Source organism: Hetaerina americana, unplaced genomic scaffold (assembly GCF_022747635.1).
Source record: "Hetaerina americana unplaced genomic scaffold, ioHetAmer1.1.p SCAF_3, whole genome shotgun sequence".
NCBI classification, from domain to species: domain Eukaryota; kingdom Metazoa; phylum Arthropoda; class Insecta; order Odonata; family Calopterygidae; genus Hetaerina; species Hetaerina americana.
The window spans coordinates 35,974,785-36,046,873 of NW_027286874.1; the positions used below are offsets into that span (position 1 = coordinate 35,974,785).

Genomic DNA, 72,089 nt, shown 5'->3' on the forward strand with positions numbered 1-72,089 from the left:
AGGTGTACACTCATGAGTTTTCTTGATGGAATAGAATTTTTTTATTTGCCAGAAAAGGACGTATTTTTTTGATTTCTTCGCTCAACCGGTACAATAGTGGCGCATAATACTCTTCATTTATATTTTTTCCTTTTCGCAGGTAATTAAACTAGGTGATACTGCGTGCATCCCAAAAAACCCTGACCATCACCTTGTCGACCGATTTCACTCCTGTTCGCCTTCTTCGCAGCCGGATCGCCTTAAAAAACGTAATGTTTCGAATGTTCCTTTGTATATGGAGTGTAGTTGGGTATCCATGTTGTGCCCACAGTTATGCATCGACGTATAAAATAGGATTTCGGCGTAAAAGTGAACCAGCCTCCGAATCGACCACACTATTGCATTTATTCTCCACTGAGAGCAAGAGCGGCACAGATCTTACCGAGATTTTTTTCACAACCAATTTTTCATGCAAAATTGAAAAAATGGTACATTTTGGTACACCTGTAGCCTCAAATATTTCGCGAATTTGATTCATCGATTGCTGAAAGCTATATCATGAATTTTGTCAATCATTTCAGAGGAAGCCACCTCCACTTGACGTCCCGGACAATGTTTCATCGATCTCCTTCGGTGTTAAGCCTTTTAAATAGAAGTATTCAATCACTAAAAAAAACTCATTTTTTCCATTTTTCTAAATATGCAAAAGTTTTTTGCTTCAATGGACTATGGCATTGAAACCATTTAACGGATAACGCTGAAACTTTAAAAGCAGTACAGTGAGAGATGAGGCTGACGAAACGCTAAGCTTTTTCGATACTACGAGTGTCACCTCTTGGATTTTCTTAGGAATTATCGTACGATTCACGTAAATTGACTTATAATCTATGATTATCCATTGGTGAATTGCAAAATGACAAAATTAAAGAAAAGTATCCTGCTTAAAGCAAAATTTTGTTAAATATTTTCGACGAAGTATCATTTTCGTAATTTGTTCAAGAAAACGAAAGTACAGCAATATTTAATGATCCAAAAATATGAAATAATTTTAACTTTTACCGTTTCAAACAATTTACTCCCAGAGGTAGACACAAGAGATATTAAGTAGAGTAGGCAAAAGTTAAAGTGATATGGAACTAAGTGGAAAGAATTTATTGTAGATGTAGGTTGGTGGAGGTTTTGAGGAAAAATATAATTTAGGATAAATTTGGTAACCAAAATGGAAAAATGTTTGGTAACCAAAAAAGGGATAAGTAATTTGGAAGTATGGCGGTAAATAGCGTAAGAATGTAGATTCTTGGGATAAATGTAATGAGAATTAATTTCAAAAAGCATTTTGTTAGCTCCAAGGATCGTCAGGTTCCTCGGTGTCCTTACGTAGTGTGTGGAATGCCTGCGATGAAGACTGAATTACACCCTAAGAGAAAATACAGCTTGCCCGGTTATAATGTAGAAGAATATTTTTTTCTGGAAGCGAAACGGAATTTGTGTACATATGCAATTGCAGCACCTCCCTTATCTCGACAATAGCAAAACTTTGTAATTGTGGCAGGAAAATGGGACAGATTAATTTTCCCTCAAAAATAAAATATATTCGTGCCAATGTTGCCAATGTCAATCTCAATCATGCCTAATATTACCATGATTTGTACGGTGCTGTTTAACAGTGTAAGTTTATATCCAAAAATGTGAAAATTCACCATTGAAAATTCATATAACGAGATTCGAACCTGAATCTTCCGATTGGCGATCATCCTAACCGCTAGGTCGATGATACAGATTCGAATGGTGATCGATTGAATGTAGACTTTTTTGCCAGTTTTCATACATTGGAGAATGAAATCACACGGATGACATCAATTTGTCAAAAACAGTTTCGTGTAAAATTGAAAAATTAAGAACGGGTGAACGATCATGAACTAATCATTTTTAGTAATATTGTATTTTAATCTGTTTTATAGCTTGCTAGTATGCATATTTTACTCCTCTCTGCAAGCTATCAATCGAAAAAGCGTGAGAATATTAGAAAAAATCATTTCAAAGTAAAAAACGGAATTCTCCTAGCAGGGTGCATATAAAAAAGAATAAAATCAATAAATGCAGTATCGTGATATCATAAAGTTATTCATATTTGTCTTATCCCTATTTTTACTTCCTTTTCATTGCTGGTACAGAAGTTTCCACTGTCGTGTATAGAACACATCAATATCACAGTATAGACATAAATAATTGTGAAAAGGTCATCTTGTAAACTTGCAGCACATGAAAATCTCAAAGTCAGTTTTTTCATTAATATTTTTCCCTGCATTAGTAAAGAGCAAAAAATGCTTTCCAATTGGAATAAGCTAGATTCTAAGGAGAAATAAGAAGTGGCTGTTCTCTAATTAGAATATAGAGAAATAGACGGGGAATGAGATTGGGTGATGAAGGTCGGGTAATATGTTCACTGATTTTGGGAGGAGTTAAAAAAGTCTCCGTAAATTGGACGACCGCAAATAGTATCACGTAACCTCCCTCACCCATCACATTTAACTTCCCACTTGGAAATGGACTACGCAAAATTGACGAGAATCAACTATCTCATCCACATAGATATGCAGCGTATAAACTTCACCATTAGTTGATATTGAATTTTGACGTTATGCTTTTGCCTCGTATACTTTTCCGGTGATTATCGAATAGTGCATTTCAGTTGGACCGACCGACCAACGCAAAAGCCATAGTCAGGAGATGCAGAAGAGTTACTTCCATACGTTTTTAAGGAAATCATCCAGGTATTTGACCCATCGACTGAAAAAATATATAGAATATATATTTATAGGAACAAGTAATCAAATACAATAACAATACAATTTCTTATACGGATCATCGACACACCAACTGTCATTTCCGTATGCGTTTAGACGGCTGATTTCTGGAGATACTTGAAGCACCCCACCGTCTTTCACAAAAATAGTTACCTCAAAAATTGCGTCACTGGGCACGGTCGAGAAAACCGCCACAAAAAACTTAAGCCGTTTCCCACTCTTTGTGGTTGGTAGTGACCTAAGAGTAGTCGATATGACATGTCCCACTGACAGAAGGGAGCAACGACCGTCTCCCTGAATCACTCCATTGAGATGTTCCACGGCCAACGAAACCCCTCGGGACGCTGTGCCGTTGTCCACGGAGGATTTCTCCTCCTTCGCGCACGCGCACCACTTTTCCGGAATGGCCGCATCGTTACAAGTCCGATTCTCCGGCACCATTTCACTTAGTAAGTCGAAGCAGTCCGCGCAAGAGGAACCGCCAGGCCGATCTTCGCTGCCGTGCAGCAGTGCCGAGAGCGTCTCGTGGAAATCAAAGGGCGAGGTCAAACGGTTGCCATTCGCCAGCAGCACGGGATGGGATCGAGGGGCCGCCGATGTCTGATATGCCAGCGAGCTGGAGGCGTGGGGAGGCCGAATGAAGAGGAAAGGTAGCCTCTCCTCTAGCCAGCCAAATGGTGATTCCCTGAGAGACCCCCAGCGACTCCCGTGGTCGCTGAAGACGGCGAGGAACAGACCGCCGTCCTCTGACTCTCCGCCCTCTGACGCCTCGACCGCGTGACGAACCAAGTCCGCAAGCCTGGCGTCGGCCAGCTCGATATCAGAGGGGTTCTCGTGGCTGATCCCAGTGATGAACATAAGGGTGAAGAACGGCACCCTACGGGCGTAGGTGTCCACGAAGGACCACAGGTACTCCATGAGGCGGGTGAAGGTGTCCTTGTTGGCATAGCACCAGGTGGCCTTGTCCCTCGTCGTCTTCTGCAGCCTCTTCTCCGCCACGACGTAGAAAGGTCTCAGATAGTGGTCGGTTGGTTGCTCCCTGAAGCCAAGTTTGTGATAGTTGAAGATGGATATTCCCGGTTCATCCTCACCAAACATGGTCACATATCCTTTCTCGGAGAAGTTCCTCCATATGAATGGACATTTGTCGAAGACGTATTTATTGTGTGGCCAACAGCCTTTGCCGTAAACCTGCTTCCGATCTTTTGATATCACGTCATTAGCGTCTGGAAGTGAGACTCCGGCCAAGATGGGCAGCAAATTAGGCAGTGTGTTGTCTCCGACCTACGAATGGGCAAAGAAACTAAATTAAGTATCAAAGACATCATCATGGGGAGTCAAGCAAATCTTTGCAAATTGCTATAATAAATTTAATATTATTCTTTTATTAAATGTTTTTTATTACGAAAATCTATAAAAAATATTATCCTCCACAATGTGAAAAAACTAATAAATAAATATGCCACGATTGGTCTTGCCACAGAATGGGAAACGTTTATGTAAAATTAATATTTCTTTTATTTGGTTCACCAAAACGATTTCTTACATCGGCATGGAACTTAATGGCGTCTATTTAAAAATTCTGTGCTTGTAAACTACGAAAATTTGTAGTGTTTTTTATATTACCTAAGTTTCACGACAATCGAAATTGGATTCTAATTCTCTCACAAACACCAACCGCAAGCATTTTATTTGAGGAAGTTCCTTATTATTTATGTCAATTTTTAGCCCAGTCTGGACTAAAACCCAGCATCATTTTTTCAAGGTTTCCTTTAAAAAATAATTAAACTGAAGAATGATCTGGCGTTTTCCGGGCGAATGGTGTGACTGAAGTGCTCTCGGGTCTCCAGTCGGATCAGTGATTAACGTTTCAACGGCTAACTCTGCCATCGGACTCATGGCTTCGAATGCCGACTTAATATTCTGCCAGTTTTATATATCCTCTTTCCGTAGTCAGATGCCTTATGATGGGTCAGCATGGTTTTCCAAGTTTGGCTTTGGGCGTTTTCCGTTTAGCGGTTGAAGTTTTTTTTCTCTCATTAAAGGATCTCTATTGCCTCCTTCGATAGACGATCCAAGTAACCCTTGCGTGTGCCCCACCCCTGGGAGCGTGGGGAAGTATGCATCGTTGAGAAGGACGGCGCCATCGAAACCTTCATTAAAGAGCACAGAAAAATCCCGAAAAGTCTGCCATCGCGGAATACAGCCTCAACCGGGACAACATCATTGCATTCGGCAATGCTAAGTTACTTATCAGATCCAAGGTTTAGTGGGACTGTCTATCGAAGGAGACAATAGAGATCTGGTTATGAGTGAAAACTATAACCACGACACGGTTCACGCCCACACCCAAACTTGGAAAACTGAGCTCCAAAAAATCAAGAACTCGCGGAGAAACGGGGAAGGCACGAGTGTCGTCAGAATCAGAAGGCAGAGTTAACCGTCGACAATTTTACCCACATATCTCTCATTTTTGCTTTTTCCAATTCAATACTAATAATCACATATTTTACAGGGTCCGTACAATAAGTATCGTGACTGGTTCGTTGTAGCCTCAACGAAGTGGTGGATGGGGGGTCTGACCGGTCGGCTCGGTAGAAGGGTCCCCCACCGCTCAGGCGCACTTTAGTTCAGTCGCCTCCGGGCATGCGTTGAGACAGGAGGTGGATTTTAGACAGGATGGAAATTTCGCAAGAAATTTTGGACTGCGTCCAGGAAGATGAAGATTTTCTCAACAACGTTATTACCTCAATGAATATCTCAAATGGAGCTCAAAGGATATCGGTTCGACTCCATCGAGGCGGTTCAAGCGGCGACGACAAAGGCTCTCAGCACCGTATTCCGGAAACCGACTTCCAGCGGGCTTTTGAAGAGTGGAATACAAGCCGAACCAAGAGTATCGATGCAGGAGGAATGAATTTTGAAGATTATTAAGTAATTGTAATGATAACTGCAATAAATTTTGATTTTTGGAACCAGTTCCGATACTTATTGTACGGACCCTGTATATGTAGGTGCTTTCTTACGCCAAAAATAATAATCTTATATTCCATAAGTAAGTATCAACAAATCTTCCACGAAATGGATCGAGTTATAATTTGATAATAGATAATTTTGCGTTTGAAAGGATTATCTCGGTAAAATACTTAAGGTTTCACAAAAAACGAACTCAACTAAAAATACCATACGTTCAGCCATTATCCTACGACTAAAAATAGATTTTTGTGAAATTCACGTACCTTCTTACTATTGAAATGATTCGTAAAAATCTTTTGAGCAAAATGAAACCCAACTCTAGGTCAGTATTTCCCATAAGGAAAAGATCGACCTTAATTCTCCTAATCCCACTTGTCAGTGAAAAGTTCGCTCGAATTAAATTTTCTCGACTTCTCATGCGTTGATGGAATAATTTTCTGACCTTGTTGTATGCATTCATTTCGACGGCACCAACTTCATTCAGCGCGTGGATCATCTTAGGGGCGGTCCTGTGGATATTGAGCCTCGAGGAGGAGTCGAGGCCCAGAAGCAGAATGCTGGGCGGTAATGGACCCTTTCGGGCGGCTTCGATCTTTTCTAGGGCAGCCTTAGTCGGGATCACTGTCGAGTGCATGTCCGTGTACACCTTCTTCTTCCCCCTCTTGCACTCGACCAACGTGAAGTCTGACTCGACTTTGGCTGTGCCATTAAAATATTGGCACTTTTCAAACCTATAATTGGATGACAAGTGTTTTTTTAAGGTTATTATAATTTCTTAATTTAAAAAAATATGTGGTGGGATATCAGTTTTTAGCCATAACTTCGAATTCCATTCCATAATATCAAGGATAAGACAAATACCTCAGCTAAAGAATATTAGAACATCCATTTTGCTTGGTGAATTTATCGACCGCGAATTCGTTCCAGATCTCGAGCCTAATAAATAAAATGTCGAGCCTTGCTCTCGTTTCCCCGAAAAGTCCTTGGACTGCAGGAGATAGAAATTTACATGATGAAAAAGAAATGTTGCTCATAAAGCTGCAAATATGGAAATTCAACTGAATTCAAATTTCATAGCAGTTATCTAACAGAAATAGGACGCAAGATTAATTGTAACAGAATTTAAAATAATACTACCTCGCTGGAGAGAGATAGATAATATTATTTAACACCAATGAATAAGCTGCATTAAGAGGGAAATTCAATGGTTTGACTCTATAATTTGTTAAAAATGCTTGAGACTGAACCAATATTTAACTACCTTTAGGGATGAATCGTCAATTTTTATTAGCTCAGTTTTAAGATCTTTTAAAATTTACAATCGCATTGTGTACTCTTTGGAAATGTTGTATTTTTTCTGAATATTTTATTTAAATCAACAGACAAGTATTAATCATATAAGTTTCGGGCTTTACTCGATTGACTTCATTCAAGATGAGGGTAGAGAGAAATAAACTTTGCTATGATAAAATGTAAAAAACTAAAGAATACAGTACCGATCACCCTTCATTATGCTGAAGAAAGCCATGTTGTGGCTGAACTACACGTATTCATCTTCACCTATTGTGCACCCCATTTCTTCGGGTTTTTGAGCTCTTTTCCCGCCCTTCGGTTTGACACCAGGCACGTTGAACGGCGACAGTGTACCTGTCTGTGTAATTCCTGCGTTTGTTGTTTTCCCAAAGCTGATCCCTGGAATGGAATTAATTTCACCCTAAACCACTTCGTGATTTGCGAGTAAATTTGCTCTCTTACAGGGTCGTTCAACTAATCTGTAGATGTCCGTCTTTTGATAGAATGAATGTAACCTGTGGTCCTTTCTGGCGAGAAATTGATTTTTCCGGAAACAACGACATAGCATGTTGGCGTTAAGTGCTCTGGTGAAGTACCAACACAAGTGGCACAATTATTCGTGGCTGTAGGAGTTTTAAAATGTCATTCACTTTATTAATATAAGCTGCAAAACCTCATCGTTTATATTTAATCTCCCTAAACATTAGCGGTGCTTAAGCTTTAGAATTATTCAGATTCAGATCGTAGAAAAAAATCTTGTGGCTCGAAAATATTTCAGCTTATGACGCGATTTACTAATTTACACTAAATGACGCTTGAGCCTTACCAGAATCTTACTTATACTTAATGTAAATTCACAGAATACATAGCATCCTCAGATAAAATTTAAGCGATAGGCCGCGAAAAGAAACCGGATATTGCAGATTCTAAGCGAACAAGAATTGAATCCTAGAGAATAATCTTAGTAGACATGCTCATCTTCAAAATTTTAGTATCAATCTTTGATTAATTGCACGATTTGTAGAAAATTGGAGTAATAATCGCACTTTTTGCGTGGAATTTTCTGAAATTGATAAAACTCACGTATTGTACTTCCGACCTTAGTATGATACGGTTTGCCAAACTTTTAGAAATCCGTTTATCGCAAGGATTCGCAGTAATTCGTTGATTCGGTGATAGCTTTCGAAGTTTGGTGCAAGCAAAGCATTTTGTGAATCCAGAATCAAAAAGTCTCGAAAGCTCCCTCAGTAAAAGAAGATGGACCAAGAGTACACCATGGACCGCCGAGATGTGAGATTTTCAGAAGTCACTCTTGACTTTCTACCGGAAGAGCAGAACTGACGCTCTGTTATCGAGAGCTCTGATTTATCTAGTGCCTCTTCCGGCAGAGAATTCTGCCCATGGGTACGTGGCATGTACGAGAGGTCCTTGTTGTAATGATAATGGCTGTAAATCATTCCATTTTGACCAACCAAGCTCTATGCTTACCATAACTATTTCCTTGGTTTGAAAAGTTTGTTCACCAGATCATAGATATCATTCATATAATTTGTGACTCACAGTCACAGTGATTTATTCAAAAACTCAAGCACGATTCATTGTCTTTAATTAATAAAAAAGAAGAAGAAAATTAATGATCACAGTAGGGTCAATGGCTAGAGGCTGGAGGTAGAGTGGGATGAAGGACTGTTCAAAATGTAATTCAATTTGATAATTGAATCTAAACCCACAGATTTCGAATTGAGAATTCGAAACGATATTTGTAAAATTTATTTTGGACAATCATATTTGATATAGGAAATACTTCAATATGAGCCAGTTTTTATCGTATTAGATAGAGTACAGTATGTCTTTTAATGTCCAATACATTGATGCGCGCTGTAAATATGAGGTCCTGGATGCATTATGGAGGTCCTAATGAATTCAGTATGATTGTATTTGTTGTTCTTTAGCTTTCAAAGAAGTAATTGATATTGCATGTAACCTGCCGGTAAGCTGTTTGTGTGTGGAAAAAATAAAGTTTTAGAGGACCGCCCCTTATCACGAAACGTAATAGTAAACAAAAATATTAAGATTTTCCTAACCTATGTTAATGTGAGTAAATATTAGTATCAGAAACAATAGAACTGTGAATTGAAATGCTATATTTCCTTTCCCTTAACGGCTTCCGAGTAATCTCGAAAACTCGAAAAAACTCGAAATTAAATTTATCACTAAATGTTTATTTGCTACTTAATAAAATCATGTTTCACAGAGTTTCTATCCAATGATCAGGATTTAGGTGTCTGGCGGCTTACCTCTTCGTGTGAAAGTTACCACTTGTTCGAAAGATAATCAGCAAACAGAAGCATGACGTTTCACTGCGACTCAGGTTATAGTTTCGGGGGCAATTTCAGATTTCGAACCACACAACAATTTTTGTTTTTAGCTAATGTTTGACCGGAAATAATCTTTTTATAATGCTTGACGATTGCAAGAAATCCCTAATTCTCATTGCATAAATAATGCACCCTAATATGCCACATAAAAACTGGCATTGCATCGTTTATGAGAGGACATGATGGTAGCATAATAATGATAGGATAGAAATTGATTAAACATTGTATTAGACTCGATAATTCTGATTCAATTCCAAGGTTGCACTAAGTCTTGGAAAAAATAATCATATATTTATTTTTTAAACGGCACTTTAACGTAGTTATTATCGTAGCTACATTTTCCTATGTGGATATTTTTAGCTTAAACACCGGGTAATGTATCATATACACCTTATATAGATAGTTTACTGGTTTGAGGTTAGGTTTTGCACGGTTCCCGAATGTTTGTGATTATAACTAATAGTTATGGAACTAGAAGTATTTCCTCCTAACATGAATCCTTGTTTGTCATATATTATTTTCTTTTGAGATAAAGATTCTAAATCCACATCCTAGATTTAAAAAAAGGCAGCATTACTACCCCACGTTACTTAATCCTTATATTAAATTAACTGAGGAATTTTCTGTCTGGTGACTACGATATTATTCACGCTGTTCCGAAACGCGTTTCTTTCACGAAAGAGAATACGTCCTTCGTGGAAATTCAGTTCCCTTGCCACCGAACATCAGCATAATGAAAACGGATCCCTTGAAAAAGGTCGAGGGCCAGTTCAGTGAATATCCCAGGGCCAAATCGCGAGGGGAGGAGGCCCAGCCCACCTGTAACTACCGTCGGCCCTCTTGTCATCCACGGATACCACGCGTCCTCTCTTCACGGCACCGGCGCAGCACTTGAGGACTCCATCCTTGCGAGCTCCATACTGGGATTCGAGGCTCGCGTTAATTTTAATCAGGGGTCGTGGGGGGAGCGGGGGTCGGTGAAGAGTGGGCGGCTCGAAGGATGCTGGAGGTGCAGGGGAGACGTAAGCGTCGGCAGTCGGGAGGCTGAGGGAAGCGTTAGGGATCGGTGGCGACTGCAGTGTTGTGAGCGGGGGAGGATTTTTGCAAGAGAAGGCCTTGGGCTTTTTCACGTAAGAGCGGATGGAAGGGTCCCAAGGATCAAGCTGCGGGATCCGACACGGTTGAGCGTCGTCGGCAGTGTCTTCCTCCTCCGAATCGCTGCTCCCTTGAGCGCCAAACAAAAGAAAGGAAAGGTTAAAAAAATTCAGTGCCGTGCGATGAAAAATTCTGAACGTATTTCTAACAGTAAATACAGACAAAGACAGAAAACCTCCCAATGCAAGACAGTGGCAATCGTCTCATTTAATAAACTGCTTTTCTGTATGGAAAAATATATTTTTGGTCACTCCTAAACTCTTCTAGAAATTGAGTCAACTAAATATATTTTTTAAACCAAAAGTGCACCTATGACCACTGCAAAGTTTTCCTCGCCTAAACTGTATTCCTATGAAACCTGTCTATTTCATATGATCCACCCTCATCTGCAGTGGTACTTAATTTGAATCAGGGACGGGCTAACTGCTGCCGAAACTAAACTCATTGACCGATGCGGCAATGCAACGCTAAGTATCACTGATGAGCTCACTCAAAAATGATTATTCTAGTCCCCTCTTTTGCTTATGAGACATCAAACTTAATTTTGTCATTTATATCGGCAACATAAATCCGTCGTTTAAGCAAAGCTAAATGGGCAAAACCTAATTTCTCGAACGATGGAAAAATTCTAATAACCATATTAGAAAATTTTGTACATTTCCAGTCTTTGATAAAGTGCAAAATCTTTTAATGTGGATACTAAATACTTCCGCGAAGGGAAGCCTGAAACCGAGGAGTATATTCGTGAAAAACTTTATTAGTCATGAGATATTTCAGAGTGGTATATTCGTTACGATGCGATGCAGTTTTCTAAGAAAAGAGCGGCAATTGGACGGGGAATATAATTTGAAAAACAATCGGATGATTTGTCATCCTCCAATGCGTACATATTTTAAAAACTTCGACGCAACTTATTTTGCATTTTTATTATTGTTTTCCCCATGGATCTAGCTTGCTCATTTAAAGTCCATTCAAAGATATCTGAAATGCTATTGCCCATTCCTGTTGGAAACAGTAAGGACGATCGTGAATTTTAGGCCTAATTTCACAAATATCGGAAGCACAGTACCCTTCGGAAAGCAATAAATGCTATTTTTCAGTTGATTTATTCTGTTGTGGGATATTTAATTATAATTAAATCGCACGCTTACGCTTTGATAAGATTTTTTCCTTAGTACCCATGAAATACCCTATAAAAGAATTTAATATTGACGCTTGATAAAATTTGTTGTATCCGGCGTAACTTGACGTTCAACGTCGAAACCTGGGTCGTATTTTTAAATAAAGTGTGTGGAACTTCAAAGTCAATAATTTCTTTTCATTTCAATATAGAATATTGAAGCGCCTAACTCAGAAGACGTAGCTTTTAGAATATACTACCTTGATCAAAAATTTCCCGGAATTTATTCAGAAAATTAAAAATACAAGTTTATTCATCTAAATCTATATTGTCCCCTTCAAAGTAATCCCCATCGACTGCAACACACTTATGCCAGCGCTTGATCCAATCCTCGAAACATTTTTTATATTCGGTTTTCGGTAAGTGCTTCCTGCGATTTTTCCATTACTTCCTCTCGGCTGCTAAAACGCGTTCCCCGTAATGGTTTTTTAACTCGATTGAACAGAAAGAAGTCACAGGGAGCCAAATCAGGTGAATTCGGTGGCTGTTGGATGGTATTTGTTGCATTTTTCGTCAAAAAATTACGAATAATGATGGCACTGTGCGACGGTGCGTTATCATGGTGCAAAATCCACGAGTTTTCTGCCCACATTTCTGGTCTCTTTCGGCGAATTGCTTCACGCAAACGTCTCATAACGCCCAAATAATACTCTTTGTTTACTGTCTGGCCTTCTGGCAAAAATTCATGATGCACTACACCGTTGTAATCCATGAAAACCGTCAGCATTGCCTTCTTTTTTGACTGAAAACGACGTGGTTTTTTTGGTCTCGGCTCATTTGGTGAACGCCATTCACTTGCCTGATGTCTGGATTGCGTGTCGTACTCATAAACCCACGTCTCGTCTCCAGTAATGATCCTTTTGATGAATGTGGGATCGGATTCAGCCTCGCAAATCATGTCTTTTGCGACGTCAACACGGTCTCTTTTTTGCATGAAATTGAGGTCTTTTGGCATGCTACACGACGGAAACACAAATCATTAACCACAATGTCTTGGGCGGATCCATAGGCAATGTTCAAGTCCTCCGCTATTTCTCTGATGGTTAATTTGCGGTTATTGACCAACATTTCTTTTACTTTATCAATTTTTTCACCGACTTTCGATGTCGATGGTCTGCCACTGCGTTCATCATCTTCGATTGACTCACGACCACTTCTGAACCGCTCGTGCCACTGGTAAACGACCGTTTTTTTTAGAGAATCGTTGCCGAAACACTTTTCCAACATTTCCAACGTCCGTGCGCCACTAAATCCGTTTTTTACGCAAAATTTAATACAAGTTCGTTGTTGCAAATTTAAATCCATTTCTGCAATTGTAAAAAATCGCCAACACACACAGAGATAGATGTACTCTTGGCTACGTAACTTTTGCAAATGTCAAGTTATGACACTAAGATTTAAAGGGAATATCAACAACAGATGTACCAATTTAACAAAAAAAACAGAACTCAAATCGGAACGATGGGAGCGCCACACGGTGGTTATTCCGGGAACTTTTTGATCAAGGTAGTATTCCCTACATGAGTTAACATACAGGATTGCCAGTACCTGTAGATTTATACGTGTCTCAGAAAAGACAATTGCCATCTCTTTCCTTTTATCACGCCTCACATACAAGAATAAAAGAATGTTATTGCTGATTTTTAAAATGCATCTGTTGTCGGAAAAAACAACTCAAACCCAATAAAATCCGATGATTTTCGTTAGTATTACCAAAAATCGACAGTTTATTTCCACCTAATTCACATTTTTCCTGCTCTGACTCGCAAGGCAAGCTTATAGGATTATAAATTTTCTCGAAAAGTTATGGCATACTTAGTTAAAAACCCATAAATGTCAAAATGAACTCACATCTCATAAGCTTGTTGATAAATCACGTTTCATTTGAAAAATATATGGTTTATGGCACTAATAACCTAACAAAATATTTGCTAAACCCGTGGAGTTCCCCGTAATTTTCCCAGTCTGGCACGTGCGTTTTCTCAGTGTTTATGTTTTCTAAAGAAACTTCATGCCCGCGACAAAAGAGGGCCATAAAATAATCACGCGAAATGTTTGATAAACACGCGCAGTCCATCACACTTTTCGTAATCAGACGTCCGTTTGCTCGTTAGGTTGACGCTTTCTGGTAAAACTAAACGCCTGCAACAAGAGAGTGTCATCTAATGAGCTTAATTGCTCATTGTTCCCATTTATATTAGAAAGATACCGAATGTTGTGTCAACTTTAATCACACAGCAATAAGAGGCTTTGGTATATGACACACTTTAAGCATCATAACTAATTACGGGTAACGATGATAGTATTTTACGTCACCGTACAGATCGCGAAGGCGGAGAAACGCTCTGAGGTTCCCTGGAAAAATCACCCTTTAGAAGAGGCCACCGGCCCCCGAAAATGTGTTCTTAATGGTGGAGGTCCACTACACAGAGCAGCACGGAAACTCCGAAAGGAAATGAACCCATGGGAAAACACTTTCACGAATAAAATAGTTGTGCATCGCCATTGTGACCAAGGCAGCCATTTCCTTATGTTCTGAAATTCTCTAAAAACAGAACCGGTCAGGTTCAATTCTTTCATTAGCCGTCCTATTCTGCTTCAGCAATTCTCATTTTTTTCTCATGAGTTACCTAAAGGGGAACTACAGATTTCTTACCAAAAAATAGCATTTGTGTTCCGCTAACAATGCTTCTGTATCCCGCGTGGTCGGCAGCTTTCTCGACCAAGAGGAGGGCTGCCGTGGAGATGAGTAGAAATACGGTGAAAAGGAGAAACTTTCCGCGACCTCCAGAAGGCAGGTTAACCCCGATGATTGCCTGTTACCGAAGAAAAAGGAATACCATGCTAGTTACAACAGAAATGACTCGGAGCATGTAACTGAAGTGTAGCTATCATGACTCATTGGTTCCGAATGTATAGGCGTAACCTGAGCAGTGACGTGAGTTCGGAATATGAACATTTCACAACTCGGAAGAATATATCAATAATATCAGTTGCAAACATTTGCCGGTATTTAGAGTGCAGTCAGTGAAATTTAAGCTTTAAATTGATCAAGTTATTGCTTAAATAATGAATATCACTATCCTAAAAGGGTACTAAAGGAATGGCACCTTAAGTCTTCCGACCTTTTTTTAAAATACGATGTATATATATATATATATATATATATATATATATATATATATATATATATATATATATATAATTATAGGTAATCTACCGGTTAAGGTAGGTTTTCGATGGACACAACAGCCAAATATTGATCGTCAATCCTAGCAAAACACAATCCAACATCCTCCTCCACCAGAAAGTCCGTCTTATTCTCCGTATATTTCTTTACTTCCTTCATTCCCCCCAGCATTCCTATCTCATTCCTGCCCCTTCCCCGTTCGCCTGAAATTCTCCCTCATAAATCACTGACTTCAACACACAACAACTGCATTCTCCAGCAAGGCGCTGTGAATCCATCTTTCCTGCTTCCTTTTGATTTCTCCCAACAACCCTATCTCCTAATGAATAACTAATAGTGCTAGGGTCAGTTATTCATTATGTTCGACTTCCACCACAACATGCCCGAAGCTATTCAATTTGTTTTTAACCCTATCTCCTCACCCAACATACCTAGTCTTCTCCAACCCTTCCTCGTCTGTTTTCATTTCTGCCCACTTCACCTTCTCCACCCTTCTCCATACCCACATTTAAAAAGCCTCCAACCTATGTCTATCAACTTGCTCCAATGGCGAAGTTTCTGCGCCGTACACACTAAATATCAGCGTTTTAACAAGCCTTTTCTTAATACCTTCACCCAACCCCTGTCGTCAATTATTATTAATATTATTAGGTAATCTACCGGTTAAGGTAGGTTTTTGGATGGACACAGCTACTAAATAAATATTTTGTGATTCCTAACAAAATACAAAATCCAGTATCCTAGTCTACATTAGTCCCCTCTTCATCTCTGAGTACTTTCTTCCTCCTCCCTTCATCCCGTCCAGCATCCCTATCCTGTTCCTTCCCTTTCCTCGTTTGCCTAACATTCTCCCCTCTATTACAGTCTTCAACATCCCGCTGCCGGTCAATACCCCCTTCAGCCACTTTTCCTGCCTCCGTAGGATTGCTCCCAACAAACCCCTCTCTTCGCCCACCATACCAAGTACTTCCTCGTTTGTTTTCTTCTCTGTCCATTTCACCTTCTCCATTCTTCTCCACACCCACATTTCAAAAGCCTCCAGTCTACGTCTATCCTCCTGCTTCAATGACCACGTTTCCGCGCCATACATAGCTACGCTCCATATCAAAGTTTTTACGAGTCTTTTCTTAACATCCTTACTCAACGCCCCTGTCATCAACTCCCTCCTCCTTGTGAAAGCCCCTCTATCTTCCGATGAAGACGGAGTATAATTCCGTCGAAATTATCAATAAATAACGTGTGAGTGATCTTTTTTTGTGTTTCTACATTGTTTGTTACTGTATAATGAAATATATATATATATATATATATATATATATATATATATATATATATACATATATATATATATATATATATATATATATATATATATATATATATATAGGCTGACACAATATAACACAAATAGAATAGCAACATTTAAAAGGACACTCACACGGTAAGTTGTTCGATCTTTCGGCCCTCTCAGAGGCCTTCTTCATATATACATAGGAGGATGGAGAGTGTGTCTGACATGCTAGAAACGCTGGGCTGGGAACCTCTAGAATCTAGAAGAAAAGTAAGCAGACTTTGTGGAATGTTCCGAATTTTGAAGGGGGAGAAAGCTTGGGCAGATCTTAGGAAAGAGGCGGGGAACCCAAATTTTATAGGCAGAAATGATCACAAATTTAAGATAAAATGCCGGGCACAGAGGAAAAATAAAAAAAAATTTTCTTTTCTAAATAGAACAATTGTTGAGTGGAACACCTTACCTGCAAAAATATTCGAGCCCTTTCCTAACCGAGTGTATACTTTTAAGAATAGATGTAAGGTATATATGTAAAAATTTGATTTATGTGTGGTGTATGGTATTATATGTTATAGCTTAATTTTTTTTATGTATCTTTTTTTTCTTGCTGATTAATGGTTGTAAATGGGATGAGGATTCACTTGTTTTGTTAAAGAGATTTGTGTTCGTCTGGTTTTATGTATTATCTTTTGCAATTATTTGGGACTTGTGTGCCACCTGACAATGTCTATTAGCACATGTGTATTTATAATAATATATAATAATAATTATATATATATATATATAATTTTTCTCAATTACCTTTCTACATTTGCTTTTTTGGAAATGAATGGACATAACTATGCTAGCATCCCTTCACTTTCACATAGGCTTGAAGTTTGGAAGAACTGGCGGTATAAGCCACCCGCTAATTTAGAACTGCAGCACCGTTTGTTGGAAATGACAAAGTGTACGTCATTTGCTACCTGAAGTTCTGCTCTATACCTGATGTGATTAAGATGTCTTAAATGTTAACCAAGAAATTAAAAGGGATGAAGGGTTACTTTATATGACTTTATTTAAAAATTGATGATCTGGGGGACTGCTCGAGTATAGCAAGCTCAAGTTTTAAATTAAAAGCTCCATAATAGCAATTCACATAAGAGTTCACGTCAAGTGACCTAGAAAAATGACGAATCGATTATGTTTTGCATTCATGACTTAGTTGGCTCCAGCTACATAAATATATTTATAATTCTCAAACCACGAAAATATAGTCGTGGGTTCCATCATTCATGGCGATCATCAAACACAATGAATTCAAGGTCAATCAAAGTCCCTGCTACTACTACTACGGTAGAGGAAGCTTGATTGAATTTATAAGCCTGAGGCGAAAGATTTCAATGAGTGGACAACACGGAATTAGATGTGCAGCTAATTTCTATTTTAATAAGAAATCTAAACGCGCTTTAACGCAAATTTTTATTAATCAGTTGGAATGGGAGGTGTAGGGGAGTCATAGGTGTGTTGAATGCCATGGAGCCTGGTGTGGTTCTAGGTGGCATACTTGTGTTGGAGAGATGTGCAGAAGTGGGAATTATGGCATGAGGTTAAATGAAATTCCAAACGGAGATATATCATTATCATAAAGTTTGGATTTTGTTTTATAGGTTCCTAATATTTCTTAAGCCTCTAATTTTTATTTTGAGACGTGTTAAATTATAAAAACACTACGATTGACGCACAAAAGTATATATTTGGTGACTGTCACTATCTCAAACTGATTGGCGAACATTATTAGATCTTAAAAAAATAATATCTAAATACTTCCAAGGATGAAATACATTTCATATGCGCCTTAACCTAAAAAAATCGGCAATTTCAATTCCGGGTCATCGAGTAGATATTTGGGATAGTTTGAGTTGAAGTACACGAAAGTTTTTTTTTGAAAGTCATGTCTGCTGTCAAATCATATCATAAAAAATTTCACTTAGTTTTTTGCACACGGGGAATATGGCAGAAATATACGTTTTCATCGTAATATTTGGGTTTAGGACTGCCCAGTTTCTGATCAACTTTGATTACATTATTTTTTATGGTGTCCTCTATATGCGGAGAATAATCATTCCGGAAAGAAAGAACTATGAGATAAATAAATTGTTTTTTATGTCTTAATCTCGGTTGATGGGTAGCCCTAAGTCTGTGGGCTACGAAATTGAACGGCGGTGAGTTTGTTTGAATGGATGGTTGTTGGCGTTATGTGGGTGCTTTGGAATTATACGGAATATGTAGTATGTGTATGCCGAATCTAAAGGTGTATCTAATTGCAAATGGCCTACGTGTAAAATAAATGGAGTTTTAGTGACATTAACACAATACGTTTATTTTATCAAACTGGAAATTTTGTCCAATTTTGTAGCAAATGTAATTAAAGAACATGTTGTTCACGTAGCAATGCTCTACCTTCGCAAAATAACTTAAAGTGTTTTTGAAATGTATTTTGCAAATAATGTACACATTAAATTTCAATTAAATGTAAGGGGCTACCAGTATCGATCCTGTTTTTTTGAAATACAAAAAAAGAAAACACTGTGAAATTTGTTTAGTCCAATGCAAGAGTTATTAATGTCAGTAATAATAATATAATCCCTTAAATTGCACAACTGATACACGAATTGCACACCAAAACGCCGGCCAATATGGAACCCCTGACCCGGTGGAAGACCCGAGAAAACTTCATCAAATTCATTAAATACTCTGATGCAATTCCAATCACATCTTATGACATCTGAAATAAGATGCCGCACCGAGAAAACTATGCCACTATTTCTGACAAGCGTTCTCTATGGAAGGATTGCTTCCATTGATTTCATCCTCCAAGTGAACCTTAATCATGAAATGCAACGCTAAAATTTTACTGGCATAATAAGATAGAAGAGATACAGAAAAGAGCACATACTTACAAGGACTGCATTTCACAAATCTTATCCTACAATAAAATGGCTATGATAATATAAGGAATGAAAAAATCTTAACTTCGTCGTTATAATTTGACACCCGACCCCGTAATCATTCACACCTACATATTAATCAGCAAGCTGCCGTAAGAGTGTAGGGGATTGTGTCACCGGTTATTGAGAGAAATCTACCATTTGACCGTGAAAGTTAGATGGAAATTAGGTAATATTTCATTTGCGGGTAGTTTGAATGATTATGGTTTTCATTTTCCACTCCATTGTTCACGACCTTTGCGCGGAAAGAATTGCTCATAACCATTTGAATGATAGACATTTTCCCAAATAGCAGTTTACAACCCAACCTAACTGATGGCATAGATTTCTCCATTTGGCATCCTATTTAAGATAATGGAAACAATCATAAAACGTAAGATCCGTGGATGAAGGCAAAGGATGAATAATAAGAAAGGCTTATGGCAGACGTCAGTGAAACATACAATTAAGAAATGAAGTAATTGGTCGATAACAGGTTACGGCTAAAGAAACCAATCATTACGTTCCTTGCCATTGATGCCTCTAACAAAGTTTATTTTATTTGCTCAGAGTGTTTGCTCCCTAGTGAAAGCTTGTTATTTATTCTCTGAAAACAATTTTCGGTAAAATTCTTCAAATACTTCAAAGACGAAACACTTTGAAGGATCTAGTAGATCCTAAGGTTTTAAAATTTTGATAGCGGTTCCCTAATAATTAGGGTAAGGCTCACCAAAAATGTCTGCAAAAATCAAATTACCTACTATTCTACAAAACCACTTTTATGCAATTGTTGAAATTCACAACTTAAAAGAAGCTAAATGGAGAGCTACAATCATTTATTGCCTTTTAAAAGATGGCTCGTATGGCCATGCACGGGAAACTTTTTAAATATAATATTTCTGATAATCATATTAATATGAGGCCTAGCCTAGGATAAACGGTAAATTAAAAGAAAGCTGCAAAGAACGACATGCCACACATCCCAGCGGTGGTTTGCAGGGTACATAAATAAATAAAAAAAGTGAATTTCCCGCAGTCAACTAAAACATTTCTTTAAACATGCTTTGTTTATTTGCCAAAGTTATGACTTATTTTATATTAGAGGAACTATAATCATTCCCTTGCGGGAAATAAGGCTGAGACTAACTGTTAAAAAAATAATTTTGCTTTCGTGCCATGAAGCTATACGGGCATGTAATTAGCGGCAATTTCACAGTCAATGAGTTTCGACACGCTTACGGGTAGATGTGATGAGCACGTTGGGCAATGCCATCCCATTGCTATGTCTCGCTTTATAGATGAAAGTCATTCCGTCTGGGAGATCTTTTCATGTAAGATCTGTGATGTTTTCCTCGGAGGATTATAAACTTACGGCGACAGTTAATCTCACGTACGGTCTTTAATAATCAACTAGATGCATCGGGAGAAATGCTTTTTTTAAATAGTAAATTACACTCAAGATATCCAACGTTACTTGACGGTGCTCGCAACTTAAAAATCTCACAATTCATGACATTACGCAAACACTGGGAACGTGATTTGAAACCCGGCTCCAGAGGGTTGGTCAAGAGAATCCGGGTCTGGCCACTTAAATATATATATACTTAGTGAGCAAAAGCATTATTTTTACAAAATTATATTCTCCGTAACTAACTATCTCAAACTGTGAACATTTAAGTGAATTACAAAAATCAATTACCCAGCGATTACTTAGAAAATATCTTTTCTAGCTTGAAATTCAGGCTTTTCTTCCCCTGTTGGCCTTCATTAACCAGAAACATTTCCTTTTCTTCCACGAATGAAGAGTAAAATCAATGGACTCACCCATAAGCTACCTCTCAAGTGTCTTGCCAAACAGTAAAAGTTCTGTTCCTCGGTCATGTTTCCTAAGAATTCCCGGAAGATGCTGTGACGCAGGAATGTGTTTGCATCAGCCGTCAGATCTTCGAAGGAGAATTGAGTAACAACGTTTGATTGTTTTATCGGACTACACTTCCTAAACGTTGTAAAATAAAAAAACTGAAAAAATTGGCTCAATTGTATAACATCTAAAAAGAAATATTGAAATAAACTGAAGTTACTGACTCTGTAATTCCAAACACTTCACTTAGAACACGACACTGGTTCACAGAAGCCAACTTGGTATATATACCTTCTGAGAACGGGAGGGGGGTTGATCAGAGAGGGAGGGTAAGTGAGGGTAAAGGGGTAAAGGTTAAAATGTAAATGGGGGGGAAAGAGAAATTACAGCTTCCAGTGCCAATCGTTGACTTGAAAGAGTGGTAGGTCTTATGGGTGATAATTTTAGTCACAAAGTCACTTTGGTGGCTTTTGTAGGCCAAAGACTCGATGCATTGGAGCAGTTGAAAATGTTAAAATGTATCCGTTGAAAGGATGAGCTTGCCAACGAAATTTTGTATCCCTCCAACTCCCCACTCCTAGACCTATCATTCTTTCGAGTAAACGATTGACACCCCCTCCAACCTCCCTCTCTGAACAACCCCCTCTCCCCCGCTGAGAAGGTATAGACACAAAGTTGGCTTCTGTGAGGACCACCTGATGATAATTTTCAACGTCAAAACCTGGGTCGTGCTCAAATAAAGTGTGTGGAATTACAAAAGTCTTTAAATAACTTTTTGCATTATCCTACATGAAAATAGACGACAATTTATGTCAGTCTCACGATTTAATTTATTTATTTACATATACCCTGCAAACCTCCGCCAGGGTGTGTGGCAGGGGGTGAACACACACTAGAATAATTTTACCCGAACATGACCCTGCCGCGGTCGAACGATGTTATCATGTGATCCCCTATAGTTCGTGGAAAAAATGACATCTTAAATCTATCTGTTCTACACTTTATCTCTCTAATTTTACTGACATGAACTCGCCTTACGTCGTACGATGGGGGTAATAATACATTTTCAACATCACTGCTGAAGAGACTTCCTTCCAATTTGTGCAAGAGCTTCAATTTGTAATTTAACCTTCGATCCGTGAGTGATTCCCAGCCGAGCTACTCTAATATTTTGGATATGCTACTAAGTTTATCATAACAACCTTTTACAAATCAAGCTACTCTAAGCTCTATTGAGGGTATTCTGTGGGATATTAGTGAAGACGCTTTGAAAGAAGGAATTTACTGAGTTAACCTTCTCCAAACTGCTGGTTACTCTTTCGCCTTTATCATTTTTGAGTGAATTGACAATTGACTTATTTCCCTGAAATTCCCAGACGTACAACCAAAATGCTTTTGAATTCTATTTCAAATTTTCAGCTAACCTTTTGTTTTTGAATTCCCTTAACGCTTTCCGAAATTCATTCTTGGTATTCGCCCTTCGCCATATCATATAATCATAAGTGATCTCATTCTTTTTGTCGCAAGAGATTTCATCCCTAACAATTTTCATCTTGGCGTGACATAGCCTTTGACCTCGTAATACCTTCCTAACATCCGCGTTGCACCATCTAGGTTCCGTGCTATCTTTTATAAATATACAGGAATTGAACTTGTTTACTGCTGAGCGCGTGATCTCAAGGAAGTGATTCTACGTATCCTGAGCTCGTATTCCGGTGATTACTATCTATCTTAAAACTAGCAAATTGATTCTGTTGCACGCACTTAAGACCATTGAGGTCCCCTTCTTTAAACAAGTAAATTTTCCTTTTAGGCTTCTTATTTCGGATCCCCATGAAGCGGAAACAGCATTTACTACCCTGTGGTCACTAATTCCTCTTATGATTTCCATAGTTAAAGACTTTTTCGGGAATATTCATTGCTAACAAATCAAGAATATTATCGCCCCTAGTCGGTGAAGTGACAAGTTGATTCAATGATTCGACGTAAAAGAATTCAACAGTGATTCGCCGCGGTCTTTTTCTTTGTCGCTCGTTTTAAAACGATGTGTTCCAGCCACTAGATGGGACATTGAAATCTCCACCGATTACAAAGTCGCGATAATTGTGTTGAGATAAAAAAATCCTTGATTTGCTGATCTAATTCTAGTATTGAATTAATTCTAATATAGTCTCTGTCAACGGGCGGTCAGTAAGATGCGCGTGAGTAAATATTTTGGGAATGAGGACTTTTAATTGAGTACCAAACGCTTTCCCAACCAATAATGTTCCTTTGACATTACGGTTTTTTGAATTTTAATGACGATCGTCTTATTATTAATATTGAATTCCTCATAAAATTTTCCGCCCGAAACTATCTGATTGGTGTTTAATGAACTATTGCTAGCACTGAACCTCACTTCACTTAAAGCTACATAATTTGGCAAAGAAGACTTTAGAGACCCACTAATTGACCTACACGCTGACCTACTCTTTAATCTAAAAAAGCCCTGCAGCGCTCGAATATCCTACCCACTACACACCTAGCGGCCTCAGACGCATAATGACCACCAGAACGGTTCAGGGGGTTCCTACACGATTGGATGGCCGGATGGAGGTCGAAGAAGGACGCCCCAATGTCACTACAGAAAGCATGCAACCTCTGATTGATGCCTTCCACTCGGCTCTAAACATGAGGTCCACGATCAATCCTCGGGACAAGGCTGCAGATCTAGAGCTTCACATCAACTCCCTCGACATCACCCACCCCCTTCACTTTCGAGTTCAAATCCCTGAAGGAATTCAGAATCTCTTCAGATCCACGGTCGACGGCAGCGTTGACGCCAACATGAGTCACGACCCGCAGCCGGGAACACTTCCTGCCCGCAGCCGCCGCTCCAACCGACTTCGTCACCTGGGGAACGCCGCCACTAGGAATGCACCATCCGTCAGGCGCTGGCGCACACCCTCATGGTCTGCCCTCTCTCGCAATGGGACCATCATACGTCTGACATTACTGCTGTCTATCACTAAAATCCCCCATTCTCACTCTTACGGTTTATTCTGGGTGGTGCTCCCACAGAGGCGGAGGTAGGAGCTGTAGATGCAGCTGGGCTATCCTCCGATAGCACCTGATGCGTCAGAAAAGAAAATAATTTGTTCACCACGTATATTTTATTATGCACGACCTAGGTTTCGACTTACCAAGTAATCATAGGTTGGCAATTAATCCAACTTCGTGAGGAACCCATATACATGCAGCATATTCTAAATGAGGCCTAACCAACGACAGATAACTAACTGTTCGTTGACCTTAAGCCGGTGATCCAGTTTTGTAGGAATCTTATGAACCGCTTCGGAGTTCACTACACGTCTCAGATCGCCAAGTGTGTAGCGGTTAGGATATTTGAGCACTGCAGGGCTTTATAGAATAAACTGTAGGTCAAACAGTGGGTCTCTTAAGTCCTCTTTGCCAAATAATTCAGCTTTAAATAGAGTGAGGGTCATTGCTGGAGATTCATACAATAGGTCACTAAAAATGAATCAGATAACATCGGACGGAATGTTTTATAAGGATATCGATAATAATAAGAAGCCAATCTCCGAAAAATATTTAAGCAACCATAATGTCAAATATATATTATCTATATTAGTAGTCAATTGCCGCAGTTAAAAAAATAATTCGTTAAAGATTATTACCTTATTCAAAACATAGGCGAATATTGAATTATTGGAACTGAAAGCTGGTTATCCACTGATATTGCCGAGCGAAATTTTCCAAAGATCCTTGTCTGTTTACAGAAATGACAGAGTAAATATAATCCGGGGTGGTGTCTCAATTGCAGTTAAAAACTTGCGTTAATTCCAGATAACGGTTTGGAGTGCGTTTGGTACTCAATTAAAAGTCCTCAATCAAAAATAATCTACACATGCATGTTTTGTTCGTGAGGGCAATATTCCATTGGACGCGGTTTTTCTAGATAAACTACTCACAAAGCTAGAAGCAGATGGCATTGATAAAAATATCCTGGGATTGGTTAAAAACTTTTTAAATGGTCGCGTGCAAAGGGTATTAATAGATGGTGTTAGCTCAAATGCAGTAGAAGTTATTTAAGGTGTTCCGCTGGGAAGTGTTATCGGACCTCTTTTATTCCATCTTCACAGTTATGACGTTAACTTCGTAGTCCCTAGGAAGATACGATTATTTGCCGACGATGCAGTAGTTTACATATATATCTGTAATCCTGAGGGTAATGTACTTTTAGCAGATTACCTAAATGCTATACAACGTTGGTGCGACACTTGGCAGTTAGAATTAAAGCTTATAAAAGTTCGTATTGATGAATGTCTGGAAAATAGCAATTCCATCCTGAGCGCATGCTGAATCAGGAATACTAAAATAGAAAGTTTTGACTCGATTAAAAACATTAAGTTTTAGTCTCGCTCACGACTTCTCCTGGTTGTAACATACGCATTCGAGGATTATGTGCCGCATCCTAAATCTGGTAAATCATTTGCAACATGCATATGATATTAATGTATAGTTTTTTAATCTCATCTGATCTACTGTTTCATTAATCTAGTTCAGCCTTCTGTAAATTCAGTTGAACAGATACTTTCATACTTTCATCTGACTCTGACGATCACTCTCTTTGAATTCAAATGCCTCACTGATCCTGCCCTACGGCCTATCCGGAAAACTTCCCTGGCATTAGGTGCCTGCAACAAGTACGGAGAGAGAGATGGATAGGCAATGCACAGTTGCCTTTCCCAGAAAGCAGGTCGACAGCGGCGTCCTTTCCGAGCAATGCGCGTAAGTTGCAACTTGCTCGGCTTATCGCTGTCGCTAAGCGGACCTTCGTTTCTGTTACGCTGCATGCAGGTGTTATGATAATGGAGCCGGTAATAAAGCACTTTCGGGAAATGATTCTTCATGACTTTGAAAGTGGTCTAAACGAATTTGAAAGCCTTGATCGTTTGCAACGGGTCTTCAGGGACTTAGCTCATTGCAGTGCAACAATTTTTCGGTTGTTTCAAGAATTTAGATGAGGACGGACTTCATTGAATGACGAGGAGAGGAGCGGGCGTCCGGCGACTGCAAAGACTGGGGAAAACATCGCCGCTGTGGAAAAACTAATTCGCCAAAATAAACGTGTGATATTTAAGGATATTGAAGAGAACTACTGTTTGCATCGTCAGCAGTTTCCGAAATCCTGCACAAAAATCTTCGAGTCCGAAAATTTTCATCTCGATGAGTGCCTAAAACTTTCGCAGAGACACAAAAGCGCATTCGTGTTGAATGGTGCGAGGAAATGTTGAAAATGATTGGACAGAGGCATCTCTAGGCGTGTTTCTGACATATTTACTGGTTACGAAACGTGGTTTATTAATTTGATCCTGAAAATAAGCACCAATCTTCTGTATGGATTTTTCCCGACGAACATTCACCAACAACAGTGAAACACTCGAGGTAAATGAGAGGAAAAACTGTTTTGAGAAGCGGTTTAAAGGAATGCAAAAATGTACAGAACGCCGCGGCGAGTATTTTGAGAGAATATAGTTATCAAAATTATATCTTAAAAGTTTCTTCGTTTTTATGTACCTCAAAACGTTCGTAGCGACCCTCGTACAATAATAATGAACGCTTCTAAAATAGGAAATAGTGTAAATAATTATTGTTAATACTCATATAAATTGTCCTAATGTGTCTATGGATCTGTTTTAATAAATTATTTTATTTTAAAGAAGCATGTTATGTGCAAGGCCTGTAATTTCATTTTTTTAAAGATCACAATTAAGGATCAAAAAGGCTTTCATTGAATAATTACTATCACAATTAGACAAAAATGGATATCCGGCCGCTGCATTGTAAACTCATTTTTATTGTGAAAATATTTCAATTTTTCAATATTCAAAAATATTTCAATGAAACCAGTTCAACAGTTTTGCTTCCTTCACTCCAGATTTTTTTCTTTCAGGTCAAATAATGTCTGGTTCTGCTCCTAGGAACTTTGCGGATCTTTAATAATACCTAAATTATGCAATTACGAGTTCCGCAATAAATAAACTCATAGCAATTAGAAGAAGATAAAGCTAAAGCAATCAACCGGATAGTTGCTCTGACCGACGAGGGTAGAGCCCACCTAATACTAGCTAAACGGTTGTCGGAAGGTCACAGGCCAGGGGAGTCAGACCCTTTCTCTGAGCCTCCTATGGTTTCCAAGCAAGATCTGGTACCCAAAAAATCACACAGCTTGGGTGAAGCTGAGGGTGCTCAGAGGCGTGCCCAGGAATCGAACCTGGGCATTCCTGGCAGTAGCTTTGCGCTCTAACTACTGCTCGGCCAATTCCCCTTGGATGGAATATACACTGAACGAACAACATTAGGATTATATAAGGATTAACAACTAATTTCATAAAAGAGTAACTTCTTTGATAGCTTTCATCGAGATGTATATTTGAAACTATATGATTCATTAAGATGAAAAATCCATGCTCGCTCTTCCATAAAATCCATGCTCGCTCGTCCATAAAATCCATGCTCGCCCGTTTATGAGCACCCTCCCGTTATTTTTTCCAGGGTCACCATTCCGAAATTGGTCAATTTTATAGACAAAAATTAAATCCTCCTCTTCATCTCCCATGTCCACATCTCTATTAAAACCCAATGATTACCGAAAAATAGAACCCATGTGTAAAAACCTACCCCCCTCCCATGCGACGCGCAAGCCCCAACACAACGGTGCCGCAGAATTTTCAATAAACCTGCCCGCTCGGAGGGACTGCCGATTACGTCGCCGGTCGAAAAGTCGGTGGCGACCTTCCCTCTCACACCCCGTCGCGCATTCGGTCAAGTGAGAGGACGAGGACTTGGAAGTCAGCCCCTGCCGCCAGTCGCCAACTCTCCCCCAGTGCTTCCCCATCTCCCCCTCCCCCGACCACCCCGCCCCTCCCTTAGAGCTGACGAGGGCGTGATCGCGGCAGCAGAAAACCGACCCTCAAGGGAACGAGGGCGCTCGAGATTCTTTCCGCCGTCTCGGTGTATCTCCTCTAACTTCCTTCCTCCCCGACTCTCGGCTCCCTTCCTCCACCCCCAAGCCGCCGCGTAACTTTTTTTTTCTCCATGAGTTTGCAAACCCAATCGGCACGATGGGGTTTGCAAATGTTCGTCACACGATCCGCTGCCGTGCATTCGTTCCCCCGCCGTGTACGCCATTTAGTGCATATGTGGTACTTAAGTCCGTGCTCCGTGCGGAAACGCCGCATTGCGGCCGGGAGGAGGGCGGGGGGAGGGGCGGGGAAAGAGAACTTTCGATTTCGAACGAAAAAGAGGATTTTCGTGGGTGTCTCTCGCTCCCTCCTCTCTCTCTTTCTCTCTCACACTAACTATCTCTCTCCCTCTCTCAGTCTTGGCGGATGGCGGAAGCACCCCACCCCCTACAATTCATTTCCAACCACCTCCCCCTCCCCCTCGCGTGCCATTATCTCAGTGGAAAAAATAGGCCGTGCGAACGAGATAGTACAATGGCTATCCGTCCTCACACATAATGCTGCATTTGCCTGCCCGCCTTCCCCATAGCTTTCTAATGAAGAGGGAAATGTCGACTTCGGGCGGGAGAAGAGGGAGGGGATAGAAGGGCTGTGGGAAGAGAAACGAAATGCTTCCGCCATCGGAAACGAATTTCGAAACAAAGACAATGGGATGCAGATCGTCAACTTGGAGGGACCAATGACAAATGAAATCCGGGTGTGAAAGGGGCGTGAGGTCTTCATCCCTCTAAGAAGAATGTTACTGCAACATATCATTACGACGAATGTGATGTCTAATTAAATATGTTATGAGCAGTCGTCGTGCGAGTAAATTGCATAATAAAGTTTCCTCATCGGCAGGAACCTGAGTTCTCAAGGCCGTTCAATATATTCCATCACTTTCTTAGCAAAATGAAAATGCGCATTCATTACCTCATTCGTGCGTCACGCTCAATAGATTGTTAAGTTGTCCTTTTTAGAAGGAAACCCCTTATCAATTACATTCAATGAAGGAAGCGATCGTCGATTATCAATGGAGACTATGAGTTGAAAAATTACATTTTATTAAAAGTCGATAATTGAAAAACGATTGGATACTTTATCGAAAATGTTGACTTGTATTACCTACAAAATAAAGGATGAAACGAGTCAAAATATTGGAAAATAAAATGAAAAATACTCCCAAAAAGAAAAATTGATATAACACGATCCTAACTCATGAAGACCGGGGGATGTCATTCTAATCCCTCCCGAGTCTACCACTACACCTTCATTCAAAAAATCATCACAATTTTAGCAGTTAGGTTTGAATATAACCCAAAACAGGAAGTGAAAAAGCACACACAAGTGAGCACTGACAACGGCACCGCCATCCTGATAATCATCGAATACGGCACGAGCAGAACACATGATAAATTTCCCGCTCTGTATCCGTCGAATGTGAACATTCAGGAATCGCATCAGGACACTCAGGAACCCAACACGGCGACAAGAGAATAAGCTAAATAATCATGAACGGCATATTAATTATACAACCAATAATTAATGACTATGCGGGTTAAAGGGCAGGAGAAAGTATTTTAATGGACGGATATTCACGTGATCCATAAAATCTATAATAGCGATGAGCTAACGTTATGCCCATATTGAAGCCGAAAAAAACTGTTTACACTCCTTACGTCTGGCCATACGTCGACAACATGCGCTGGTGGAACTTCAATCGATCAAGTAAAGACAAGCTGAAGAGCAACAGAGTCATCCTTTGCGTGCAAACTCGTTAGGTTTCTTTTTTGTAGGGCTTAAATTATGATCCCATAAGGTTAATTCGACTGTCAACATTATCATTGCGACGACAGTGCTAGCAACCACTTAGGCCGAGCGGAGTTCAATCGGCCGGACGATCGCCCAATGACTGTGGGTTAAAAAATAGTAACTCACGAAAACCGGGGTTCAATTCCCGGAAATGTAAATATTTTTCAAAAGAAAATATTTATGCCCTCACTCACGTGGGATTTTGAACTCGGCACACCGTCTTGCATCAGACCGTCGTCGATCCATAGATGCCTGCCTACCGCTTATTAGAACAGGCAGCTAGAAACATGAATTCTCTCTGCCCTTATTTCAATCCGTGGTTGTTCCTCTTCTTTCAGCTACATGGGATCTCTTCGCAGAAAAATTCAATCCCTACACTGGTTTTGCAAGGAGGGCATTCCAAGTGAGCAGTCCAGCGGATGGGGCATGACAATTGTAGTCGGCTCGGAAAATACCGGGAATAATCCAACGGCGCCGCGTCTCCGCTTTGTTCTTCCACGATCCTCTCCGCAGCCCGGATTACCGGCGAGGACTCTTTGGCGCAAATCTCTTTCTCGCGCTCGCGCGCCAACCGCAGGAACTACTAGCCTTAGACCCTTCCACGACGCCTGGCCGCTGCTAAAATTAGCGACGAGGAAGTCGCTCACGCTGCGATCCTTCTCCCACGAAACACCCCCCCCCCAAAAATCTCCCAAATTGTCGAACAGATTGGCGCAACTCAAAACTCACTCACTGCACTCACTACGCCGGCGATGCCCCGTTTGAGAGAGTAAAACGAAGAGGGGGAGCAAGACAGCATTACTACGTGAGCATGGGGGAGGGTGCGAGAGGAGTGTGCGGAGGGGGAGGTATCCCCGCGCGCCGTACGCGCCAACCCCTAGCCGCAACGTACCTTACTGGGGGTGGGCGAGTCGAAGTCGGCCCGCGTCATCCCGGCCCTGGAGGGCACTTCGCGGACGGGGCGCCGTGGTCGTCGCGTGCCCAAGTGGCGGTGTTTCGGTGGGAGGACGCCGGGCGGCGGGCGGCCACCATGGCACGTCGGGGATGGCGGTGTGAGAGCATCGGGGAGGGAAAGGAGACGCCGCGGAAGAGAGAAGAGGGATCCTTCTGGGAGGGGCTGAAGGGGGAGGGGGAGGAGAGAAGCCCGAAGGGGGGAGTTGCGGGGGAAGGGGGTGAAACGGAAGAGTGATGGTCTCCGACTCGGATGGTGGGCGCGGGGGTGGAAGGGGGAACTCGTGGAGAGAGGGAACGAACGAGCACTATTCTTTTCGAGCATTGCTGAAGGGCCAGCTCACTGACATAGCGATTTAAACTGATGCCATTTCATTTCGCATGGCGCGGTGCATTTTCATCGCATTAAATCGCATTAAACTGCAATCTCGTCGATTTTCAACGCAACAACACCTTTTCGGCACAACAATGGAGGCATTTCCATCACAACAATACCCTCGCCATCCGCATCTTATCGCCGTATAGTAATCAGATTGGACATCAATCACTCGTTAAAATCCCAATCATGTTGAAAACTCGATTTAAACTGATGTTCACATCGCAGCATCACACATTGAATGTACAAATTGCGACTTGCATCGCGGTGCGATGTTTTTCAAGAATGGGGTATACCCGCCTCGCGATGCATAACGAACATCGCACATTGAAATCGATACACCCAAACATTGCACAGTCCTCGGCGGAGGGAGGGAATCCTTGTGAAATATTATTGGGCAGTGTTTCTAGTGGAGGAGGAGGGAAATGGCGTTGAAGAGAGGGAGGGGCGTGTGGAGGGGAAAAGCGCTGCGGTGGAGGGGGGGAGCGAGTGCCCGGTAAGAACAAGGGGGACGGTGTGTGGCGGAGGGGAGGAATGGAGGTTGGAGTGGACGCGGTCGGGGTGGGAGACCGATATACATAAAAAACGGGAGTGAGGGGTAGAGCATGTGGGATGGGTGTGGAGGGAGGGATACCTAAGTTAGGATATTAGGAGGGGAGAATAGAGCGTAGTGCTAGGAGTGCAGGGAGAGGGTTCTGAGGGAGAAGATAAGGAGAGGAGAAGGTAAGTAAGAGGAAGGGAGAGGCTGAGAGGAGAAGAAAAAGCTGTCCGAATGGTGAGATGTGGGCAGAGGGGCGGGAGTGAGTGGTGAAAATAGTGGGGAGGCATTTGACCTCCTCGCTATGGGGAGGTCCCATTCTCTATGTTTACCTTTGTATCAACTATCCTTCCCCTCTCCACATGCCCGCTCCGTTCGCCACACAATTCTCTCTACTTTCCCTCCACCTCTCCAACTTTTCCCCTTTCTCCCCCCTCCTTATTTCTGTCGCAATTACGTATTAAAGAGAATCACGTGACCTAGTGCGCGAACAAGGACGCGTGGACTAGCGTGGCACGCTCCATTGCGAATTGTCACTCGAGCGTGTGAAGCTAAGTGAGGCGGAGAGGGAAGGCGATCGAAACAGTTTTCGCCTACTCACAATCAATTCTAATTTTTCACGTCCAAGAAGGACCTGTATCCATCGAGAGACTTATTTTCAACGCATTATGCTAAGTTTTCATTTTGCATTAATTCAACGATCACCGTGGTCACACGGTATTATTATCTTAATGAAGATCCAGATTTATCATAGTGTAAGTTAAAATTTGAGGTCAACTCATATAATATACGCGAATACATACCGATAATTTTGATCAATGGAAGAGTTCCAGCTATGACACAACTTTCATACCCAAATACCATCTCCTCCGATTTGTCCTCAATTCCATTTGCGCGACAAAATTATATAAATTGTGAAACTTCATCCGTCTTATTTTTCTTGGATCACTTATTGCGTGTCACTAGATAAAAATTTCTGAACACAAAATGTATTACATCAACATATAAATAAAGCTAGTTAACACTTACGTTAAATACTGAAATATAAGCTAAACAATTAAGCGTCATAAATTCTAACTTAAATTTCTATTATCAATGCTGATGATTCACACCAGATCTGGATTAGGTATAACATATATCTCATATCGCAGAATGGCAGTCGCTTTTACTACAAATGTTTAAAGGCTAATAGTAATTTTTATGCAGAAATTTGTGATCGATGTATTGAATTTAATAACGAGGACAATTAATGTGGATGTATAAAAGTTAGAATGCCATAGAAACCCATTATCAAGTACTCGATTTTAATACTTGCGTCGACATTTTAAATAGAATCCTTCCATGCAAAAAGAATCGGAAGATGCGTAGGAGAAAAATATTGCAATTAGTCTTTTGAAAATTTGGTACGAAAATGAATATACTTATGAATTCCAGCGAATATTTTCCGAAAATAAACCCATAAAAATCTCATTGTTGTTACTAACTTTTAGTATTTTCCAACATAACATTTATTATATTATCTGATATCCTATTTTGTTTAACGAAGCATATGACAAATTACTATGTTCGTGAAGGAAAAGGAAGGGATGAATTAGGCATACATACGCAGACGATGTAATTATGAAAACCAATTCTAGAATAAATGATCGAAATAATAAAATAATTAATATTTTTAACGATAACGTAAACAGATGTCACACAAGAATATGAGTATTGTTACAAACGAGAAAAAACCTTGTAGGAGGATTTCACACAGGGAGAATCGAATTGTGCAGATAATTGATTTCCGACGTTATTCCAAGGCGACACGCCGGAGAATTTCGAAATTATCTACTGAACTCAACAATAATAACATATTAAAAAATCAATATGCAGTAAATATTAATTAAGCAATTTGGCTCACCACAACTATTTAAAATATAATCATTATGCGGTTATTATTATAGTTAATCTACGGGTTAAGTTAGATTTTGGATGGCCACAACAACCAAAAATTTTCTTGTCTCCCCTAACAAAACACAATCCAACATCCTACTCTACAGCAAAGTCACTCTTTATGATTGTACATATTTCAAAAATTTTAATTAACGATTCAAACTTATGATGGAATTTTTCCCGAATAATAACTCTCGATTCAATTTTCCAACGAAGTTTCTGAGAACTCTGTTTCTCATAGATAAATTCATGGCACCCAAAAGTGTAACTTAAGAAACTTACCCAGCTCTCGGCTTGCCCTTTTTGTTGCGGATACATCTATGGATTTCTAGGCGACCTCCGTGCAAGCATTTATACAGAATTTTTAACGTCCTAGCTCATTTGACGATGGGTTGGCATTTTATTCCATTCCTCTTCAAACCTTTTGATAACTTTCATTGCATATTAATGGGCACAGTTTATTTTGCATTTAAGGGAGGGCAAAGACTGCCTAAGCATTGAATCCTACCATTTGGAATGCAGGAATCTTCGACTCCGCAGAAAGATTCTGTACTCGTGGTACTATGCCGACACGGTTTGGCTAAAGCTGTTCAAGGGGATTGCCCAGCTTTAATACCGCGACTCACCGCCCAGAGGTCTCTATACTCGAAGCTAGCATATCGAACAAGGTTACTAAAAGTAAATAGTAACAATCTCAATTAACAATGAAATGAAATGAAATATGAACAATGTTTTGGTCTTTCTGTTCTGAAGTTTGGCAAAACAACTCTCAGCCATCTACCGCGTGTCTCGACATTAAGGTGTTTCTTTCGCCAGCCAATGGCGTCATCATAACTTCATATATTTCAATTTTTTTCTTATTAATAAAATATAAAAATACGCAAAAATAATGATCGTAATATTTTCTCACGATGAGGCGAACAAACATCATGGTCGGTGGCCATGGATTAATATAAATCCCTCTCTGGGTGAAAGGTAAAAATTCAGGCGTCATTCTGTAAAAAATCGCGATTGACATAATAAGGCAACATTATGTAAATTTTCACGCATTTCCACCTTGCCTCCGTTTTTAAATAATGTTGTTAAGTTAGCCGTTTTCCAATCTCTGGGAACCATGTGATCTACCAGCGACTTCTTAAATATTATTTCTAGATGCTGCGTAATTTTCGAAGCTAATTCTTGATGTTCGAGCGGGTATATCATCGGGCCCGGAGGATTTATGGGGCTTGATATTATTCAGCAAACGTCCTATTCCATCATATAAGATTTCAATTTTTGGCATCGGTTGACCGACAGGATTTGGTAAGCTATCGGAGGCATTCGTTGAGATATTGGTAAAGATGTTTAGAAAGAAGGAATTCAATAAGTTGGTATTTTCCAAACTGCTGGTTACTTTTTCACTTGTATCATTTTTGAGTGAATTAACAGTTGACTGATTTCCCTGAACTTCTCTGACGCATGACCGAAATACTATCGGATTCTATTTCAAATTTTCCGCTAACCTTTTCCTTTTGAATTCACTTAACGCTTTTCGAAATTCCTTGTTAGTATACACCCTAGATGTCTTGTAATCATAAGTGATCTCATTCTTTTTGTCGCTAGAAATATCATCCCTAATATTTTTCATCTTGGCGTGGCATAGCCTTTTACGACGCAATGCCTTTCTAACGTCCGCGTTGTGCCATCTAGGAAGATGGTACAACGCGGATGTTACGAGTAGAAAGGCATCGCGACGCTAATCATCAGATATATTGATACTACTTTATTCCAAGCAATCACAATTTTCCTGTGACACTGGTTCTATTGGCGGTTGAATAACCGTTTTATCAAACCAAATCCAAAAAAGATTGGAGTCTTGAAATATACTTATACGATTGCCTATTCAGCAGATTTATTAAAGATAAAACTTCGGCACAGTGAATTTCCATAACAATAATTTTGTATGCAAACCAATTTTAACGACTTTTGAAGTTATTTGAAGAGTTAGCTCCATTTGACTTCTTAATGCGAGATTTCAATTGCCAAGTAGCCGCATAAAAGGAGGATATCCAAACTTTTGAAAGAGTGTGCGTAGTACATTGGCTAATGCAGGCAGATTTGCTGTAAAGGGGTATAAGTACATTAAGGTTGGGATACCACGATAGACAGTATTCGACAACAAAAGTGACCAGCGAATCCACTTGAGCTAAGATCATTTCCTACAGGAGGTGATAAATTTGAAGGCATTACTACACATACGGCACACATTTACTCAGCATGTGCAGAAAAGCACATATAACTCAGTGGCACCAATTTCTGTTTCAAAATATAACGAATTACATTCTCACAATTACTCTTTCGAATATAGTAGACGCATTATTATTTGTGATAAGGTCAAAAGTTTGAGACTCTTTTTGACATTCCATGCAGAACCTCTCAACAAAATGTTCATGTTATTCATGGTTTCAATTTCAAATCGGCACCATTTATATTCTGATCAGACTTAAATTGATAATCGAAAAAGTAACTCACTTAAAAAGGATACGCATAATGGCATAAATTTTTGAATGTTAAAATGAGGGCTGAAGAAACAATCGCAATCATAATTTTTAGTTGCAATAGGACTAGGAATTCTAGTTTAAATGTGTAAAAATACCTGTATGAGATAGGTTTTTCGATGTTTTGGAAGAGCATAAATATTAAAAGCTTATTCGTCCAATCATAGTTTTTTGTATGTTTCAATCGATTTTCTATGACTTACAAAGGAAATATGAGTAATATATGGGGTTTCTCCGACTTTTCAAGTCTCTATAAAAACTTAAATACTGGGTGAAACCGAATGGACTCCCTGGTGTCAAAAAATCACTGAAGAGCGCTCAGGTAAATTAGCGGAGTGGGAGTAGTGGCGTTAGCTGGGGGAAACAACGCTATTTTTATTATTCACCAGACAGTGGTCTGGTGAGCATCGAGGCTTTGTCGTAGATCACCACCACATTGCCGCCACACTATCATTGTATTAAAAACAATGATAGTATGGCAGCGACGCAGAGGGCTTTTCGTAGGCAGTTTACATTGACTCGTCATTACAGGGTTCCTGAAGCTAAAACCATCAGGAAATGGATTGTTAGTGAACGAGCGATAGGATCTGTACCTCCTAGAAAACCAGCTGGGTGACCTAAAAATGTGCGGATACCTGAAAACATCGTGGCAGGGAGAGCATATATTGAACAGTGAGAACATCGTGCTCTGCGCGGAAACATGCTGCTGCTCTTGGAATATAGCCCAGAACAGTTAGGCGAATTTAACACTCTGGCCTTCACTTACACTTCTACAATATGATGGTTGTTCAAGAATTGAGTTTAGAAGACTGGGTGAAACGTACAGATGCTTGCAAAGCAATCTTAACAAATCTCTGTGCAACCCGACACTATTATGTGGCCTGGCGATGAAACGCATTTTCACCTCTCCGGCTCGATAAATAAGCAAAATTTTCGTTACTGGGCGACTGACAACTCTCGCGAACTTCACCCTGAGACCTCTTCTAGCCCCAAAATGAGTTAGGTGCGCTGTGCCCTCCATCGGCATTATTGGGCCTTACTTCTTTGAATCTTGAGGTTCAACTGTTACTGTGAACTCTGTGCGCTATTGTGAGATGCTGGAGAAATTTTTATTCCCCAAAATGGAAGAGTGTGGTGAGGTATTACGCAGAAGCCTTTTGGTTTCAACAGGAAGGTGCAACGACTCATACCTCCCGTCGTTCACACAAAATCCTGCAAGAGCAATTTCCAGGCCGTCTGATCTCCTAACGAGGGGATGTTCCCCGGATTTGAGCCCATGTGATTTTTGTCTTTGGGGATATCTCAAAGTATAGGTTTACAAAGTTCGACCAAGGACCTTGGCAGCTCTTAAGGAGGCAATTACAGATGTCATCGCTGGGATAATGCAAGAAATGCTGAGAAGATTTTTTGAAAACTTTTTTGAACAACTCAACATGTGCATCGCTCACCAAGGTCGTCATCTGGATGAAATAATTTTCAAAACCTAATGAAAATAAAATGATATTGAATGCAGTTTTCAGAAATGAAAACATTTTTCAATTATCTTGGTTGTTTGTCTACAATTCACCCGTCAAATCAGGGAGTCCACTGTGATCCACCCAATGTAAATAAAACAGCACAATACACATCGGCAACTAATTAACACTCAAAGCGAGTCTATTTATTCTTTTTCCACCGAGGAATTCCTTGGCTTTACTTTATCCTCGCATTGAAGCATGTAATTAATTTTCAGAGATATCTACCACATGACTAATTGGTTTTCTATTAAAGTTTTCATTAAACTGGATACAGAGTGAAATTTATCATTTATAAAACAATTACAAAAACTAAAACTAAGTGGCAATTCGTTAGATCAAGTCTTAACGTAAAGATTGTAACAGTATTCAATTGAATCATTAAATCAAAGCTACCAAAGAGCTTTCCTCTCTTTAGCATCCAGGGTTATTGTTCGAACGAGGTACAAATATATTAATAATTTCTTATAATACGTATTGAAATGAGCGTTTTATTTAAATTTCGGAGAATTGCGTGTTTGGGTAATGAAGGCGAAATTTCAAAAACTGATTCCGTCTTATTTGGCGAAAGACCGATTAAAGGTAATTTTATGAGGCTTTAATCACATATAATCGCCCATTTGCTTGGAAAATAGCTAAATAAACAAAGCCTGAGATGAACTCGAAATATAACATTCCAAAATATATTTTTTCGAAATAGTTTTGACACAAAATTGTATGTCTACAAATATGAAGCAGAAGGATCAATGAAAACGATTCTGTACAGTAATTTAACAGAGAAATTGTTGCATTATATGAGTGGGATACGTGTAATGACAAAAGAGTCGCTACCTACACCTAATAACAATGAATTGGATGAGCAGATTTGGCGCACAACATTATTGTATTAATTCCACACAAATAATGGAGAAAGAGAAAGCTTCCCAATTTAAAAAGGCCATATTCTTCGTGGTGATCATGCGGCCATTAGCTCTTACGATATACCAACTTTCTATTTCTAATCATTGCGTTTCCGCCCACTGGTTGTAAGTATTGTCGAAGGATTCCTCTAAGCCTTAAAATTTTTTAGTTCCTGAATTTAGCTAATTTTAGCAATATTAGTTGAGATTTTTAAATGGAAGTTTCTTCTTACGTATTTTCAGAATCATCTTCAAGATAGAACGCATTTTGTATAGATTTTACTGTTCCACACTAAACAAAAAATAGCTAGTTTGTTCATTACACAGTTTTATCTAGCCTTTCAACACATGCAGATGTAGTATAATGATAATGACGATAAAATTGTCTGCACAGTTGTGGCAACGAAATGTAATGATTGGCTGATGGGGTCTTCTATAATAGCTAAATAAAACTAGAACTGTTACAGTATACGCTTTTTGGGTTCTACCAAAGGTTTCCGAGTAATTCTACGGAAACAGAAGGTATTAATAAACTGCGCATATTTTTCATCGCCATAGAAGAACGATTTTTACTCTCATGGCGATGAGACGAGAACGCGGCAGACCCATACGGGGCCAAGGAGAGACGACCCACACTAGGTCACTAGGCTTATTGCCAAGGGCCGACCTTGGAGATTCCTTGTGTTTACTTTATGCAGCAGAATGCTTTGATCTGAAATTATACTTACCATGAAATAGGGATTGGTAGATTTCATTATTTTGGACATCGGATACGTACTCCTCGCATTAGTTTGCAACGAGAAGGCTGCACTTGCGCGCACTTCGTGTTGGATAGCAATACATATCCATTTTCAGTGCTCTTTCTCTATAGTATATTACTAATATCATAAAACCCTCTCATTCATTCATATTATAGTGTTCATGTCGTTAGTTGGATCAGTGACTTTTCACGTAACTATTAGCATTCACTCCCAAATAATATCTATTCGTCGCATGTTAGAAAAATTCTGGCTAATAAAGGTCAATTACCAGTTTACATGCTTACTCGGGCATTAATTGGGCCCGAACTAATATTCTCACTACAATTTCTACTCTTGTCCTTAATGGATTGCCATGGTGTATAAACCAGGCAATGAGAATCAGTCACTATGAAATTTACATTATATTCGACAAACAAAACTGAACAAGTACACACAAGTGAAGGGGCGGATTGGCCTAGTGTTTGCGGTCGTGGTGAACAGAAGAGTTTTGTTGCTTAATGCCTACACGGCAGGGACATTGGCATTTTGTCACAAAGGACTTTTCGTGAGGAGTGACTGCCACTTGGTTGATTGCGTAGTGCACGTATGCATGTATACGCTATAAACTTCGGGGGCCTATATCCGCACGAGAGAAAGAGTATCGTGAATTGTAATTGTATTAAAGTTAGTATACCATTGAGTCCAAGAGGCTACGGAAACACAAAAGTAGGACTTAAAATTTTCAACTAGGGAAATAATAAAAGAATACATTGGAAATGGAGAGACTACATAGAATGGATTCAATATGTCCAAGCTAATAAGAACAAACTGAAAGGAAAAAAATGTTGCCCTACCCAAGAAAATATGGGAACAACTCCAAATATGAAGCCGGAACAGGCAACTTGCCCAAAGCGAGAAGTGCATAAGAAGACAATTGAGACCTTGGGTCTGCACTTTCGGCATTCCATCTACCATTGGTGAGCGCTTCATCTAACGTCCACTTCCACAACTTTCTCGGCCGATCGATTATATTGCAGAGGTTCAGAGCTGGAGATATTTGCGGTCTTTTCTAGTCAAGGTTGGGTTTTGATAATTTCAAAACACGCTTAATCTTTCATTAATTGGCGGAAAAATATTCGGAATGCGTCCAATACATGACAGAAAAAGATGAAAAATCGGAGGAAGAAATTATAAATAAAATTCGCGATGATTACTTTCATTCGTATTTTCGTAATAAGGTCACTTAAAAAAAATCAAAAAGCCACGGCACCTTGCGTTATACATTAACAAGTACTTATATGTATAATTTAACTTCTTGAGGTTTGTATGGAAATCATTAGAAGTGTGGTTTACCAGAGGGTGAGTAGTACCCTGTGTGGTCATGCAGCCAACCTCTTAAAGCGTTCTGTTCCCCGTCGCGTTTTCCCGCCGCTGCATTTTCCAGTTTTCAATTATTCCTAAAAGTATATTTGACACCTTTCAGCAGAATGGCTTCAGTTTTATTATTCAGGTGCTATATTAATGCGATTAAGGCAATACAAATGTTTTAGGCAACTACCCCATTGCGAAGTGAAGGGTAGCATTGTACCTGTAGGACTATTTCGTCAGTTTCCTCTTTTTCGGCCAGAAAAAAAACGAGATATCGGGGCTTCGGAAGTAACAAATTTCAGGGCACTCCACTACTCAACTTCTATGATTTTTCCTCTCCGGACATAACAGGTGTTAAAAGAATTTGATAAGTACTTAGGACAGCTTCTTAAGGAAAATACTCAAAAGGTTTATTTAGACAACACTTTTTCTTCGTACTTCATGTATCCCATTTTAAAGTCTAACATTGAGTGAGTATTTAATTAGTAATTGACGTGAAAACCTTTTAGTGCCTGGATGAGGATCTGAATAAAGACTCAATAAAACTGTTTCCATAATTCCTCACTCAGAGGAGGCATGACAAGAAGAAATTATCTCATTTTTTGGCACCGGGTAATTGACCGATGTAAATTATTTATCCAGCATATAGTTTCTCTTATGCTGATATGCCGGGGAAAATGAGAACTACTCTTCCTTGCTTTATATTTTGTAATTACAATAAAATTATAAAAACTTATGGTTCACCTGGTCATGTTAAGAGAAGAGTGAATATGAGAAGAGTGAATATGCCAAAAGGAAGATGGACCAAGAAAGTTTAAGACTAGCACAAGACTATTACAGGTTTTAGGAGTAGATGGCCATGTAGAATGGTACAAGATGCGACATATGTATACATGGGTAGGGAAATATGGAGTAAAGTCGTCAAAGAGAGAAAGTCGAATGGAATAACCTATAATCAACCTTTATTTTTGCAGTTTTACTCTGAAAGGGAGCAGCTTGAGTTTCCGCTCTTTCACTAACAGAATTATAATCTCTATCACCAAGTGCTAAACTTAACCAATTTCGTAAGCACGTAAAGATTCAACAGCTTAGCCAAAACTTACCGAGTGTTTGAGAAATCAGGTTTTATCAGTTGTATGTAGATTGTTTTGCGTGCCAATCATACTTTTACATTCGATCACAGTGGATCTACATATCTATAGAATTCCGGGTTCAATGAAACTGTGCATGTAAAAAGGGAGAGAATTTTGTTTTCTACAGACCTCCTACTAAACAATATATTTAAATTTGGTGATGGAGGAAATTGTTAATACAAAGTCGAACGAATCAAAACACGCGTTTCCCAAACGAATCGTTGCTTAGGAATTATGCAATAAAGAATAGGTAGTAGAATAACACGGAAGCTGCAATGTTCAAATTTATTTTTACGATAAAATTTGAAGTTATAACAAGGATTTAAAAATATCTTTCTTTGAAATTGTAATTGCTACACTTCGGTTTAGGTGAAGATCTTTACAGATCTTTAAATAAGTTTTAAGTACCAAATAGTTTTTAATCACCAAGCCACAAGCACCAACCACTTCAGTTCTTCTGACAGTTATCTTTTCTGAATAAATAAATAAAGGTTTATGGGTACTTTCATTGAAATCCTAAAATATGTTTTTAAAGAATGCGGTATTATTCCCTAACTACGTGTGAGAAATAGTAAAATTACCCGGCTAATTAGCATAGGACAGCTTATACCATGAGAACTGCCATTGGAACTAAATATTTTACATCACTTCTTAAACTTCGTTCACTTATAATGCTGAAATAATCATCAGAAAAAATTGACCACTTCTTCAAATCATAGATTCTAAAAGATCGCTATAATAGCTGTATAAATAAGACTTTTAAGATAAGAAAAAAATATTTATTTACAACTCAATGACAACTATGTCGCCATCAACTTTCCAACACGCTTTGTCCTGGAATAGCGTGAAAGAACCTTACACTTGATTCAGAATGTACCCACTAGTTTGAACTTACGAGTGGATGTTTTTAATCACTACGAGCTTTGATTGGCCAAAAGCGTATTTTTTGGCACTAGTTTTGAGATAGAGACTAATTTTACTATAGGTCAGTTCTTAATTCGAATATTGAAGGGCGCACATCAGTCAAATCTGCGAAAAAAAAGCCGGTCAGGCATGCGAGATGATTGTACACACTGTGGTCGTTTCAATTCGTCATTTATATGAATTTGCATTCCAATGACTTTCCTATCAAAATATCCTCTGTCAATATTAAAACAATCCCATGACTTTCAACCGAAAGCCGGAGACTTTTGCTGCTCAGACTACCACATTACTCTGGGGAAGAATCCTGATTTCGAAGTCCATCCAATGGTGGGGAAATTTGATCGGTTATTGAAAAAATACTGAAGAGCTTATTAGAAGTTATAAAGTTATCTTCAATCGGATTGGAAAGAAGCCCGGTCGTTTTTTCCTCCTCAGAATACCAACGGACAATTAAATATTAATTAATTACTGAAAAAGCCTTGTGCCATCCACATAATGACCAGTTCCAGGGACAACAACGTGAATGTCTTCCAAGGTCGAGGGACTCAAAAAGAGGCGGGAAAGCGCGTGGAGCCTTGCGCGTTCTCCGGCAGGTGGAAGCAGCGTGAGGGCCGGAGCGAGGACTCGTCTTGACTGCCTGCTTCTCGGTACGGGGGCGGTGGGGGTGAGGAGCTGGGAAAAACTCTCAGCCGCGATCGCCGGACCCAAGATAAGTGGTTCCGTCAGAAGTTCAAGTACTTAACGAAGTCTGAAAGGAAACGCTCGGACCGCGCCAGCAACGAAGAGGGCTTACGCCTGAGAAGTCGTGGGAATTGGGATACGCAATTCACATTCAATGATCAAGCGGATTAGTCGTAGAGATAGAGGAAGAGGCTGATGGGCGAAAGAGGCGGCTCCCACGCCTCGCTCGGAGAGAAGAAAACAGCCCATTGGAGTGATCGCTCCTAGCGGGAGACGTCATGGTTTTCGTCTTGGTTTCTAGGGTAGCGCGGTGAGTGCAGGGAAGTTCGGACGGTCACGGTGGGGGGTAAGGGGCAAGGGCAGCGGCCTCGGATCGGAGACGGGGTGGGCTCTCGTCCACTTCATCATCCTCTGGAAGTCGAGTTGTCCCCCAGGAGGATCCCGGACGTGGAAATGTACGTCGCTGACTGCGCTCGTGGCAGAATCATCCCACTATGGGCACGGGCTCGGGAATGGTTCGGCGCCCCCCCTCCCTCCACTTCTGCAGTCGCTTCCATTTAAAGTGGCCCCTATCTCAAGCTTCCTATTAGATGCTGCAGCAGCGGACCGTCCGTCGCGGTACCTCGTTCATCGTGTTAATATCGTAGCCTGCCCTCCCCCCTCCCTTCCCCTGGTGCGTGTGTGAGTGCGTTCGTCGCAGAGATTTGAGTAGACCCCGAGGAGTGTTGGTTTAAGAAACTTTCGTCCGTGGCGGTGGCGCCCCGCCACGCCCACCTGCCGAATTGGTGTCCACTTGATTCAAGAGCGGAGGTGGGAGCAAGGGGGTTGTCAGACAGAGGGAGGGAGAGAGATAGGGCGGAGGAGATACGGAGGAAGGAGCCGGACGCGTAGGTGGGAGCCTTGTGCACTGGGATGCTGGGGTACTCAGGAGAGTGAATACCGGAGTTTCTTCCTTTCATCGCTTCGGTTAGCAGTGATGGAGGAAGAGATGTGCTGCCCCGCGGCCAGTTCTATGATATCTAACGTATCATGTTGACTGGAGGTTGAGCGGCAAGAGGAGACCTTTATAATTATTTCGAGTGGAATCAATGTACTTAAAAGTGTTAAGCATTTCGGATTTAATTAAGCTAAGGGCGTGTGCAGCGCTTTTGTCGTGCCTCTAAAGTTATCAACATTGTTCATCGTGTGACGCTGTGAATGAATAAAAATTATGTGGAGTCGTAAACGAGGGAGCCGCACCTCCGCTAAGTGACACGTCTCTTTGTTAGCGAGTGCGGGAAGTGCGCGCGCAGGCGCAATCGACGCCGGGCGGAGGAAGCGCGAGTCGGAATAAAGGCGACATCTGGTGAGTTGGAATAAACGAGGTGTATAATTTGTGGCCTCTAGAACCTTACGGAGTGGGGTGGGTGGAATGAAATTTCGCCTTCAACGAGGCCTTAACTCTCTCTTGATTGGCAAACCTAAAAGCTGAATTGCTCTGAACGACCTTCGTGTTATCGGTCTGAAATGAAATAGTCAGACGAAAGATATTATTAACATTCGTCATGGCGGGACATTCCCGTATTAGGGTTACTTTAAAATTTCATTAATTAGTTGCTGGAAGGAGTATACATTCAACGGTTCTGAATGAAGTGGTCGACCATTAATCGGAAAACTAATATGAAGTTGTATTTTTAAATTGTTCATATTAGTTAGAAATAATGTTGAACTTCTCATGTTTTTTTTAGCATTGCTATTTGAAAATACTACTGCAATTTAAGTAATAAACGGACATTTTTGTTCACTTGTTTTCGTGGTACCATTTCAGCGAAAGGTCACTCAAGATATCAATTACACTGGACAATATCTTGACTTCTTACCATCCGGAAACTGAGTTGTACAGTAAGTTAAGATTTCGCTGGAATCCGATTCCTCGAGCAAAAAGTTCCATTAAGCTTCTATCCACACCTTTTTTTGAGGTGTGGGAAAGTGTTGGGCCTCTAAAGTAAATCCACTCTCCCATACGTAGTGGCAAGGGGTATTCGCTTTTCTCGTTAAGCTCTAGAAGTGAGTGAAGCAGAAACGGAGATATTTAAGTGAAGCCCCGCCCATTGATTTGTTTCGTAAGGCCATTAGTCCGGCACTGGACTCATGAACTTGAAGAAAGATCCGCTTATGACTCAGTGATGCTATTGGCCTCCTCGAAGGTTTATTCCACATCATTTAAGGATGGACAGACAGACAATGAATCATCGTATCTTTTTGGGCCGCATTCCAAATAAGTTAAGGATGTAGGAGCCTTCGTAAGGAAATATATCTAAATGGAGTTCTAATTAGCTATTATGGTGTTGGAGATCATTTCATTTAAACATTGACGTTTGAGTTGCATAAGTAGAAATGGATACATTATTAGCTTATATATGTATGATAATTAATAAAAATAAGAAATTAAATGTACCTTCTACTGATGAAAGATGAAAATATAGCGCATTAGTAGATTATACAATAATAATACCCTGTGGGACAGGAACTTGGAACTTTACTGAAAAAATGACCAGTGAAGCAGCAAAAGAGAATATCTATCTGAATTAAATTCATCCTTGTCTGATTTTTCCATGGTAACATAAATGTTTCAGTTAATATGAGTCGTGATTTGTGTTTTTTAATGTTACGGACCATTTAACAATTCCGTTTATTCTAAAATGACTAAATTATGCCCTCTATTTCATTACTTTAATGGCTCTAAAATTTCAAGCGGACAAAGTGACCCGTTAAGCATTTGAAGCGCCTACTTTTCAAGACATGAAGCTAGCAATTAGCAGCATTTTCTAAGGAGTCGGATTCATCTTTCCCTGTGTATGAACAGATTTGCTCAAAATATATTATCCCATGTTTTCCTTTGATAAGGAATGGAGTACGGAAAAGCCAGGTGGTTGATAGAAAACTGAACGTTATTACCGTTAAACAATTTATTCGAATGCATTTCCAGTGGCTGACTGAGTTGGTGGAATTTCTTGTCAGTAAAGTCTCGACGGTCTTAATTGCTATTTTTCCATTTCTCTCAGTTCCATTTTTGCCTGGCTGTCTTGCAGTCCCGAAACTAATTTTGATGGAGGTCATCCATTACAATAGAAACCTTCCTGCGTCTTTCCGATGCACCATTTCAGGGAAAAGCAATTATAGCATTGAAAATATAATTACAATGGTAATTTAAAATTTTGAAAATTTTATTGATGAAGTTTGACTATTTTAATAGATAAATTTAATGAAAAATCTACAGCAAAAAAGATTAAATTGATTGGTAAATGCTAAAGAAATGGGGAAATACATTATAGATAATTATTCAAAGTAGTTAATTGAATTTAAAAGTAAATGAAAATAATAATTTCCCGGATTTTTCATTTCATTGTTTTATTCTTGTATTTATTGTCTTCTCCTAGCAGTTGTGCCGAATAGTAATCAAAACTCAGGACTAGAATATGAAATGTATGATGGACGACGTATATGAGTTCAAAATTCAATATTAGCGCTCGGATGACTAATTTAGGCTAACTTTTACATAATGCTGGCATTATTGTCGTGGTAGTGATCTTCAATACGGAAGAAATGTGGGGTAATATTTTACGAAGTTAGTAGGATTTTACCCCCTTCAAAGGATCGTGTCAATAGGCCTTGGAATAAGCGCTAAACCATAGACATGCGTTAACCCTAATTCTTTCAGCCTATTAATGAAAATAATAGTAAGGTTTGAATGCCTTAAGGGTACAACATATTTTGACCTTCTATATCTTAATCATATAGATGCTTACAACTCATTCTATAGTGAAATTAGGGAACGTGCGATACATTTCTTATACGAGGGTCATCCGGAAAGTAGTACCCGTTCGTGCCGCATGAAGTGCTGACGACGCGAGTAGCCGCTGGACGAGGTCAGATAGCTTCAGTGGCTTGTCTGCCTTCTCTGAGCCAAGTTGCGTGACGCTAGCATTGCCTGTGTTGTTTCTGTGATTGTTTACAATGTTTAAAAAAATTGAGAACGCCGCCAGTTGTGAAGTGAGGGCAGTGATTAAATTCCTCAATGCAAGAAACGTTCGCCCATGTGATATTCATCGCCAATTAAAGGAGGTGTATGGAGACAATGTAATGGACGAGTCGTCTGTTCGGCGGTGGTGTCGCAACTTCAACATGGGGAGGGGGAACACACGCGACGATGAGCGTTCGGGGAGACCGTCTGTCATTACAGACCAACTGGTGAGCTCAGTTGACGAATTCGTGAGGAACGATCGGCGCGTCACAATTGATGACATCTGTGAGCATTTTCCCAATGTTTCTCGAACAATTGTTCATGAAATTGTTAAACACCATCTGCATTATGCAAAAATTTGTGCAAGATGGGTCCCTCGCGTATCTCAATGAGCTGGCGGCGAAGGACTATGCAGCAGGAATACAGAAACTTGTCACACGTTATGACAAATGCCTTAATTTGCTTGGAGATTATGTTGAGAAGTAGTTTAAAGTATCCTCTTTCAAATAAAATTTTTTATGTTTGTTAATATTTACTTTTGTGTCTTTATTTCACGAACGGGTACTACTTTCCGGATGACCCTCGTAAGTTTCGAGAGAATGATGCAAGTAGATAGAAATTGACGACTGCTTAAAGATGCAAATAGTAATTAATAAAATAACATTTAATTTTCCGACCAGTCAATGAAATGTTGACCCGATGAGGAGCACTGCAACATTCGTGAAGGCACGACAGTTCAATAACTGGTAGGCCGTAGCTTGCGCAGGAATCCAGTTAGGCGGGATGGTGAACCTTCGGCAAGCTTGGAATTCGTTGAGGGGAGGTGAAAGACCACTGTCAGTTTCTCTAAATGGGAATTCCAAAGTGGTGATTTAAAGCCGAAAAAACTACCTTCCTCAGGTATTTTGATCATTGTTTTAAAATCCTGCAGACAATAAAGTAGTTATTGACCCCACGCCATCACATAACCAGGTCGTATACTTATATCGTCTATCTGTAGGATTCAAGAAAGCTGTGGATCAGCTTGGATGTGACGGATCATCTCTATAATATGTACTCTCTTCCCAACTCCCTCTAAATTAGGGCTGTCGAAACGCTTCTCATTAATATCGTCCGAAGCCTCCCGGGGTGGTATATCTGCAATTAACTCCCTCGCCTGCCAATCCAATTCGTATTCCATCCCGAGCGTATTTGTTTTGCTTGCCTCGCTTTGGATTTTCTATGGAGGAGGTAACTATGAGATATAGCGCTTAGCCGCCTAATATCAATAAAAATAAACGTTTTAGTGAAAGTGGAATTAGTGCGTTATTAATCTATAAAAAAGTACTCTTTGAGGAGGGATGAAAGAATGCTTTTATCGATTTCTTTAGCGACGAGTAACGGAAAATATTCCATTGATACTCGGTTAATGCCATGGAAACCTGCACTGCTTACAAGATATAACTGAAAGCAACTCCAAAGCCTTGAAGTTTTTTCCAACTGTCCTAGTAAGTGTCCGACTGCGTAGGCACCTATTTTCTGATGCATCAATGTCCGACTTTAATCCTCCTACTCCGTTGAACTTGGCGCAAAATGACCGGATGCCAAATATTATTTAAAATGAAATATAGTGTCACAATTAAATGATTTTTTACTTTGTGGACCATTTGGAAATTGTGAAAACATTTAATATTTCCATCCATACAAACAGTTTTTAGCTTGTTTCATCATCAGTACACTAAAAGGACTTCGGGGACTAATTAAGTACCCAGCTCGCCCCTATCCAAAATACCGGAAGTATCTCGAAAAATAAATGAAAAACGAATGAATCCATCCGTGATGATTTATCCAAACACTACACTCGCAAATAATTTGCAAGTTCGGAAATTCATTCCACATCATTGCGTACGCCATGGATAAGTACGTAGTTTCTCAGCAATGACCCGCAACTTCAGGCCAATGAATCTGATGCATCATCTGAAAATTGAACAAAACTGTTGGCTCCGTAGCTTCACATTATTCGTAATCGATCAAATCGATATCCGGCTGTAATATTCCATTCAGCGTTGATTAAGCGGCAGGTACTCTGGTTGATTTTTCTGTCATTTGAGTCATAATTCAATGTATCATCCATCGAAGCGCGATACTTAAACAGTGGTTTTTATTGTCCGTCACCATACTAATAGGTGGCGACGTCGTTCAGTTCGCCCTGGGAGGAGGACCCGAGTTCAAACCTGAGCATTACCTCTGAATGCCCCCATCTTCACCAGGCCGATGGGATTTTTCGGATGGCAATCATCATGGGGAATCACAGGCGACATAGGGAATGAAAGTCACCTGATATGTGAATATCACACGCCGTAAGGCTTCGTACGAGGGACCCTCAACCTTTTGGTTTATTACAGTGGTTCTTGATGTGTACAAAGAGGTTTCTCAGGATGTCCCAAGAATTGCAATGAGCCGAAAACTGGGTTCACTACTTCCTTCATCTTTTCTGGAAGGTGTATGGGTAATTTTTGCATTTCGTAGATATATTTACGCGTTATAAATATTTAAATCCCAAGATTGGTTTACTGCATCCCTCCATTCTTTTTTCTTCAGTGTTCATTCCCCCACTCCCTGATAACTTCTGTGTTTTGCATCCTTCTTAGTCTGTCCCATGTAGTTATCTCTTAGCCTTCCTCTCGGGATATTCCCTTCAATTTTACCTTCTACTATGTTTCTAACTAATCCATTATGTCTCAAGATGTGTTCAATCCATCTAGTTCTTCTTTGCCGTGGAGTTCTCCATGTTGCCCTTTCCTATTCTGCTCTTCTGTATACTTCCTCCTTCCTCACTTTGTCTGTTCATTAAATTTTCAATCTTCTCTACCCGCACCGTGTTTCAGAAGCTTCCGTTCTTCGCTAGTCCACTTTTCTAAACTCTCTGTAGAGCGCTCCATACGAAAGTTTTGACGAACTGCTTCCTTGCTTGCAACCTTAGGTTCTTTGGACATAGTAATTGCTTCTTCAAGAATGCCATCTCGTTTGAGCTTTTGTTCGCTTGATGTCGGTTGAATTTTTGCCGTTTCAGGTTATACTAGTGCCTAGGAATGTTCGATTGAGCACATGTTAATTCATAAATACAAAGCTAATTAACTTTTACGGATAACCCAAAATGCCGTCAGCCAGAGGGTTATGTAATTAATAAACAAGAGATAATTTAGTGCGGGCAACCCCCGACAATCATTGGATTTTTAAAAAGATTTTGTGTTGCCTACAGTAATGACCATTCCACAGTATGCAAGTGTATCCGTATTTATGGTCGATACAGAAAATGGTACTCTGTAGTTGATTTTTAATTCTATGTTCTTAATTTCGAATTTCCCTCATCTCGTGCCATTCGGAAAGCGAAGATAACTTAATTATTGATAGATAACAATAGTGCAAGCGATTTCCCTTCGCTACTTGCCTTTTCACTCCAATAAATGAGTGAATATCGCAAGTTTTATCCAGGAACCGAAGACAAATGTTATTCCCACATTATCACGCTCCAATATTAATTGGTGGTGAAACGGAAAGATAAGAAAAAGATTGTCTGGCCAAACGATCAATACAATCATTATTACCACATATGAATCGCGATATACGTCGAAAACATGAAACACGACTATTTCTTTAACTAAACTACTCCTTAGCTTCAAAGCTGCCTGACTCTGTTATCAAAATTATTTTGATGAATGCTGTTCTAGCACCCTTTAGCGAGGTACTTCGTTTATGGTGTGACGATCAGTTGGTGAGGGCATCTCTGACTGGACAAAAATTATTTTTTTCGCAATGAAATTCTTTAAAATGGAACAAATGATTACTTTGATTGCATCAGCAGGGGATAATTTCGAATAGCCGGTTGGATTCCCATTTGAAGTTTGTCATTTTGTCGTCAGAGGTGGCCGTTAGCATGACACCGTGGCCTGGAATCATGGTTCTCCTAGTGCTCACATGATCGGCTAATCATTTTAACATTAAATAGTCAGAATTCTAGTTTAATTTTGTAATAATTTTGATATGGATTTTGTTCAAGTGCAGTGTGGTGGGGATTGAGATTCGCGTCAGGAATTTCCCTTTCACAACGCCAGATGTCAATTTACAAGTGCTCCAAGAATTATCTAAAATTTCAACATTCTAAACCACTCCTCTACGCAAAAACCAGGATACGTAGAGCCTATGCAATGTGCTTCTGAATTAAGTCACTCGGTGCAGAACGCAGTGAGACCGCCTCCCAGTGGAGTGGCGAATCGAATCAGAAAATGAGAAGTCGACCGGGCCATCCCAGGACGTGCGAACGCAAATTTAAGGTCTCTGGATTTCCACGTGATAATGTTTGAGGTCAGTGTAATCACCCATCGCAGAATACCAAAGGCATTAATTTCCTCAGACACCCAATATTTATAAAGAAAGAGGTGTTTTTCGACTTAAGAGCATGCAGTCATATGCACAACAATCTAGATGCGTCTCCTCCAGGATAAATTCATTTCACGTTTTGTGGACTATTTTTTCTTGTCTTCAGGTCGACGATTATGGGTTTGCATACACTCTCGGATCAAACTCCCGATATCTATGATCAGTAAGCAGTCATTCGCTCTATTTTATCATCACGCGCAACGAGCCTGTCGTCCTGCACATGTTCACGCGATCCAGAGCATCCTTGATCCAAAGAGCACTTCGCAAGTTTTTAAGGAGGTTGGATTGTGACTGCACGAGTCAATGTATCACCTTAGTTCACTTATTAATATCGAATGGTGAAAAATAATGTAACCCCATTCATCTTTAGTTCGTAAACAAATTTGATGTGAATATACAATATTTAAGAACACTGAGGGTTTTATTGCTTTTTAAATCGTGCTCTTAAAGCTTATTTTGGGCTAGTTTTGAGTCGCCAACGTTTGCGTTGCGCCAACTATGCGATTTCTGATGCTTTTTCCCACAAATGAATTAATATAGTTAAAACAAAGGCTGGTGGGAGCTGTTTTGTTAAAACTCATAAAAGTCTTATACAAATGCGAGCATGGGATCAGTTTTTCGTGAGAACGGTATGTCATTCCGTACCATTAACCTATTATTCTTCCCGTGATATTAGGGAATGTGTAATTTCTTGCATTTTTGACATGAACTTTTATTAAAATTAACACGGGAATGCTCTCGTCGTAATTTGTATGAACGAAAGGCAAATTCACAAAATTTGATCAAACTTGACATCTCGACTCACCTCCTTTGAGAGAAAACAAATGTATCTCCGCAGTTCAAATTCTCCGTCAGCTGATTTCTGTTTGAGCATAGGTATAAGGTGTTCATAAAATTTTAATTGGTTCCTGAACAATTCCTAAAGCGTTTAAATGCTAATTGTATTCATGTCTATTTCACCTGTGGCCTTAATTTACGTAGTATTTTTCAAATGCAGTGACGACGGATATGGAACATTTTCGAATTTTTGAACATTTCGTATCAAGAATTATTTCTCAATGTAGTTATTATATGAAGAAACATGTATGACATGGATAAAGTATTCGCTGGAAAAATGTAAATAATGAAGGATAGTGAGAAAATACTTCGGAAAATGGAATTCACTACTCCCTTAATATTTGTATTTTTTTCTGACCGAAAAAAGCATGGTTAACTGTAGGGGGATATCAATAATGATATTGATAATTAACAATGATGATAATGATGTAACTTCTTATTACTCCAGAGCATCAAAATGAGAATTTTACGTTAAATTGAGCCGGATAAAATAATATCAAAGCGTGTAGGGATAACATTTTTAACATTCCATATTTTTATATATCACGTGAAGTAATCTTTACTTGCTATAGCCGAAACTCTCTCCATTGCTTCGTTGTAAATCCACGCCGAAGCCAATTAGGAAAAATAAGATCACAATTCCCACCGTTTCCCTGTTGAGTACAGACGAACACCCCAAATACGTTGTCAGATATTTTACTTCTAGACAATTCCATCGCGAAAAAACGCTCATCAAATATTCATTGCTTCAATTACGTTATGGGAAAGTAAGTGACTTCATGTAAATAGGATTCTGAATTGCCCAAGGTACTCATAATTCTCAGCTAAAGGAGTTCGTAAAATATCATCAGCAACATTAGATATTCTTTCTTTTTGATAGGGATGAGTATGCCTGATTGTCGATTTCATTTTTGATGAGCTGATCGATACACCGTGACGCTCAGATTATGTAAACTAAATGTAATCATCCACGTTTCGAGTGTTTCGTGCCTTCTAAAGACCGAGAGCGCCCTCAGCAGCGATATAGAATTAACGGGCTAGGGATTGAAAGATCTACTTCAGAATATTGTTCGACGATCGAGTGCCTCGGGGGGAGTGAGAAAAAAAGAAAAGGGGAAAATGAGGCCTCGACGAGGGGCGCTGGCCGATGCCACTTGCGAGAAAAAGGAAAAAAAAAGACGGGAGCGTGATTCTGATGGCGTCGCTAACGACCCTTTCCTCTTGGAGCCATAAATTGTAAACTAAAACCAACACCGGCCCATCCCACACGACTTCTAGTTCCCTTCATAACTTTTTTTTTACATATAAGCAGCAAGACAGACCTGATCTTGACAGACCGGCTTAAAAACCTCTCATTATATTAATGAATGAAAAGATAGAAGATTATAAATGAAGCCGGTAATTTTGTTGCATAATTATGGAAAGTAAATCGTCCAGGAGACTAGACAAGAATTATAATTAGTTGCCTTTAATAAATTCCTAGATCGTCGGAGCGTTCCGCTGATTGAATGGGCAAGGTCTCACTCGGATTCTAGCAACCCCATTGTTCTTCAAAGACCGACACATACGAACAATGTGCAATTTTAGAGCGTAGGAGTCCGTATCAGGTGTTTTCTTAGCCCAGGTAGCTGCGTCCATTACTTTTCCCTCTGATAAACCTAACTAAATATAGCGCCATTGTGTTGACAGAATTACTTTTGGCATCTGAGTAGGTTTTTCATGGGAAAAGTTAAAAAAAAACAAGCCTCACCCTACGAGAGGAAGGCATTTTTGTCCCACCATATCCGAAAATGTTTTGTTATGGGAACCATATGCTCTGTAAAATATATGTTTTTGATTGAGGTGAAAGGAAGATGCCTGAAGCAGACCAGTGTGGAAGAAATTGGCCAGAGGGAGAAAGTTTGACGAAATCATCAAAAACCAAGTTTTTTTGTCTTCATAGACCTCTAGCTCCATGATGAGATAAAAGCAGTCGTTTATTTAAAGAGCAGAGGTCAAGTAGGTAAAGATGTTTGCATTTCTTCTTAAATAGAATCCTTGGAAAATTAATTTAACGACTTCAGAAACATCGGTATCAATTCGCTAAAACTATGATAATCTATGTAAGGTTAGTGCGAGAGCTCATGTGAGTGAAGAGTTCATTTCGCGCCAAGACCCGTGGAGCGTGAAATCGGCGATGGCCAGAGAGCCATGTATTTTTCATGTTCTTCGGATGAGGACTCTACATAACCTGCTGCACATTTAAACCAGTTAATGACGTCCCGGGTGGTGCACCAAACTTCGTTATATACAATGTGATATAATGTAGATCGTCATTGTAAGAGGTGATAATTAAACGTAAATGACTTGATGTTCACCATCTTTCTTCATCTTATGTAGGTGCACCGTGAGGATATCGAAATGACAGTGCAGAATGTCTGGCAGTCGACGTTCCCGTTCTCAGGGAGTGTTGGAGCCAAGGGCGCCGCTACCGAGTCATCCTGGACACCACTACCACCATCACCACCATCATCAGAGACGCCCTCATCAGCCACAGCGACAACAAAGGCTAAGGTAGGTAATATTGGTAGCAGTTATAAAGGGAGGCGACCGACTGACTGCTAAGGTTATTTGTGCCATTAGGGATGGGTGGGTAATTCGGTAGAAGCAGGATGTTCAGGGAATGGAGGAAGGGTGGAAACCTGGCGTCGTCATTAGCCAACTTTTAATGATAGGCACCAAGGCGTCCACAGTCCACAACGGACGGCGTACTTCGCTTTAAGTGCTTCCCACATAGCACACCACAAGTAGGTAAGATACCACTGAAAAATAGCCTGCCTCCTCCGGGATTAAACTCCTTGGGGATGGGGAGCCGGTACATTAGCCACCGCATCATTCCGATCTTAGGTCAATCATGGGGATTATCCATGTGATATCCATAAGTTATGTCACCATAGGAAATTACCGGACTTCCGTGACGAGAGGCAAAAGTTATAGAACATTGGATACAACGCTACCTAACTTCCCAGTCCATAATTTACCATCCCGAATTCTCCCTCTGCTGCCCTTACGTGCGACATCCGACTCTCGTTCAGGTTGGTAATGATTCGCCCATCTCTCAAGTCTGATTCTATTTTCCGCAGCATTCTGTTGAAATTTGTCTACTTTACTCTGTCGAACACCTCGAAAGCAACAAAGAACACAGACTTCCTCGTTGTATTCTGATTGCTTTCTGCTAATGTTCTAATTACTGCAGTGGTTTCACGTGTTCCCTTCCTCTTTCTTAACCCAAACTGATCTTCGCTTAGATAGTAATTTGCGCTATTATGATACCTGTTTATTATTCTCAGTGCCGGCTTTGACGTGTATGAAATTAAATATATGGCTCCTTTTACTCACATACTGCCTCTTTCCAACTTTTCGGGGTGTCTATAACAATGGTCCTTCATATTTTATTCCCGTGTATTAAAAAAAAACTAGTACTTCCATTTTTGCCCAAACTCCTCAGTAATTCTCTTCTGAAATAGAATTTTTCGTGATGGTTAAATATTTATTTGATATTCCGAAACCTTCAATTAGGTTGGGTATGTGGTCACAGTAAAGCAGCATGTAGTCTCTGGCGTAACAATATATTGCTTCCGAATAATAACCAAATTTTGGGAACTGACGATAAAAAATTAAAAAGGAACTCCAATATTAATGATTCAGCACGTACATATTTAATTAAATCTGCTCGTTTCAACTTTATCTCCAGAACGCTAAATTTACAATCTGCTAGAATTTCAAACATGCTACCTACCTCATGTTCAGCTACACTCAAAATATCGTGAAATGACCTCTTTACCAGGCCAGAAAAAACACAAGCCTAGTCATTGGCTATGAGAAATAGAATATCATTTCACTAATTTATTGAACGATAACTATTATTACAGCATTAGCAAATTTAAAATGCGAGCGAAACTAAACTGGAATGACATACCAAGTGTTTATCTTAATTTATTCCGTAAGCAATTGTTAGTGTACTTTACTGGACGACAAAATTTAACATAATCGGCATTTTATTATTGTTTTCATTGAGACACGTTAGAGTTTCATTCCCTTAAACGGACCATAGCGATAGGTTTTATTATTGCCGACGACCCCGAGATCAAGATGTCGAAATTTTCCTGTTTTTCAGAAACTCTTCCGTTATTTGGAGCCGTGTGGCCGTAATATTGTACGCATGGCATTGTGTTTTAGATGAGATAGAAGTATAAAGTTACGAAATCATTCATACTTATTTCCGTTTTTCGAAAGCAAACCGATAATTTTTTATTTTTCAAATAATGGTTTTGTTATCGAGCTATTTTACTAACCATGTAATGTTGTTATCGATTATAGATCGTTCAAACTATGAAAAAGCTTGAAGTTATTTTGAAAATACTCCTCAGGATATGATAAATGATAGCGATATTAATTGTGAGGTTATGGGTAGTATCGGGGCAGCTATTGGAGGGAGCCAATGGGATATTGGTTCTGTGCTCCTGGCATTGGAGACAAGCGACAGTTTCACTATTTGACTATATAACCCAATTTAAGAAAGCCCCACCAAAAAATCGATGCAGTACAAAATTTTTCGCATTAGCGTTCCAATTATGACATAAGTATGTATTGACTATATCGATTGCGGAGCACTAATTGCTTTTGGATTAAAGAGTTGGTTTTTCGTCAATGTTCTGAAATGACAGCAGAAGCAGACGGTGATTCTAAATCCGGTCGCCAATACTAACTGACCGGGACCATGTTTATAAGGCTGCCACAACCATTTATGCTGTACCAAGCCAAAGCGGTATAAGCGAAGGATTTATAGATTATGCATTTGAGGTCGATCTTAAAATACTGAATAGCATGCATCCTAATCGAGAAAGCAAACTCCTATTACCTCGTCCTCCCCAGACGCATTTATAACATCAATTTTTACCCCTCTGCCACACACCCTAGCGGTGGGTTGCAGGGTAATATGTATATAAATAAATAAATAAATAATTTTAACTTACGTTCGGCACGCATGACTGTTTCCCCAGCTGCTCCAGTGCTGCAAGCGCTGCGTCGTCTTCAAACAATTTGAATGCATTTGATACAATATTCACAGGAACCCATGGGTTGCCCACGAGTCTCACTCAACAAGTTCCTCGAGCGGACGCACCCACCACAAGACGCGACCGGTGGAACCTCCTGCACCCCTTCGCATGGATCATTCCATGGGACCTCGCTTCCTGCAGCCGACCTTCTACGGCCTGCCTCCCTCCGGCTCTCCGCCTCCGCCCGAGAGGCCCCTCCTCCCGGCGCACCACGTCCCTACGTTGATCCCGGCACAACCGCAGCCCACCGGCGCCCACCCGCCGCATGGTGGGGACTCGGCGTCCACCGGCTCGCCGACGGCACCGGGGTCCTCAAACTCGAGGTGCGATGGCGCCGGAGACGGCGGCGCGGCCGGGGGGGAGGGATCTGGAGGAGGCTGGTCCGGGGGCGGTTGCGGGGGCCAGTGCCCCGCCCTCGACGAGTTTTGCTTCCACTGCCTGCGGGTCGCCTTCGTCGCGGGCACAGCGACCGGCATCGGTCTGGTGGTGGCCGGGGCTGTCCTTCGACTCCGGCTGATGGTGCTCGTTTACATCGGAGGCCTCACGGCGTTCGTCTCCCTGATCCTCCTCGGCGTGCACTGCTGCGTCCGCCGAGATGACGCTGTCCGACGGCGGCGCCTGCGGGAGCTGCAGAAGAGGCGTCGGGGGAGGGAGGGACACGAGGACGGGGATGGGGATTTCGCAGGGGTGCAAGAAGGGATACCGCTCCGGGATTTGGGACCCATCCAGCACCTACCGCACCATTCTTCCAGGGTCGGCTCTTCAGTAGGCACTGCACCGTTGTACCACGGACTAGTGCTGCAACCACCCCCACCACCGGCTGCCTTCCGGTAAGGCATTATTCAATGAAGGGGTTGTTATTCCTATCTTTACTCATCTTTCTTTATTTCTTGATTAGTTATGTATCAAATCTAACCTTTATTGGGGCCTGTTTTTCAAACGCTTAATACGTCCTGTTCCCAACGCTCCATGGGAACCATCAGGTCGAAACCTACGTGGTTTAATAGAGTGAAACACCAACGTCGCATACTGTCGTCGTCCTTTCTTCCTCCGTTTCACGCATGTCATTTTTCTGCCGTACATTCCTTTTAAGTCAGTGGTTACTGATAAGATACCATATTTGCCGCTGATGCAGTGGTTTACAGAGATATCCGTAATCCTGAGGATAAAGCAGTTTTAGTAGGTGTCCTAATGGCTAAATAACACTATTGCGACGCATTGAAACGAGAATTGAGCTTGAAAAAATGCGTGGTGATGACTTTTTGGAAAAAACAGCCATACCATCCCAAACGTCTACTGCACCAGGAACATCGAAATAGAAAATGTAGACTCGATTTCGAGTGCATTACACGAATTCACGATTTCCCCTGGATGTAACATAGAGGGGGAATACATGGAAAAGATATCTCAAAATTGGAATTTATTAGAAGAATATTGGGGAAATGTGACGAAATGATTAAGGTGAAATGTTATCTTTATTTATCATGTAGAATATGCTGCTAGTACATGTATATAGTATACTCTTGAAGTTGGATTGATTGGCGAATTGAATCGCGTGCAGCGTAGAGGAGCTAGATTTGCAAAACATTGTTGTGACAAACTTAGTGGCACATCAAAATTTTCTGAGGAACTAGGTTCAGAATCACTCACGGAGCGAAGGCTAAATTACAGATGAAATCTCTTTCATGAATTGAAAGTGACCTCTTTAGCGATGATGTTGATAATGTTTTATTAGTGCCATCTTACTACGGTAGGATATACAGTATTATGTAAATAAAATGATGGCGATCGATTGTAGAACAGATATAAGATGTCATTTTTCCCTCGAACAACAAGAGATCAGAATAACGTTGCCCAACCGCGCTAGGAGGGAAAGGTGTTTCGAGTTAAGGGTAGTCTGGTGTGTATGGTAACCATCCCCGGCCACACACCCCAGCGGTGGCTTGCAGGGTACTATATAAATCTAAATTCTTCTTAAATATCAATGGTGGGTTTATAGTAGGCCTCTCTTCCTCCCACATCGGCGGTTTGTCTTCGACATTCAGGTTAACTGTCTCCAGGTTGACTGAGGTTTTAATTTAAACTACTTTAAACTCGAAATCTCTACTACGTAGCAAAAAAGTAGGTAAATGATTTCAGTGTAATCGTCGAATTCCGATGATATGCAGAACATTCGTATGCAACAGCAGTCTGCCAATCCGTTGAAACAAATCGGAAGGTCTCATTATTTACTAATTGTATGATACCAAAATCGTATTTTCAATAAGCCATTAAGGTATAGTATATTATTTGTGAGAGGATATGTGTGTAAACATGCCTATAGGAGTGCCAATCAAAGCGCACCACAGTGATCTGAGGCCCACCACGACATCTGCTCTACCTGAAAATGCTGTACTATGGAGTTGATTGCATTTCAAGGCATTACCATTATTACTAACGAGGTAGCTACAGCATTTGATAGAGTAAAAATTCATGAGAACTTAATACTGAAGAACTATACCGTTGTTGTTCCTCAGTATTTTATTGAGGCACGACCTAGGTTTCAACGTTCAACGTTACTATCAGTCAGCCCAGAAATGTTGGATGTTGAACGTCTAAACCCGTGTCTTGTTTAAATGAAATACTATGGAATCACAATGCTATCGTCTTCAACATGTCCCCACTATGCCTAAAAGGAAGGAGTTTCATTTTGACCCTCCTTCTGAGTGATATTTGAGTGTTGACCATTCGAATGGACTGGTAAAACGAAGCAGAAGGCATAGGATTTCTTAACCTCTTCACTTCACCGAAATATGGCGAACTGTGACTTTCGAAGGGCCCCTATGTTTTCCCCTAGTCTTTTGTTGAATTGAATTTCACCCGAATAGAAAAATTATTGTTTTTACGCACATTCAGAGGAAACATTTCCAAGAATGAGACTTGTAATGATAATGTCAAGGGAGATAACAAAGTAGAATCTATTTCGTCATATTTACTTTGCTCTCAGGAGATTTCTTATGCTTCCGCTCCGGCTAAGGGAAAATATCTCGTTGACATTGGCGTCAGGACGTTGTTCAAATGACACATTGGTGCGGACACGAATACCAAATTAGGCCTGTCACGTGAGTTAGGATATATTCTTATTATCGAAATGTGAGCGCAAAACTAACTGGATAATAAGTGAACGTGAGATTACCCGAATCATTTTGAACGAACAGGAAAGTGTTGAGAAAATAAATAATGATTGCGGCAACGACTTCAATTCATTCAAATCTGCAGATTAAAACAATGAAATATGTGTATGAAGCCTTCTAACATTATTCTTAACGTGCAAAACTTCTCAAACCCTTTAAATGCATTTTGTTGCTCAACGTGGAATTTTTTAAGTTACTAATTTAGATTCAGTTGAAACGTACTTGTAATTATGTAAGCCCTTGATAGCTTTTCCAAATAAAAATATTTCCACTCACTGGATCACCAGTTGAAATCTAATGAAAGACGTGGCAAGTTGACCTACGCAAGAGTCAATGAGGCCATGACCATTTTCCGTTGGTCTGTCGGTCCAGTTTCTGAGGAGAGGGTAATGCATCCTTCCAACTTAGTTTCCAAGATTATTGAAAGGTGTTTTTCCAGTATAAATCAAATGGGGTGCGGTCAAATACTACACTGGTTAGATTACACCTCTTCGCATGTGAAACAACTCAAAAGGCTGCGTTGGCGGATACGGCTTGTCTTCAGTGGGTTGCTGACCGCTACTCTGGGGAATTAAATTCAGATCATATTTACATTCACATTTTCCTCGCGTGTTCCTCATAAAGTCACGCTTGGCTTAGCTCGGAGGAGGAATCAACGATTGTCGACTCTTTATTTACGATGACTAATTGAGATTGCTTAATAGATCACGCGGAGGAAAAATAGCGAGGCAAAACCGTGACATCACTCCAACAGCTGCTCACAAATAACAGTGATTGACCACACGAAGCATGGAGCCACCAAATACAAAGTCTGGGAGAGGAGCGTCCGAGACCCACTTCCAGGAAAGTGGCGCACGTCTTTTGCCTCGGGGAAAGTTATCTTTCGCTGAAGAAAAATTTCCGGCGTAAATTCCCATGCTACGAATGAGTTCTTCTTATAATCTTTTCTCCAATACAGCGTTAGATCTCTTGATCTACGCCCTTCTGCGGCTGCCATTCGAACTTGTCTAACAGTAAGTAGCGTAAATATGTCATGTTATTCAAAAGCAATTTCAATGGAAATTCCGCATATAACATGATGCACAGTCATGTGTACTAGTTAATTTCCAAACATTAGAAGCATTTCACTGATCACCAATGGGAAGGAAAAATAATTCTTGCTAACGAATGAATCGACTCAAATCAAATTTGAATTCACGGGTGAAAATATTTAAGGTTTTTGTTCAAGTATTTCCCAACGTTCTACTGTCAACTTATGCAGCGGGGTTTAATGGAAGGCTTCTGGAATTCGTTTCGTCGAGATAACTATATTATAACTTTAACTTTTAATAACTTTATTATAATTTGAAATCAATCTTTCTGGGTGATATTGCCAACCCAACCAGAGCAATGACAGGAATAAAAACTAAAGGTCATGAAATACTATTTGCCGTTACGTTCATTCTTTTTAGCGAGCCCACACCGGCATTAGTTAAGACTATCTAAGATATGGTTAACCATGTGGAGATTTTACCCGATTTTCTTCACATTTTTTAAAATCATCATGTACATGTTTTTCTATTTATATTATTTGAAATTGAATAAACCCTTTAACACACAATTTCCCATTCAACAACAGTCCTGGGATTTCCAATGCAAATTGTGGTCAGCTTATTTTTAGAGAGAGTACCTTTAAAGTATCTCAACATAAATCATTTCATTAATATAATCGATCTCAAAAACTCAAACGAGTACACTATGGCTCTACTACAAACAATGATTTTCATTTAAAGCGAAATAAAAGAACGAGTAAAAGACTCGACGTGCGTATTTTTTCTATCTCATGTTTAAAAGATTAAAAACAACGGTTTGAGATTATCAGCGGATTTTTATAAGTTTATAAGAAAGGCTGCAAATTAGCAAAACCATCGATTTCCGGCAACTACTTTCATACAGTCGAAAAATTAAGATACCTTAATCGTGAGGAACTTTTTCCGAAGAACCAAATGTTAAATGAAAGAGCAAGCAGCGTAAGTATAAATACTTGATTGTACTGCGATCGTGTATGTAGTCCAGATCCCGACAGCGGAGACGTAAATATTACTGGGCACCTAATTTTTACTTTTACCTTTAAACCTTGAGTTTTTCCAATACAGCAGTATCGAAGTTGATGTATACCGACACACGTAAGGTTTCCATTCTGCCAGGCGAGTATTGTAGTTCATAGCGTTGAATTTTTGATAACGGAATGGTAATTAGATGGGAATGTGCTCCAACAAACTTCTCCTAACTGCTGGAGTCTTTATCGAATAAAGGTTGCAGATTCCTGCCATGGAATATTTAATTCCGAATTTTCGCTACGCGGGTGGTTCAAGGTCACGTATGAGTACGCTCTAGTGAGAATACTGAGTGCATACTGGCTGTCAATAAATGGAAGACTTAAAGAGTTATCATTCGACGAAGCGCAATAATAATATATTCGGTGAATAACACTCTGAGAAAGAGTCGCGATAGGAATGATTTAGAATGCGAGTGGAAGAGATCTAACCGAAGTGAATTTTTAAAAATAAAAATCATTAGTGTAATCCCTTAACCTAAAAATCATGAAAAGTTCGGGTTGATTACTGTTTATGGTTTCATATATAAATAAATAAACAGTAATCAACAAGGTCGGTTTGATAGGTGATGGTAGAGTTCACCCAGTACTAAGCCCTATACGACGTGTGAAATTCACACATCAGGGTAGGGGGGCCAGTTCCTTTCCCTGTGCCGGTTATGGTTTCGCAGGAAGATCTGGTATCCAAAAAATCTCATAGCTTGGGTGAAGCTGAGGGTGCCCAGAGAGGCTTGCCAGGGATTCGCACCCGGGTCCTCCGGTCAGTAGTCCAACACCCTCCGGTCAGTATACCAATATAAAACTGTGTAGTTGCGCATTTAATTTAGTGTGGTAGGAAATTTAGCTATTTTACGTTACGCAGAATAATTCGTAAAGGGGAAGTGACAGTGCTCCAAGACCTTAACCCCTTACCTCCTTGGTAACGGCCACTTCCGCCAAACATACTATGGTGATGGGACCAAGTAACTATCGTGGAATTCAGTACGCCAATTGATTGAGACAAAGGAGTTTAGTAACTATAAAATATTAGAACACGGTCAACGGTCTCGAGCTTTTCGAGTCCAAGTGGTCCTGAGGCCCTCTCCACCCGCTGCACTACTGAAGGTGACGGGAGGACTCGGGAATGTTCCCTCGGTCGCCAGATTTTGGAACCCGATATCCAGTCACACCGAAAACCCGCTTCCCTCCGCCCCCGCCCTTTGCCTATCCCCGTCGTCCCGCGCCTTAGACCCGTGAGAGTGCTTGCCCCAAAGATGACCTTCGACCGTTCAGAAAGAACACACTCACTCCCCCCCGACCCCTCTCAGTGTGGTGGGCCCCTTCCTCGTAATAGGGCCATCACTCCTTCCTTTAACAGCCCATCTCAGCCTCCTCATCTGACGACAAATGATACACAAGCGTGCATGGCATGGGCATTCGGTAGCTTGGTAAATGAGGAGGCGGGCGCGAAGGAGGCGATAATAGTAGGGGACAGATACGACGGGACGGGAGACGGGTTGGGGGGAACGAGTCAGAGCGGGAGAGGCGTAGGTTCGGGCCAGATTTGAACTGGAGGGAGAGGGTGAGTGGGATGGGGCGGACGGGTATGGGAATGGAAGGAGAGAACATTCGTAGCTACCCGCGCGGGGAGAGACCGCACGCGCGTGCGCGCACTCTCCCGAGTCCACCATCTTGCGAGAAAGAGAGAGCGGCAACACTGTAAGCGGGGTTCGTTGGCAGGTGGGATAGGCCACAATCGCCAACTCAAGTCTCCAGTCCAAAGCAGGCGCTAGGAGGGCAATGCACTATTACTCTTTCTAAGTATGAGAAGGGAGGGCAGATGTTAAGAGGGCACTTGGGGAAAAATACACGCACATTTTCCGACTTTGAATAATTTACGACAGGGATGGAAGTTGGAGAAAGTGGGCATTTCTGTTTCTGCTTTCTTTTCGTGATTAACTTTCTTAATAAAGCTAGGGAAAAGTAAAATACATTTTCCTTGCAGACTTGCTTAAATAATTCCTAGCCTTCAATTAAAGCATGTACAGTGTTTTGTGATATAGACTTATTACTTCAGTTCAAAAATTTCAATTCCTTACCTAATGGTTTCAAATGCAAGTTTCCCTTTGATTCCCGCTCAACAAATATACTTGTTGGTTGGACAAATTTCATCATAGCATAATCTTATACTATCCGATGACATGGTGTGATTCAAATAAAATTACAGAATATAAAAATAAACGCCCGTAACAGGTCATAATGAGTGGTAAAATATAGACATTAAATCACTAATATCTGGCAAAATATGTTTCAGGAAATTTTTAACATGCCAATAAGTAGAATGAGTGCATTATTTCAAAGCCGTATCCTCTCTCATATTTAAATTAAGAAAAAATTATAACATAAGTCAAACAGGTAGACCATACGAGCAGCCCCCCAAACTTCCATCCTCATGCTACGTCATTCATGCATACTCTACGTAACAACTTCCGTGATAACACTGTTAGTAATAATGTTTAAAGTAATCCCTTCAAACATGCCATTCAATTAAAATTGAGTTTTTCAATTCAAACTGAATGATTGCACTCAGAAGGTTTCTTTTTACAAATTTCTAAAAAATAAAGGCTCAACACAAAAATTACTGATACAGTTTTCATGTGGAAAGTAGAGTTTGTATTCGGCAAATTTTAGGAAACAAAAATAGCCTGAAATATGTAATAAAGCCACTATGATTATATTAATTACTCGAGGCTGAAATAGAAAGCTATTTTCAATTAAATGATGACCACATCAAAGCTTCCTGGTAGCTATTTAACTTCCTCTCACTGCAAATGTCAGGTTCTGTGCTGAGCCTATTTCTGAGAAATATGTAAAGCTATCAACGTTGAGTAATCCCCACTAATGGCGGAAGGATATTAGGTAAAATGTACTCATTCATATGTCTTATAAAATCACATGCCATTGTGTTCATCGCACAGGGATACAAAATATGGAATAATTTGAGTTGAAACAATTTACTACTTACTATTATGATGGCCATATAATGAACTGATCATTGTTTATAAATTAACCTCTCCATAGCTTCTTAAGCATTCTTAAATAGCTAAAAAAAAAACTGAAATTGCATTAGTTTCTGTTGCCCGTTAAGTACCATAAAAATGCTTGCTCATGTTGCCCATTTTGTGATATTCACCATATATGTGTAAAGAAATATAATTTTTAAAATACACATATTACACCTATTTTGGGAGTAGCTCTTAACTTTTTAAATGCACTCGATGGTCTGCTCCTTCTCTAAGCATCATCCTGATGATGCTTCAGTAAGAGAAGTGAAACACGGAGGAATTTAAAAAACAGCTATCCCTGGAAATGTTCAATATATTGAATGAAAAAGTTGTGGATCAATGAAGTAGTAGTCGCCACTGTAAAATCATTTATAAAAATTGAAAATTCTTTCACTGCTATTTCTTCGATTTGCTAAATATTTCCCAATTCCTGTCAAATTTGTCACAAATAACAATTTTCCACCTAAAAAAAACATGATGGTTACTTAAATGCATTTCCTTAAGGTTATGATTATCCAAATCACTGTTCAATCATCTACTGAATATATTATTTTCTCGATATACGATACCATTCCAGAGTTAATGATCTACTTTTTTTGTGATCCAGATGACATTATTCAGAGTTTATTAATTAGGTTAATACTTAAAACTGCATGTTTGTATGAAAATATATTAAGTTAATCAACAATAAGAAAAGTAGAAAGTTTTCAATGCAAATATTCACTGTTCACGATGCGCATAAGGACTACATTAATATGTATATACCCTGAAACAGAGATAAATTAACGAAAATCAGGAATAAGCTTGAAATATCTATTTCTTATATTAAACCATGTGTTGCATCATTTGTAAACCAAAGACCCATTATAATAAGATTCATGCTATCCCTTGAAAATCATTGATTTTCATTTTCATCAAAATAAATTTCGTCTTCATTTTAATGTATAGTACAAATGTAAGTTATCCAAACTTTTGTGAAGTATCAATCTTCTACATTTTGATTGATTACTTATGTCAAAATTGCTGGTTCACTCATGAACGTACAATTTGGCAATGAAATGCTTGCTTGCGTAGTACATTTATTTTCATCAACTTTTTCATGAAATAACAACTGGGTAATACAACATACCCATTTGGAAAATTGTGTGCAAATGATGACATTGAAAACCATTTTTAAAGATATTAAACCACGTAAACAGTAATCAACCTGAAGGTGGGGTCGGTAGGTGATGATAGAGTTCACCCAGTACTAAGCCTAATCAGGGTAGGGGGCGAGTTTCTTTTCCTGTGCCAGTTATGGTTACCCAAGAAGATCTGGCACCCAAAAAATCACACAGCTTGGGTGAAGCTGATGGTGCCCAGAAAGACTTGCCTGGTAATCAAACTCAGGCCCTCCAGTCAGTAGTCTAATGCTTTACCCATGGACTACCATGTCCCATAATTAAAGATATTAAACAGTCATAATTTACCTTAAAGCTTAAAAGAAAGCTTAAGAGATGGTTTGACAAGTTTTCACACCACAAATTAATGTGAAATATGCATTTTCTTGAAATAATGTGAAAAAGAAATGTTTACTGACAAATTACCAAAAATATTATTCTGCTGCATGAAAATGTTGAGGCAGCATTGATGCATATATCACAAGAGTTTCATCATGGTTAATTATCTGTAATTAGTTTTGAATTAACTATGGTTAACTTTAATAGAGTAATGAAAATTTCTTACTTGAAGACTAACATATGTACTACTTTTCAAGCAGTTTTCTTCCAATACATGTATAAACCTCATTAAGTCCATCCACTATTTACTTCTGATTGGTTATTTTGTTGCTTGGGAAAAGGCCATGTTCTACCTGCAAAAACAGTAGTAGTTACTTTACTTTTCCCTTTCCCAGCCATCATTTTGGTCTGGAATATACATGTGATGGCCTGAAAGCATTCAATCAAAACTGTCGGAACAATTTCCTGTTACTGCTTAGAACTTAAAAATAACTTAGCAAATATTTAATAACTCACAAAGTGCATTAGCCACTCATTACAGAGAAAAAACAGGTAGTAGGCCTATGCTTCCTGCTGATGCCTTGTACATGATATATTTTTCTCATCTGTAAAATCCATTCATAAATACATAAGGCCAACAGTGTTTGCCTGTGATACGGCAAAGAACTTTGAATCTGAAAGATTACATGCCTAAGAAAATGGAGCATAGTGATTCTATTAGAAAGAATGCTACCAATAAAGAGTGAAAATAATAAAGCCCACCTATTGCTGCGTTTCTGTGAAACAAAAATCATCAATTGGAACTATCTTTCACATAGGTAAATGGAAAGAAGCAACTGAATGAATGTCATGAATGTTTGGCTCAGAGAAGCATAGAAACCTTGAAAATAAATATACCTCTCCACAGTAGTAAACTAATATATATTAAGCTGTGGACGAATGAATTAATAGAGGATGAGTTTTCAGCTTGGTTTATTAATATTGGTCATCTGGATAAACTGTGAATAACAATTATTATTTTTCTTCAAGTTATATTTCAAGTTTACAGGCTGGTCACTAAAACCATCTTTCCCATTGCTACATTTATAAAAAAAACTAAGAGTGACATTCCCATTTTGAATCACACAGTGCATGATGCCCAGCTGGAAAACTAAAGAAGCAGGAAATACAATCATATTATCTAAATAATCATTTTTCCGGGGAAATTGGGAATTATGTGGGATGCAAATGGGTCAGTATGTATTTTGATTTTGCTGCTCTACAAATGAAGTTATAATTTCACTACACCATGGACAAGACACATGGAAAACTGATATTGTCCAACTGAAAATGTGAAATGCAAAGAATTTGGATTCAAGGACTGAGGTCTATGATTTTTTCTTTTTCAAGGTACTGGTGACATTCCATTGTAAAATCCCAAATGGAATTTCGTCCCATTTATAGATGAGCAGCAAATGAAAATGGTGATTGAGTTAACTGAAAATAGCGACTAGCCGATAATGATGCAATCATTTTAGTCTATAAGACCGACAGATAAGAGAGGATTTTGCACTTCTGCAGTAGATAGTTGGGGTCGGCAGAAGCCTTTAGATGCATGTGTACAATGTATAAAAGCTGTCGATCACACCATTGCTCTTGTACAATTTTGGATGCATTGCAGAAGTAAAACATTAAATATGAAAATGAGAAGGCAGTAGTTAGTGGTTGGTATATGAACAAGTATGAGCAGCTGTTGAAGGTGATAAATGGAGATCATTTATCCATTTTCTATGTCAGTTACATAGACTTAGTCCTGCCATAAACATTTATGCAAAGGGATTTGAAAAATCAACTGATGGCAATTTGAAGTGTTTTTCTAATACCAAGAACGAAATACCCTACTGGAAATTTCTTGCAAAGGAGACGATCAAGTTTTATCTCTCCCGATATTGACCTGTTAGAATTTACAGCTTTCTACGCGACTGTTGATAACCATGAATTTGTAGACATGGTTGAGTTCTTTCGAAGTGTAGAAATTAGGTACCTCTCAAATGCTGGGATTGGATATATAAATTCTCTCTCAAAGAATGATATAGAGAGACCCTCGCTGTGGAGGCTTCATTTATTAAAGAACATGCCAGTGAACTAATTTCTTAATGAATATGGAGAGCTGAAAGCATCCATTTTGCCATGATCTGTAAGTTTTTGTATGTGTACGAGTTTATGTATACTGTATGAGTTTTTGGTAAACAGGTGTTGTTAAATGAACAGGTTGTTACAAGAGATGGAATTTTTAGTTACTCAAGCAGAGTTGAAAGAAATATGGAGGCAAACTGGGAGCTACCTGCAGATTAGTCTGGCCACACTTATGAGCATGGGCTCAAGCAAGCATTATTTCAAGTCCTAATTGCACATTTCAAACCAAAGAAGATAATGCTGAACAGTGTCAATGAAAAAAGCTTGTCAATTATACTTGCTACTGCAGATGTCAAAGGATTACATATTTTGAATGGATACAAATGTCTCCATAATTCTGTTCAAGAGGAACTACAGTCAAGAAATTTCAATCTTTCTGCTGGCAGCTAATGGTATCCTCATTTTGCAGCTGGAACAATAAAGTTAGTTTGGTTTCCATGTTTAAATGCAGATGGTGAGCTGCTGCTTTCAAAGTACATGCTTTGATCTCAGAAAGGTGAGACAGCAATTCACTGAAGAAAATTTCGAAGTAATGGTCATGTTGTCTTTGAAAGGCTAAGCAGTGTTCCTCCTCAGATGGTGCTGCTATTGACAATGATTTTTATTTCAAATATTGTGTGAATTATTTCTAGTATCCTTCATATCCTATCAAGTATTTAATTTTAAATAAACAAAATTTAAATAATAAAGTGCTATATTTTATTTTTTTAAATAACTCTGGGCACAATGAAACAGCACCAAATGAGAATAAAAATAACCCCAAAATCAGCAATAAAAATTATATTCAGCCTGTAATACAGCACCAAAATAAGAATTCACTTATCTGATTTTTTTAATGGCTAGTATCGGCCCCTTGCTTGCACTACCATTGTCACTAATCACCATAAAAGGTTGCATCTCCTCAACAGTTTTGAGGAGATTATCAAATTGAGTATATTTTTCACTTCTTTGGGAAATCTATAAAAGAAAATTCCAGAGAAAAGGTTATAATTGGAATACCATTTTACAGTAATTTCACAGAAAATTACTATTCATGAAAAAATATAAATCCTCCTATTGCAAATCATAACTATTTCTTAGAGCAGGGGTTACCTTTGCTCTTAAAAGTATTTGTTACTTGCTTACAATAACACTGAATAACCAAATGGAAGAAGGGAAAAAATCACAGCTACAGGAGGCCAAGGGATAATATATACTACTTTTGGAAGGTTTATTCCAATACTTCAAGACTATGATGTTGAATCTGATGCTTTTTTGACTTCAATAATGTTCACTGCTTTAATTAATCATGAATGTTCCTCCAACAACCTCCTCTAATACCCCTAACAGTTAAGTTATGTCCGTGATGACCAGTTAACCATGATACTCAAACATCAGATGAGCAGGCTTGTAGTAGTAGTAATTTTAGGGGAGGCGACCAACAGCTGAGTTCATGGTCACCATTAGGGAAAGAGTTTCGCAGTTTAGCGTCCTATCTTACAGATGGTGTATTCCCTCAAAGTGCTCTCCACAGATCAGCTTGAGTACGGATGCCACTGAAAGTTATCTGCTGCCTCCAGGATTCGAACCCAGGCCCTCTGGGTGGGAAGCCAGGACATTGGCCACATCATCATCCTAATCACCTTAGCAGAGGGCCTGTCTTAAACAAAATGTGTTCATCCCTAGATATATAAACACTCTCAAAAATAAATATACTGCTTGATGGTTTGATTGCCTAGAGGACATAATAATGTTATGTACTGGCCTTGCTCACTATATGTTAGAGTCAATGCCTGAACAGATTTATAACTTGTGATCATTGTTTAAATTGGAATATTCCAACTTATTAACTAGTACAGTTATTGGTAGGACAAAAATGATATAGAACTGCATCAGCATAAAGAGACACAAAGGCTGTTGTAGTTACAAATACCAAATGGGTTCAAAGCATATTGTTCTTTCCAGGTACATACACTTCTTTCATTTGTATGAAGCCATTAAATTTTTTAAAAATCAGCATTTATTATCATAAAACAGTTTGATAATACTGTCAGACTTGTTGTAATTCACATCTATGGTCAGCTCTTTTTTATTTAAAAATTCTATTCATTTACATGACCCCTGGGGAACTAAAAAAACTCCCTTTCATTCTGAAAAATTAACCAGCAAAGACATTACTTATTCCCAAAAGATTTTAGTAATTGTTGAGCTGTTATGCTATTATCCCAGATGATTACTGTATATGCTATGTATTTATTTTATTATTAGTTTA

At 39.6% G+C, this 72,089-nt stretch overlaps 2 protein-coding genes across 4 annotated transcripts; one reads left to right on the top strand and one right to left on the bottom strand.

Moving 5' to 3' along the window:
- Positions 1–2,753: 2,753 nt before the first annotated feature.
- LOC139690006 (uncharacterized) lies at positions 2,754–57,885 on the bottom strand. Of its 3 annotated transcripts, none has more exons than XM_071587176.1 (5): positions 30,791–30,942; positions 14,425–14,584; positions 10,253–10,658; positions 6,205–6,493; positions 2,754–4,070 (listed from the first exon to the last, which is right to left on the bottom strand). In XM_071587176.1, exons 1-5 carry the CDS (start codon positions 30,827–30,829, stop codon positions 2,811–2,813), a joined length of 2,154 nt encoding a protein of 717 aa, XP_071443277.1. In that variant the 5' UTR covers positions 30,830–30,942; the 3' UTR covers positions 2,754–2,810. The 3 variants fall into 3 exon arrangements, with proteins under 3 accessions (XP_071443277.1, XP_071443278.1, XP_071443279.1); XM_071587177.1 differs by lacking the exon at positions 30,791–30,942 and adding an exon at positions 30,093–30,634; XM_071587178.1 differs by lacking the exon at positions 30,791–30,942 and adding an exon at positions 57,769–57,885 and having other exon boundaries at positions 2,755–4,070.
- LOC139689994 (cbp/p300-interacting transactivator 2-like) lies at positions 43,570–58,488 on the top strand (the record flags this gene model as incomplete). Its single annotated transcript, XM_071587159.1, has 3 exons — positions 43,570–44,839; positions 55,133–55,306; positions 57,864–58,488. Coding segments are annotated over exons 2-3 (765 nt in total), but the record flags the coding sequence as incomplete, so codon positions are not given.
- Between the last annotated feature and the right edge of the window lie 13,601 nt (positions 58,489–72,089).

Excerpts from the sequence above, each read along its gene's own strand:
- LOC139690006 (XM_071587176.1), bottom strand. The coding sequence starts at position 30,829 with ATGACGCGGGCCGACTTCGACTCGCCCACCCCCAGTAAG. Across the intron at positions 10,659-14,424 it reads AACACAAATGCTATTTTTTG|GGAGCAGCGATTCGGAGGAG; the intron begins GTAAGAAATCTG and ends TTGGCGCTCAAG. Across the intron at positions 4,071-6,204 it reads AAATGAATGCATACAACAAG|GTCGGAGACAACACACTGCC; the intron begins GTCAGAAAATTA and ends GCCCATTCGTAG.